We start from the raw sequence: 68,496 nt of genomic DNA, 5'->3' as shown, positions 1-68,496 counted from the left end.
GAGGACTCTTAGAAGGTACTGACAGAGGTGACTGGGGACCTTGGAATGACTTCCTGCGGTGAGCAGTGAAGGTGGCAGGGAGATAGAGACCTCAGGAGGACGCTCAAAAGGCAGTGACAGAGGCGGCAGAGAGTTTGAGGGCTTGGTAGGAGTTCCAGTGCTGACTGATGGAGGAGGAAGAGAGATGTAGGACTCGGGAGGATTTTCTGTTGCGACCAGCAGAGGAAACAGGGAGATCGAGGGCTCGGGAGGACTCTTAGAAGGTACTAACAAAGGTAACCGGGTGATTGGGGGTTCAGAATGACTTCCTGTGGTGACGGTAGAGGTGGTGTGGAAATCAAAGACGATTTTAACTTTGGGTTTTTAATTATTTATTGCATTCACTGCTCAGCTCAGCTTTTATGGATTTATTCATTCATTTCTGGAAGACATTTTGTAACGTCATTTGCACACTTTTGTTTTAATAAGCATGTGAAATTTTGCATTTTTACTCCAAAACATGTGGTCCTCTCCTCACTTGCCCTAGCCCATCTCGCTTAACTGACTACTAGATGCCCCAACAGCAACGTCGGGAAGCGCAGCATTGCAGGACCCTCTTGTGGTTGAGAATTCAAGTAACGATAATAAGAAGGCTTTGTATTTGCCAGCCGGGTGTGCCATGTTGTGTGAAGCACCGGGCTGCAGAAATGTCAAATCCGGTCAAGTCCCTCTTTATTCAGTTGAGATTCATTACAGTCAAAGAACAATGGTGGTCTGAGTGCTGCTTCCCAGCACCCGCTGCAGGTACTGTAAGGCACCGACTGCAATAATTACCGGTAATTTACTAATCAGCCAGCACGCTGAGAAGAAGAGCTGAAAAGACGCCACACACTAAGACGTTCCAAGAGGAGTTAAAAAGCGAGCACCTCGGCTATTTATAACACTCGGCGGCGTCCGACTCTCTTTTAGGTTTCTTTGTCTATGAGCCTCGACATTCCTTTGAATCATTTGAGTGAATGCTGCTCCTTTCAAAAATGGGGGCTTCTTTACAGTTCATACCAAAGAAGTGCTTCATTTGGAGTTCACCTTTGCAAGTTTCTGAGGGATTCGGATCACAGGTGCCAGAGATGTTGTAAGCGGGGCACTTCGGGGGTCTCAGTGCCAGAGTTCAATGGAAGCCTTCTGCTGAGGTCCATCCATCCATCCATCCTCTTCCGCTTATCTGAGGTCGGGTCGCGGGGGTAGCAGCTTAAACAGAGAAGCCCAGACTTCCCTCACCCCGGCCACTTCTTCCAGCTCTTCCGGGAGAATCCCAAGGCGTTCCCAGGCCAGCCGAGACATAGTCCCTCCAGCGTGTCCTGGGTCTTCCCCGGACCTCCTCCCGGTTGGACGTGCCCGGAACACCTTACCAGGGAGGCGTCCAGGAGGCATCCTGATCAGATGCCCGAGCCACCTCATCTGACTCCTCTCGATGCGGAGGAGCAGCGGCTCTACTCTGAGGCCCTCCCGGATGACTGAGCTCCTCACCCTATCCTTAAGGGAAAGCCCAGACACCCTGCGGAAGGAAACTCATTTCAGCCGCTTGTATTCGCGATCTCATTCTTTCGGTCACTACCCACAGCTCATGACCATAGGTGAGGGTAGGAGCGTAGATCGACTGGTAAATTGAGGTTCACCTAGATAAATATTTAGAGAAAAAATAGCAAATAGTTCAAACAATACATTTCAAGGACCCCACAGCCCTAAATTTGACAAAGTAAAGCCAGATGGTGGATGAATGTTATCAGGGACACCGCAGCAGCAGCAACATCTGAGAGGTTCTAAAGGCCAAACGTGGACAGCTGTCAGGGCTGTCATTCTGATGTGACAGTGAAGCCACACTGTGTGTCAAGCTTGTCTCCAGCAGGGAGAGTTAATGGCTCTGAAGAAAGCTCATTCTGCATACGACGGCCCCCCGAACTGCAGCTACGAAATAACCTCAGCATCAATCGGGACACAAATAATACGCTTATACTTGCCATGCATTAAAGAGTCGCAAATCAACAAACTGGTCCAGGATTAAAGACGACGAATATGAATGTGGCAGGCACCTGAGGTGCTCTTGTGGTCTTAAAGATGGACGTTTGGAGCAGCAATGAGAACATCAGGACAACTGTAACAAGAGCAGGCGCTTCAGCCCAACAGGCACGTCCATCCTATTCAGGCAGATACTCTAAAATGGCACCAAGTCAGGATTTGAAGGTCCAAAAACTCCTGCCCTCCACCACGCTACTTGATCGTTTATTCCATGTGTCGTGTCTGTGTGAGAAGAAAAACTTTGTAACATTTGTGTGAAATCTGCCCTTAACAAGTTCCAGTATTTAAAGACTGCATCCTTGTCCACATTCATAAAAGTGTTTGTGTGTCTTGTCGATTTTGTTATGTCTCTGTCATTCTAACAGATGGTGCATTACAGACATTTGTCCACCCATCCATCCATTATCCACCCTGCTATATCCTAACTACAGGGTCACGGGGGTCTGCTGGAGCCAACACAGGGTGCAAGGCAGGAAACAAACCCCGGGCAGGGGGCGCCAGCCCACCGCAGGGCAGACATTTGTACTAATGAAGTTTACTGCACTTGTCAGTCATTCAAACAGATGTTGCATCACAAACATTACCACTGATTTTAGAGTTCCTATATCAAATGGCATATAATGGAGACATATGCATTGCATCTTTCATTCCAACAGATGGCGTATTTAAAAAATTAACACTGCTTTTACAAATCCCATACATGTGGCATATACTGTATATACTCGCATATAAATTGGGGTCTGATTTTATGATCGATTTTTTGGGTTTCAAGACCCCGATTTATACGCGAGTATATACAGTATATGCCACATGTATGGGATTTGTAAAAGCAGTGTTAATGTTTTAAATGCGCCATGAAAAAATACGACACTTAATTTTTTTTTCCACATCTTGCTTTTTCCTCCAATCTCACATCAATTTCTCAGATGCATCAAATTTTGTTGCAGCAGCGCAGTTACCAATTTCTTTTGCTACTTCAACGACTTTTAATTTAAAACCAGCTTCATATTTTCTCCTGATTGAATGCTCCATCGTAGATAAGGGATGCTCTTACGATAAAGGTGTATAAGGGTGTTAGATACAAAAAACACAAATCAGTGCAAACATCGCTTCGGAGTAGTTCGGGTATGACGGTGTGGTCACGTATACACGGTGATAAAAAAGCACCAGGAGAGTGAAACTCGGTCAAGCGTAGATTCCAGAATCAGAAACCAAAAAGTCTAACTGATTGTAACCGAGTATGTATCAAGCAAGCAGGGACTGAGTAACCAGGAAACCTATGAGCAAAAAATAAATAAGTCGCAAGACGTAACGCTCTTTGAATCAAGACCTCGGACAGAATGGAATCAAAATACTGTCGTGCCAGAGATGTCGTCAGCAGTCGAGATCTCACAGTGGATGATGGGAGTGCTGTCATAGTGACAGGAACTTTACACCCTCAAGATGACGACGATCGTCTGTAAAAGACCTTTGAGGTACGTTACTGCCAACCCTGTATAATTCTCAACAATAAATGCAAAGAAAATGCGTGTCATAGCAGCATATTCCGTCTAAGGTTGACTAGTTAAGATGGCGGCTCCGTATTTAAGGAGCTTTAAACGGAAGAGGCGGGTCCCTGTGGACAAACTCTGGAGGTGACGTCAGATGGCATGGTGTCAATCATCCTTTCTGCAGAAGGGGAAGAAGAAGAAGAGAGGTCGTTAGTACACAGTGCCACCTCCTGTCTCAGCCGAGAATTACCGTCACCCAAGCATTTAAGCCGTTTTGCATGCACACACGTGAGACACGTCCCAGAGCGAAAATGCCATAATGGATCATGTTTTTTTTTAAAAATTATAAAACTTTGGTAAATTTGAATTCTTGAAAATTAAAAAAAAAAAATGTATACCTTGCATGAAAGGACTGGAGACAAATTAAAGAAAAGAAGCTAATCCTATCAGACCGGCCTTTTCTAAATGCACTCCGGCTTCATGTTGGTGTCGAGCTCTAACTGGAGAAATGAAGGCACCATCTCACACTCTCGTAAGGACCCCAATACACTCGGCGGCACACACTGCTGTCCTTCTAATGAGACCTCGGTGGTGCCCTCGCACCAATCAAGCGGCTCACTAAACTGTGGAGTGCTAATTGGCTTTATTATTTAATAATTAATCTGCCTTCCTCTTTGAAAAGATATCACAATGCTACTCGCCCAGTCAGCACTTTTAAATGTAAACTCGTAACTTATGGACAGTAAAAGAGCTGGAGTGTCGTTGTAATGTACAGTGATCCCTCGCTATATCACGCTTCGACTTTCGCGGCTTCACTCTATCGTGATTTTTTTCTCATACGCGCTTACGTCACCACGCATGCGCTTTCTGAGAACTTTTATCTAAGCCCCACGATGGCTCCTAAACGTGCTGCTTTTTCCAAGCCTTCTGAGAATAAAAGTAAGCGCCGGAGGAAGATGCTTACTATCCAGGAGAAGGCGAAACTCTTGGATATGATCAAAGATGGCAATACCCTACAAAAGCCTCCTCACGCATATGAAAAGACAGCGCCAGCAACTGCCTATCAAGATGTTCTTCAGCCGCGCACCCAGACACCCGCTGCCTACTCCTAGTACTCCTTCACTGAAGACAACGACGCACCTGCTGAAGATACTGCACCACCTCTGAAGACTCTCCTACTGAGGTCGTGCCTTCATAGGTTAGTGGTTGCGTGTAAGAACTGTGTGTGTGTGTGTAATTAAATGTACAGTACAATAATCTACTATATAAAAGTGCTCGGGATTGTCCTTCCGTCCCGTGAGTGCAAAGCGTAGCGGTATTCCGCTTATCACAGACTTGCTACTTGCGGCTTGTGGTACGAAGTGACACGATGTGAGCAGAGTTCTGGTGCTCCCATCGTTCCCTTGCTTTTGTGCACGATGCGCTGGAAAAATAGACAAAATCATGTCTCTGGAAATAATTCATGTTGATGGAGTACAAATGCCTCACCGCGCAGTAAATATCAGGGGAGATGGTGCTTACTTATTCTCATCTATAGCTTATTTAGTGCATGAAACTCTGTCTTTAGCGGTACAGATTCGGGCTGACATTGTACGACTTTGGACAGGCACTTGAGGCGATTAAAAAAAGACGTAGGTTTTCGGGAGATGTTATGAATGGGCACTTTGATGTTCTCATTCCCTACACTTACATGTCTGATGTACACATGGAGCGCACAAAAATTGAGGATAAAAGTCGTCGCCTTAAAAGGCGAGTGCGCCTAGTAATATGATATTTGTAACGTCTAATATGTCTTATGTTCTCTTATTTTGTCTAATATATTGGGTAATACGAGTGTAATGGTGACTAAAGGGTGTTATTTCATGTCTAGAGGCTCTAATAATGTTAAAAAACGTATTTAGAAGGTCGTAAACAGGTTTTCTATACTCTAACTGCGAAAATATTCGATTTATAAATAAAGAATCCTACTTCGCAGAAATTCATTTATCGCGGTAGAGTCTGGAACGGATTAACCGTGATAAACGAGGGTTCACTGTATTTATGTGTATTTTATATTTTATTAAGTTCTTTTTTCTGCCTGTATGTTAGTTTTGTTGATTTAATATGTGATTTTGTTACATGTGTCCTTTACCTGCGCTCCCATTCCTTGCTCTTTGTGGGTGGTTCCCCAGGGGGCGGGGCCACACTGACATCCCAGCTGCTGGCTCCTCCTTCTGTCCTGAGGCTTTGTGAGTACCATATTTACTCCTGTACCACGCGCCCTCGTGTAAGACGCGCACCCTAATTTTTACAAAGAAAATCGGGGAAAAAATCTTTTGCCCCGTGTATGCCACGCATTGTGATTGTGTAGGAAATGAGTGAGGTTGGAGTAAGACACCGACGTGAATAACTGTAATGGAGAATAATTATGTCTCGTTTAATTCTTTCTGCACATGATACAGTATATTGTACTAACTGTAAGCAGTACCCCTACTGCAGAGCGTTCAGTGTTTGTCACACCATGCTGCGAAAGGTGGCAATGACAAATAGCCCTGTGAAATGAGAAAAGAAAGAACCGTAGAGAGACAATCGGTAAAGGATTGTAACGGCAAGTGGAAAATTATTGTGCTCACCAGAATATTCCAGTTTAATCATCATCTTCCGATTCGCTGCTGGATTCGCCACCGTTACTGACGTCCCATACGGTGTCATCTTCGCTTCCCCATAAGGTGTTGTCTTCGCTTCCATCGATGCTGTTGGATATGCTGCACTTTTTGAAGCTTTTCACAACCAAATCCTCTGGAATAAGCTTCCAAGCAGCGGTGATCCAGGCACACACCTGCGCCAATGTTGGGGCTTTCATTTTGCCAGTTGGCGTTGTTTCGTGTACCTCTGTTGCAGCCCATGAAGCGCGTAACCCATCCGCGGCTTGCTTTGAACTGAGTGATTGGTATTCCACGTTCTTTCACTATCCCACGAGCTTTCACCTGAATCATTTCCGTGGATACTGCATATCCAAGCTGACGCCTGCCTTGAAGGTAATCAGCGAGTGCAACTTCAACTTGTGGGAACTGGGCACGTTTTTCCACAAAATGCCCATCTGTTTATGTTGCATGACAAAAGTTTTTCTTTCTTCTGTCGCCAATCTCGAACACATGACTCTGGAACACCGTACTTGCGACCTGCTGCCCGATTTCCTATCTTCTCTGCTTCCAAAATCACTTTTAGTTTCTCTCCCGCCGTGAAGGAGCGTAAACGCTTGCTACTATCCATGCTGAATGACGACGCCAAACTGATTCAAAAACAAACCTTCCCTTACCGTATTCCTCGTGTATGACGCACACCTGATTTTCTAATGCTCATTTACGGGAAAAAATGTGCACGTGGTACACGAGTAAATACGGTATCGTCATTTATTGTTAGATTGTCTGATTTTCTGATTTTTCTCACTCTGTGACTTCTGGACTTCACATTGGGACTTTGTTTATCAAGGATTCCCTTTTAGGCTCCTTTTGTTTTTGCTCTCAGAAACCTTACCTTATATTTTTGATTTTTTGTAATAAATCCTCCACCTTAATGAAAAGAGAAATGTCTGTGCATTTGTGTGCAATGCAGGTGGGGTCCCCCTTAGTTTGTATCGGGGGTCTGGACTGACCCCAACGTTCAGAGCTTCAGCAGCGCTTCTTTGCGTTTGCTGATTCTGACTTGTAATTCTTACTTTTATTTTTAACCCTTACTTCATCTTAACTTACTCATTATTGCTTTGACTTGTTCCACTTATGAGGTGTGGCAGAAAAGTAATGAGACTGATTTTTTATTTACCAAAGTTTTTATTTTTTTCAAACATCAATGTTATCCCCTTCAAAGTAGTTCCCTTGGGCAGCTACTCACCGATGGAGACGTTGTTCCCACTGTTGGTAGCAGCGCTGGAAGTCTTCAACCGGTATGGTCTTCAGCATGTCCGTTACACTCTTTTGGATGTTTTCTAAAGTCCAGAAATGACGTCCTTTGAGGACATTTTTCAGTTTAGGAAAAAGGAAAAAGTCACACGGACTGAGGTCAGGTGAATAAGGGGGCTGGGGAACCACAGGAATGCCTTTTGAGGTCAAAAATTCTGTTATGGAGAGGGCAGTTTTTGGGCACCATTTTGGAACAGACCTCTCGCATGTGCAAATGTTCAGTCAAAATTTGATGAACGGTAAATCTGTTCAAATTTAATTGTTCACTCAACATTCTTAATGTTAAACGACGGTCTGATCTCACAAGAGTGTTCACACGTTCGATGTTTTCATTGGTTTTCGAAGTTGAAGTCCTCCCTGAACGGTGTTCAATCTTCAACGTGTTTTCTGCCTTCCAAAAATGATTTGTGCCAGCGAAAAACTTGAGCTCGGGATAAAGAATGTTCCCCATAGGCCTGTTTTAACTTTTCAGACGTCACACTTGCCGTTTAATGGCACAACGTTGCCCCAAATTCCGCTGTTCCATTTTGCGTAACACACAACTTCGCTAATAGCAGTCACAAAAATCACGTAGTTAACGGAAGGAGTTGAAACTCGCACTGAGCTATGGGAGGGTACTGATACACGTGCTCTATCGAGGACAACAGCGCAGCGTTGCCAGTCTCATTACTTGTCTGCCACACCTCATATATGACTGACGTTATAAAATACCGGAAATTATACAGTAAAATCAAGCCCAGACATATAAGCGGGAGAACTTAAACACGAGTATGCAGTATATGTGTTATAATACCTTTTTCTTTAATATTTATGTCACTATATCTGGACAACACTGTTATGAGTTTCATTCACATTTGCATGCTAAGTTTGGCACACAGGGGCTCAGCATTTCGAATTGCCAACCAAGCATAGACTAGATAGCCAAAGACAACTCGAGGAGTGTATAGTCAGCTTAAACACAGTACAGTATTTCTGTCCCCTGTCAGTACAAAATCTTCTTTCCTTGTTGGGAGAATAAGAACCGGCATGCATGATATTTCTGTATTTTGTGGAGGAGAAGTTCAGCCCCTACCTGCCCTTGTTTGGAGACAGAGAAGACCAGCAAGTGAAGCAGACAGTATTAAAAGGCTTGCACAACAGCCAAACCCTTTGAAGCAAGTGTCGGCAAAGTCCGAAAACCCTCTCAGCGTGGGGACGAAAAAATGGCAGACTGCGTAGATCTAGACTCCCACCTGGATAAAAGTCTTTGTCATATTCTTCCCGTCTGTAACCGCGTCAACCGTCAGTAAATGTAAGCTAAAGTATATTTTTCTCATGTGATTCTTGTACCGCCGCAATCACGATGGGAGGGATATCGCCTTTTCTGTCGTATTACTACATTGTTTAGTTACTTAATGTGCCGCAATTTCAAAAGAACACATTTCCGGAGAGCCAATGCCTCTTAAGGAAACAAAATGATAAATAACTGAGACATAATTGCATTTGTCATTCCAACTGATGGTGCATCACAAAACACTAATACTTCTTTAATGAATCCCATACCAAATGCCATATAACAGAAACATATTCATTGCTTCTTTCATTCCAACAGAAGGCACATCACAAACATTAACCCTGCCTTTAACAAATCCCATACCAACTAACAGAAACATAAGCATTGCATTTGTCATTCCAACAGATGGAGTGTCACAAATGTTTGTAGTAATGCATTTTGTTATGACATGCATATATTCCAATAGCTGGTACACTGCAGATGTTAATGCTGAGGTCTATGTTAATTACTTAGATCTGACAGCTAGTTTTATTAATAAAATAAAAACATTCTGATTCTTTGAATTGATCTTTAATGACGTTTGTCTGAACTAAGGATGTTTATTATAAACAACAAAGAAAGTATAATCTGCATGGAGTTATCTGATGCTGCCCTGGGACATCTAAACTTTCTCATTATTGCTTTATTGCATTATTTTTTTCTTCAAATTAATGTTCCCAGAACTCATTTTTTTCATTTGGCCAGAGGTTTTCAGTTTTTTTTTTTTTTTATCTTTCTTCAGTGAACATTTTAAATTCTGTTGTACTGTTAAAGTCTTAGCCCCACTTTGGGCCTGTGGAGGACGGAAACCTTACCCTTTGAGTTTGGGGTTAGGCAGACTGGTGGGTGGGGGAGGCCTATCCTATAAGTGTAGGCTATAATTTAGGGCTGGGGTTTTTGAAAGAGACCTCGCCCTTCATTGTGTGCGTCACTGAGACAGGATTCACCCCTGATAGGTATGTTGGAGGGACTCGTGTTATGACCGAGTTTCCTGCCCCTCCAAAATCTGCTACTGAAGGAGGCCAGGGTCTTCACTGGACTTCACTGGGTTGTCCAGCAGAGCCTCAGCTTAACCCATCTAAGCCCCAAATACTGCCTGGTGGCTCCCACCTGGAACAGGCACAGAGATGGGGGACTGGTAATGGCAACTATATATATATATCACCAGAAATATCGTATTGAAGGGCAAACAAAATCTTTATTAAGGAAAGATTTATTAACAAAAATACAAAGAAGGGCACAAAAGAGCAAAAAGAGGCACAAAACATTTGCCTAAAAGGCAATCCACAGAAAACAGATCTCAATATGATATCCAAACATCAAAATCCCTAAAACAAGCTGGATCATAACCCAAAATCGGAAACACTGGAAACACAGGACTCAGTGACAAGTCCAACAAATGAAGGAATCCTAACTCCAGAGCCTTCTCTACTCACTTATATAGCCAAAGGGCGGGCTCAGGAGGGGTGATGTCAGGGTGGTCCCACCACCTGATGTCATCAACTGGAGGAACCAACAATTACACTAAATGCCCACTAGAGAGGTCAGGTTGTGTTGGGGAGCCTGCACTGGTACAGCATCTTGCCGCACCCACCCCACGACGAAACAGCTCGGGATCCTGGTTGGCAACCCAGGCAGACACATGGTCCAGTTCAACCCTCTGGAAATGACCATCTACTGCATCAGCCACAGCCAGGTGTTACGTGGGCAATCCCTCGGCCTGGTCCAGCCACTCGCGTCCTCAACAATGAAGATCCAGCAAGCCCTCGAGGAAACACGCCACACGGCGGTAGTGCCGTAACTGATGGTCCCTCACAATCCAGGTAATGTGCCTCATTCGGGACTTGAGAGGGGAACCCCAGCTAGGCACAAAAACAGCAGAGAAACTTTAGAAGTATATATATATATGTATATGTATATGTATATATATATATATATATATATATACAGTATATACAGTATATATATATATATATATATATTAGCAAAATACCCGAGCTTCACAGCGGAGAAGTAGTGTTCTAAAGAAGTAATGAAAAAGAAAAGGAAACATTTTGAAAATAACGTAACATGATTGTCAATGTAATTGTTTTGTCACTGTTGTGAGTGATGAGTGTTGCTGTCATATATTTTTATATATATATATATAATATATAATACACACACACACACATATAAACATATATATATATATACATATCCATACATACACACACATACACACACACACACACACACACATATATATATATACAGTCTTTGGGGTGCGAGCAACTGTTGCTGGGGGTGCCAGAATCCATGAAGGAAGAAAAATGAAAAACATTATTTGTACAAAATCTTAATTTATTTATCCATTCCTAAATAATTAAATGGGCAGGCTATTTCGTATCAGTGCAATGCGCTGCTTGTTAAAACGGATGACTCCTAATCTTACGTGCAAGTCTGCGTGGATATTATGAACTATCGTATCTGTTCAAGTTCTATTTAAATTTTAAATAGAAGGAATTTTTATTTAGTTGACAGAGTATTATTCCGGAATAAATCAACTCAAACCTTATGCTCTCCATAAAAATATATCCTGTCTAAATTATACAAGTTAGAAATAAAGTAAACGTTAAAAGAACAAACATTCAAATTTCTTTACTCTTATGTAATTTTATATAAAAAATAAACTTAAATTTTAAATATCCCAAAAGATTTTGCTCTCCATAAAAATATATCCTGTCAAAATTATACAAATTCAAATATGAACATGGTGCATAACAAAACCTGGAAATATAAATAAAATGTGTTCTTTTCAGCAATAACAAATCAAATCATTCAGTTGTCTTTGCTCTTATGTCATTTTAGAGCTGGACGCCTGGCATCTTTTTTTGGCAACAAGTTCGTTTCTGTTTGGTGTGAGGTTCTGTGTTGTGGAGATTCTCAGGATGGACTGCAGGTGCTCATCAGTGAGGCGACTCCTGTGTGCTGTTTTGTTAGTCTTCATGACTGAGAAGAGCTTCTCACACAGATATGTGCTACCAAACATGCACAAGGTTCGAGCCGCATGTAGACGGAGCTGGAGCATTTGTGCGGAATGGAGTGAATAAACTGTGCGCGGCGTGCAGTATCAGTGTGCCATTACACTGCAGCTCAATCACCTCCATCTGAATCTGCACAGGTGCAGTTTCCACATCGACGGCAAATGGGTTGCGAAACAACTCAAAATTCTTTTTTTGTTCTTCAAAGTCACCAAAGCGCCGTGCGAACTCAGTGCACAGTGCGCTCAGTTTATCAGCAAAGTGCGTATTTGGGAACACCGTTGTGCCGACTTGGTTCAACATTACTTGGCAACAGGGAAAGTGGGGCAAGTTGCACTGGTGCATTTGTGTCTCCCATAAAAGTAGCTTCACTTGAAATCACTTTGTGATTTTGCACGGTAAAACGTCTGCTGAAGTGTCAGATTCTTCTTTAACTCTTCTGCTTTCTGTATCTTGTGCATTGCATTCAGGTCTTTCAGGTTATCTTGATGTTTTGTCTCATAGTGCCGTCTTAGATTAAATTCTGTAATTACAGCCACATTAGCTCCACAAATGAGACACACGGGGTTCAGTAAACATATACTCAGCCTCCCATCGGTTTTTAAAGGCTCTATGTTCAGAATCACCTTTTCTCTTCGGCATCGTGTGGGCTAGCTTCGCAATAACTTGCAGCATCATAAGCTAGACTTGATTAACAGTAAGTGTTGGCAAGGCAGCTGAAGCGCTGCATTATGGGATCTGTAGTTTATTGTGTTACCAGCGCTTCATATCCCGGGCCATTAATAACAATAATACAGTATATAAAATGATCTCGGGCGGATATAATTACGCCGGGCGGATGTGGCCTGTAGGCCTTGAGTTTGACACATATGGACTAAATAGAACTTGAAAAGATATATTTTTTCAAATGTGATCGCGCAATTCAGATCGAGTTGCGCACTACAGTACATCGAGCCAGCGTGCCTCAATAAGTTACCCTCCCCTCGCTCTTACTTTTTTACCGTTCATCTAATGAATACACTGAGTACGGCTTTACCAAAACAATCATTGATCGCGAATAAAGTATCCATTATTCATAAAGCTTCAATTGGTGATCTGTCTTTCTCGTTAACCACATATTTTTCATACGTCTCAAACCAAGGGGATGCAAGGCTAAAATGAATCGGGAAGCGCGCGTACATACTTAGTGCATCCCCTCGGACGTTGGCGCTAGAGACGAAGCCTCTACTATTGCACCACGGCGTGCGGTTTGTCTATTTGAGCGTAGCAGTGTAATTCAGTTTTTGTTCAGCACTCTTTGGAACTGTTGCTTTTTGTCTGCGCACTGCGTCAGTTCACGTGAGCCACTGAATATGGTTTTATATGTCGCTTCTAATTGTTTCGCTGCCTTCTTAATTATATAATGCATGTTTTCTTCAGCGCTTTTTGTAGCTCTTCCTGGTTTTTTACATACTGCATGATTACGTGAGAGGTGTGATGATGTCACACGAAACTCCGCCCCCCACGGCTTTCGCGCTCAACTCCATTACAGTAAATGGAGAAAAATAGCTTCTAGTTATGACCATTATGCGTAGAATTTCGAAATGAAACCTGCCCAACTTTTGTAAGGAAGCTGTAAGGAATGAACCTGCCAAATTTCAGCCTTCTACCTACACGGGAGTCAGTCAGTCAGTGAGTCAGTTAGTCAGTGAGGGCTTTGCCTTTTATTAGTATATATATATATATATACAGTGGTATGTCTTTCATTTCCTAGGAACATCTGAGTACCGGGGTGTTTCCGAACAAAGATTTTTAGTGACGCAGTATTTAGTTGTATGAAATTAAATCAAATGTGAAAAACTGGCTGTGCAAAAATGTGTGTCCCTGTGACGATGTGGGTTCAGGCTCCACACTCCCTTTGATGTTTGGGAACCCTTGAACCCGACACCGTCGATAATGTAACCGAGTGAGCTAGTCAGTGGAGGCAAATAAACAATTGAGCAAGGGTTGGTATACAAAAAGTGCAATAGTGCTTTTATTAAAAATCAACAAAACAAGTGTTCATAAATAGTGCAGTTCTTCCATGTTCATTAAATAAATAATCCATAAAACGAACGTGGGGTAAAACCAATAAATAAACACAACAATCCTTTAAAAACGAAGGTTAAAATCCTCTCCTGGAAGCAGTCTTTAAAACAAAAAAACAAATCCGGTGCTTTTCTGTATGCGTCTCACCTGCTTATCCCGTACGGGCTTAGCAGCAGGCAAGACGCTCTCTGCAACTGCCCTCCTACTTCACGCGCTTCGAGACTGGAGACCTCCCGATCCCTGGCCGGTCTGGCACTCATCCCAGTCCCAAGACTTGATTACCCCAATAGCCAGGTCGCTCATATGGGGACTCCACCACCAAGCCTCCCGACTTCCGCTGCCTTTCCAGCGGCCTTCTGCGGCTCGTCGCTTTCACCTTGTCACTCCGCTACCAGATCGCTCAGCGGGCGACATCTACAAACACCTGGGTGTCGGCTAACACCCAGCTTCCTCGCAGCTGCCCGCGCGCTCATTCGCTCGCCCGTCCGCTCGCTCCGCGTTCCGTCTCTCTCCTGCACCGCTTGCTTCCACGCTCCCTGTAACCTCCGTCCTCTCTTTCCTTTCCCTCCGATCGATTCTCTCTCCGAACGTTTCTTTCTTCTCTCCCCAACCGACTCGCGCTTCTTTTTAAAATGACGAGGGCCACAGCAGCTGCAGCATTAGCCGCGGGACAATCATGAATGTGGGCAGTTCTTCACCTAGTGCACAGGACTATTTATTTGAACACTGTTTTTGTTTTTGTTGACTGTTTTAATAAAAGCACTTTTGTATACCTTCCCCTTGCTGGAATCATTTGCCTCCATTGACTAGCTCACTCGGCAACATTATCGACGGTGTTGGGTTCAAGGGTTCCCAAACATCAAAGGGAGTGTGGAGCCAGAACCCACATCGTCACAGTCCCCTTGTAATTTTGCTGATTTGAACGCCTGTCACTGCTCAATGCTGATTACTGGCAACACCAAATTGGTTGGCTGAGCTTGTTAAGCCTTCATAGACAGGAGTGTCCAATCATGAGTGGTGAAAGGTATTTAAGGTGGTCAGTTACAAGTTGTGTTTCCTTCCCTTTGACTCTCCTCTGAAGAGTGACAGACAGCATGGGATCCTCAAAGCAACTCTCAAAAGATCTGAAAACAAAGATTGTTGAGTCTCCTGGTTTAGGAGAAGGCTACAAAAAGTGATCTCACAGGTCTAAACTGCCAGTTTCAACTGTAAGGAATGGAATCAGGAAATGGAAGGCCACAGGCACAGTTGCTGTTAAACCCAGCAGGTCTGGCAGGCCAAGACAAATACAGGAGCAGCATATGAGCAGGATGGTGAGAATGGATACAGACAACCAACAGATCACCTCCAAAGACCTGCAAGAACATCTCACTGCAGATGGTGTATCTGTACATCGTTCTACAATTCAGCACAATTTGCACAAAGAACATCAGTATGGCAGGGTGATGAGAAAGAAGCCCTTTCTGCACTCACACCACAAACAGAGTCACTTGTTGTATGCCAATGCTCATTTAGACAAGCCAGATTCATTTTGGAACAAAGTGCTTTGGACTGATGAGACAAAACTGGAGTTATTTGGTCAGAACAAAAAGCACTTTGCATGGCAGAAGAAGAACACCGCAGTCCAAGAAAAACACCTGCTACCTCCTGTCAAATTTGGTGGAGGTTCCATCATGCTGTGGGGCTGTGTGGCCAGTTCAGGGACTGGGGCCCTTGCTAAAGTTGAGGGTCGGATGAATTCAACCCAATATCAACAAGGTCTTCAGGATAATGTTCAAGCATCAGTCACAATGTTGAAGTTACGTAGGGGTTGGATATTCCAACAAGACGATGACCCAAAACACAGTTCGAAATCTACAAAGGCATTCATGCAGAGGGAGAAGTACAATGTTCTGGAATGGCCGTCACAGTCCCCTGACTTGAATATCATCGAAAATCTATGGGATGGTTTGAAACAGGCTGTCCATGCTCGGTGGCCATCACATTCAACTGAACTGGAGAGATTTTATATGTAAGAATGGTCAACAATACCTCCATCCAGAATCCAGACACTCATCAAAGGCTACAGGAGGACAGCGTCTGGAGGATCAAAGGAGCACAAGGAGGCTCAGCTAAGTATTGACGTCATATCTCTGTTGGGTGCCCAAATGTATGCACCTGTCTAATTTTGTTATGATGCATATTTTCTGTTAATTCAATAAACTTAATGTCACTGCTAAAATACTCCTGTGTCCATAAGGCATGTCAGATATTAAAAGGAAGCTCAGCCAATGAGAAACAAAACTCCAAAGAATTAAGAGGGGTTCCCAGACTTTTACATATGACTGTATGGACAGATAGAGAGAGAGAGAGACTTTGTTTTCTTGCAGATATGCCCTGTTCCACAAACTAAGCCCTAAGGATCACAAAAGCACAGAAGACAATGCCAAATCCAAACACAGTCCCAAAAAGACATCCAAGAGAATGGAATAAAAACAAAGCAAAAAAGGTCACAGAAATCCAGAATATTTAGAAAGAGCAAAAAAACGCAAGAGAACTCATCAACTCCAGGAGTGCATTCAATGAACCGCAAGGGACTGTGAGGTTTTTGTCAGCCTTTATCGGGCTGAGGGCAGTCCCTTGATGGTGATGGGCAGATAAAGAGACCAAGACATAAAATAAAGAGTTAACAATTATTAATGCAAAAATAAATTAGATGGACATAAAAGGAGGCATTTGAACCCCAACACCTGGGGCTGCACCCCCTAGGTACAAGGAGCATCCCTGCATTTAAACAAACCAAACACAATTACAAAATCACATATAAACTCAACAAAAAGAACAGTCCCAGTTCTGCAGTTTGTCCCATTAAAACCCTTTAGACTGCTCTAAACGATGCAGTATAAATGAAGCGACAGAGGTAAAACCGTTTATTATACGTATATATATGTTATATTCAGGGTTTGGATTAAACATTAAGCAAAATAAACACATGCTTAGGGCATCAAGGGAAGGGGGGACAACATAGAAAGTTTCCTTTGCCAGATTTATGACGGACCATATGGTGCAAAACTGTAAACGGTGCAGCTGAACCAGGTTCCACAAAAAAGGGGGCTAAATGAAAAAATGACATTCATATATATAAAATAATAAAAAGAATAATGAAATAATAATAATAGAGGTTGGAAGCACCAAAATCTTTTAAGTGCTTCGGGCCTCTAAAGGTCTTAATCCGGCCCTGATTGAATTATATTAGGCAAATGTATTATAGTGCAGGTGCCTCCCTTACAGCAGGACACCGCCCTGTTGCCCCTGCATCTGCATGCCCCCCAGGTGTTCCAGTTTACTTCACTATTTTATTCTGCAATTTTAAACTGAGTGAGGGGTTTGTGGGCGCCCCTTGCCCTGGCCTGGTTCCTGCCTTGCAACTGATGCTGCCAGGATAGGCTCCTGTCCACCACAACCATACATTGGATTAAGTAAGACATGGATAAATGAACATTATTCATTACTTTAACATGTTTTTTCATCCAAGTATCCATTTTGAAATCTACTTATCCTCAGTAGGGTCGCGGGGCAGCTGGAGTCAATCCCAACAAGTACAGAATATGGTATAATTGTTCCATAATTCTACACTATATATTATATCAGCTCCCGGGTGAGAGTTATAACAGCGCTGCATAGTGCTGGCTCAAGCCCCCTGTCCCTAAGACTGAAATAAAGTGGCTAGGAAAATAGACATTTGGATATGTTTTATTATATTAATCATGTAATTTTTTTTTCTAATTCATATTGTACAGTATGGCTTGATGATGTTGAGATTTTCCTCACCTACAAGCAACTCTACTTTGCAATAAGTAGATGAATACATTATGCTATAAATAGTCAATGTGTCACAACCTACGTGGAGTGTGCACATTCTCTTCGTATTTGCCTGCATTTCTATCTGAAAGTCGCAGGTTTTCCTCCCTCATTCCAAAGGCGTGCTTGTGATTTTACACTGGCCGTGTATGAGGAGTGAGCAAGTTAAGAGTGGGGTGTGCGAGTGTGTGCTGCGAACGATGGGCAGGTAGGTCAGATACTGCCAAAGAGGGTCCTGCTCAAGGGTCCTACAAGGGTTTAGGAAAGGAATGGATAGGTAAAAAGGTAATCTTTTGTATAGTGCCTTTCCCATCTATCTCTTTATTTTATAGTGTCTTATCTATCCATCAGTTAGTCAGATAGATAGGAAAGGCACTCTATAATAGATAGATAGATAGATAGATAGATAGATAAGGCGCTATATAAACATCAGATAGATCAAATAAGGCAATATTTAAGAGATATATAGTGTCTTACCTATCTGCAATCCTTTAAGAATGGTTGCCTTACATACACTGACCACCTAAACCCCATTATTGTCAAACGGCCCTCCTGCCACGCTGCCCTCCCGCGCGGTGATGCACTTTTCCGACTGTAGCGTGACGAACCCCATCCCCGCCTGCCAATCCTCCTGGTTACCATGGAAACCTCCCCGCTACCTCCTCTCCGCTCAAAGCCACAGTGCGAGTAGTCGGGTTGCTGCCAGAAGGCTGAGCGCCGCTGAGCTGGGAGCACAAGCAGCAGGCACAGCACGCACAATCCGGAGTGCCCACCTGGCACACGCCCCTCCAGCTTTCCAGGTAAGTTGGCAAGTCACTTCTTTTTTTCCACAAGACGCCAGTGTACCAGCCGCTGGAGATTTTCTTTTCATGTTATTTTTGTTTTTTCTGCCACTCCAGCTCTGTGTTTGTCTAAAGGTGCCGCTCCGACGTCGGCGCTTTGCTTTGCACGGCTGAGAGCTGACCGCGCACGCGGCGTCCTGCGCGTCTTTCGCCGGCTCATTGGCGACTTTTCTTTTAATGCGCCTTTTTCTTCGGCTCAAGTTATTTATAGCCTACCAGGTTTTTGTTTTTTTTCCTCCCACATCATTGCGAACAGATGCAGCGATTTGTCAGCTTCGACCAATGAAACAAACTTAGATTGACAGGTGTTACACTCTCCGGAGAGAAGCCGAGTGATTCTGTACTTGATGTGGTTGAATAAATAATTCAGACGATTAGCTTTGGACTGCAGAAAAGAGAAAGAAGGAAATTGTAAAGTGCCGTTCCACAGTGAACGCCACTTCGGGAAACTTTAATGCGTCATCCGTCCATTTTATGCACCGTCTTATTCAACTACATTAATACAGTGGGCGCCAGGCAGGAACCGTCTGGAGGCGGGATGAGGATGAGGATGATCGCGCACATTCACTCAGGCAGGGTCATTCATTCAACCGAACTACATGTCTCTGAATGTGGAAGGGGACCGGAGAGACCACTTTAAAAGGTGTAAGAGAATACATTTGTTTTACCTATCCAATATGGGGTCTACCCAAGCAGCATTCGGTGTAAGGCAGGAGCCACCCCTGGACAGGACGCCACTCAGTGGAGGGGCCCACTCATCTACACCCCCACAAATAGGGGATCGACAGAATGCAAACCCTCATAAACGCTAAATTCTATTTAGGTTTGAGTATGTTATGTTATATCGTGTTGTTTTATAGCGTGCCTTTCCAGAGTCAATACGTTTTCAAGGCACTTTACAGGTAAAGTTAACATGAAGCGTTAGTCGGTCATGTCTCAGTCAAAGCTAATGCGCTCGTCTTCTGTCATAGGCACCTTTTGTGACGTGAATAACATCTCAGGGTGCTTTACAAGTGGGCAGGCCATGTGGCATAGTGGTTTAGCTGAGGGTGTGGGTTCAAATCCCACTACTGCCACTGGGTGACCACGAGCAGGTCACTTCACCTGCCTGGGCTCCAATTAGAAAAACTAAAGACATGGAACTGCTTGTGTCTCACATGTTAAAGTTACCTTGGGAAATAAAAATAATAAGTTATAAAATATAATTGTTCCATAATTAGAGCTCTCGCAGGTCTTCGTATGGTAAACTAGAATTTATATAGTGCGTTTCCTCTTGGACCAAAAATCAAGGAGCTTTGTATAATTTGCACATGTATGGAGTGACAGCAACATAAATAACTTGCGGATTTCATAAAAGACTTTTACAACAGGGAAAAAAAAAACAATGGTTCAGCATTGTTACTTCATATTTTTAATTGTGAGTCTAGGCAGCCTTAAATTTATAGAACACCTTTCAAATGTGCACAATAAACAAGTTTCTTTTTAGTTACAGTAAATTGTTTTCATACTTGTGCATTTAGACAGCTTTAGCGAGTTTTTTAAGGCCTTAGAGCAACAAACTTGATTTATATAGCGCCTTTCCATTAAGTTGTTTTACAGGTACAGTAATTGTTTACCTTTGGGGCTCTGGCAGGTTAAGGGATTTTAGCACCGTCTTCCAGTAACAGACTGGTTTTTATATAGCGCCTTCCATTAAGAACAACACGTGCTGCTACACAGGGACAGCGGATATTTAGGCAGTGACAGTGACGGAGGTCTATGGATGTGGTGAGAGATGGCATGCGTGTGGTGGGTGACAGAGCAAGATGGAGAGGACAGGAAGATATGGAAATAGATAATCCGCTGTGGCGACCACTAATGGGAGCAGCTGAAAGACAAAGAAGACGAAGAAGTGACTTTCTTAAGGCCTTATAGCAACAGACTTGATTTTTATAGCGCCTTTCCATTAAGAATAATGACACGAGTTGCTTTGCAGTTACAATATAATTGCTTCCATATTTTTGTACTAGCTGTACCCCGTGGCTGCGCCCACGTAGTAATGAAACAGGACAAACTTTAAAGATCAGTAGACGTTGGCACTGTATCTGATGATGTTCAGCTCTGACGGGAGAGCGTCCCCCGTGTGAGGAAAAAAGCACATGGCTAGCCTTGACATCTCTGTCAATGAGCAGCTACCCTCTAAATAAACACACAGTGCTCTGATCTCTCTGTCAAAAACGTCAAACGTTACTCTTTAAGAACCTGTAGGTGATAATGTCTGCTGAACACACAGCTATCGCTAGCTAAGCGGAGGCGAGGTGCACTCCAACACGTGGCGAGGAGGCTGCTCGAATGGAGGCTGCAGGCGAGTGAATGAGAAAGGCCCCGCCCCCCTGCTCTCGGCCCACACCCACTCTGTTGGATTTGCATAAACACATCGGCACCGCAAACGAACTCTGGTACTTAGCGCGATGACAGAAGTCGCAAAATCAACCGGAAAGTTCAAGCAAATTATAGAAAACAACCCGATCTGAATCCGTTAAGTAATTCTCTCGTGAAAAGCGGTCGGACATACAGACAGGACACGGTTGGAGCACGACATTTTTAAAACCGTTTTTTAGCGAGCAGCTATGGGCCAAGGGTAACCTACATCCAGATTTCAAGTCCTCGTGGTTCGGGAGATTTCGTAACGAGTCAGTGGTATTTGGCTTTTAAATTTATAGGTTTTGGCAGGGTGAGTGCCTTTGTTGAGGTCTTATGGCAGCAAACTTGACTTTATATAGTGCCTTTCAGTTAAGATCACAGGTACGGTGTAAATGGTTCAGTTTGGAACTCTGGCAGTTTGAGGGATTTGATTAAAGTCTTCATGTAACAGACCTGATGTTATACAGCATATCATCTTTACAACGACAGTTGTTTTACAGGTACAGCATACCATATAACTGTTGCCATTTTTCTGTACTTACTCGGGTTTAATGACCTCCTTAAGACTTTATGAGAACAAACTTGATTTTATAATTTTTATATATAGCGCCTTTGCATTGAGTCCATCACACAAGTTGCTTTACAGATACTGGATATTTGTCTCCTTCTTGTTTCTGTATTTAGGCAGGATTAGGGACTTTCTTAAGACCTTACAGCCACAGTCTTGACTTGATATAGCGCCTTTCTATTAAGATCAGTAGCACAGGTTACTTTACAGTCAGTCATCTTCTGACCTACTCAGTCCTGAACAGGCTCACAGGGTACAAGGGCCGCTGCATCACAGGGCAAACACCCACCCACTCCCCCAACCACACACATGGGCCAATTTCCCTAACCTGTGTGTCTTTGGACTGTGGGAGGAAACCCACAAAGACACGGGGAGAACATGCAGACTCCACACAGGGAGGACACAGGAAGTGAACGCTGGTCTCCTTCCTGAGAGGCAGCAGCAGGACCACCATGCCGCCTGCCTGCCCACTTATTTTACACTGAAAGTATAATTATTTACCTGTGTTTTCCTTTGGAACTCGGGCAGGTTCAAAGATCTGGTGAACTTCTTCAAATATCTGACTTGATTTAATATAGCGCCTTTCCATTAGGAACGATGGAACAATGACACACGTTGCTTTACAGGGATGGCCTAATTGGGTCCATAAGTTTAGCTTTGGGGCTCAGGCAGGTTATGGGATTTGGTCAAAGTCTTCAAATATCAGACATGATTTTATATAGCGCCTTTCGACTGTCAGCCACACACAAGGTGCTTTACAGGTACTGGATAATTGTTTCCATATTTCTGTATTTAGGCAGGTTTAGGGACTTTATTAAACCCTCACTATGACAAACGTGTATATAGCGCCTTTCCGTTAGGAACGACGGCACAAGTTGCTTTACAGGGACACTTTAATTGTGTCTGCACATTTACTTTTGGCTCTCTGGCAGGGTAAAGGATTTGGCCAAAGGCTTCAATCTGACTTGATGTCATTGTGTGTGGAGCCTCCCCATGACAGCCACACACCGATACAGCAGTGACAAGTGAGGGGACCAACAGCGTCACCCAGAGAGTCACAGGCAGGGGGTGTGTGTACGTGTGTGTATGTATGTGTGTGTGTGGGTTTCTGTGTTCTGACATGTAACGCTTTACCCACTAGAGGGCGACCCTACGGCTGCAGTCACAGAGTTTTTCCTGATTAGCCCCCCTGGAGTGTGGTACCCCTAAATGCTGGCACACCAGGTAGCCCCCTGGACTCTACCACTTGCAACATTCTACTAAAAGAAGTCCTTTTGATAAAAGAAGTGGAAGGCAAAGCTGAAGGAACAGCAGGAGCGCAAATGTTTAAATAGCAAGAGTCGGCCATTGAGGGGTCAGTGTGATGTGAAGTGCATCCTCCAGTGGGGCAGAGGGCCGGAGCTGCCCACCCGATCGCAGAAGAGGAGACGGGAGGACGTTATCAACGTGCTGCACAACTGGCAGGTCATTGCCTGATTTTTTGTTAGGTGGGACCTAATCAAAGACCTCTGGAGAGACCTTGAAAAACAGCGGCCCACCGGCGGGCTCCACCTAACCTGACAGAACCTGAGAAAATCTGCAGAAAAGAACGGCAGAAAATGTGCAAATCCAGGTGTGTGAAGCGTGTCAGGTCAGACCCAAGAAGACTCCAGAGGGGCTTCAGCTCAAGTACCAAGTAAATGGGCTGAAAACTTGTCAATGGATATTACCACTTTTTATTTTTAGATCTGCAAATTTGACTAAAATCCTCTTTTCATTTTGCTATTCTGGGGAATGGAGTTTTGTTTGATGCGAAGAAAAGTGAATTGACATGATTTTAACACCAGGGGGCAAAATAACAAAAAGTGTAAAAAATAAACGGAAGGGGTCTGAATATTTTGTGAAGGTGCTGTAAAAATAGATAGAAAAGGCATTATATAACACAAAGATAGATAGATAGATGTGAAAGGCACTATATAATAGATAGATAGATAGATAGGAAAGGCACTATATAATAGATAGATAGATAAGAAAGGCACTAAATAATAGGTAGATAGATAGATAGGAAAGGCACTATATAATAGATAGATGTGAAAGGCACTATATAATAGATAGATAGATAGATAGATAGATAGATAGATATAAAAGGCACTATATAATAGATAGATAGATAGATATAAAAGGCACTATATAATAGATAGATAGATAGATAGATAGATATGAAAGGCACTATATAATAGATTGATAGATAGATAGATAGACGTGAAAGGCACTATATAATAGATAGATAGATAAATGTGAAAGGCACTATATAATAGATAGATAGATACATGTGAAAGGCACTATATAATAGATAGATATATAGATGTGAAAGGCACTATATAATAGATAGACATGAAAGACACTATATAATAGATAGATAGATAGATAGATGTGAAAGGCACTGTATAATAGATAGATAGATAGACATGAAAGACACTATATGATAGATAGATAGATAGACGTGAAAGGCACTATATAATAGATAGATTTTACAGAATCTCAAGAAGCACAGAGATATTATAATAAAGAAGACCCCAAGCATGCTGCGCTCGATTTGTCAGCAGGGTGGACTTTGTGTGTTCTCTCCGAGTTTTTGGAGATGCTGTGTCTTTTGCGAATTCCACTTCCTCCAAACAAGACCCTACAAGACTAAACTGGCCCCATCACCTGTCACATTAAATTGGCTCCGGTGTCCCAGCCAGGGCTTATCCTCGTCGTGTGCCATTTTCTCTCAAGATGCACCTCGACTTCCCATACTGAGCCAGCAGTAGAGGTTGAAGTAGCACACTTGAGCCGTTGTGTGGTGCCTTTCAAAGGTGAATTACAGGTCTGATCCAACAGCTGGCATATTTTACAGCCATTTATTTTTTAAGGCGTCACTTTCATAAGAACACACTGAGCCAGTGGTGGATGTTTAGCCAGCATTCTTGAGACTTTATATCACAGAGAGTGTCCAAACTTTGTCCACTGGCAAGTGAAGTGCATCCCTCAGGGTCTCACAGGTGGCTAGTACTGGGATGGAGCCAGTAGTCCTTTGCCGTGGCCACTAGGAGGCCACACTGCCTGGATGCCTGCCTTCCTGCCAGACCGAGCTCTTCTCTGGTAAATGCGTGTTGTTTTGCTTTTGTGAAAATGGAGAAGTAAAATGCAGGTGACGCGTCTCCTCTCCCTGCATGGCAGGCTTCACACTGTTCTCGGCCTTTGTAAAGCACTCATGTGCCAATGTGAGAGGCAAAATTTGTCAGAATTAATGTTTGTCACGGTTTGCAACAGCCCGTTAACGTGAGCGTGTGATTCAGATTGAAAGGATGCCAGGCTGAGCTCACAGCCCACCACCGATCTCAAGCAGTTAGCGTACGCTTGGCAGCAAGGCTGTGAAACAGTGCCAGTGGTCTTTAAAGCTGTGAATGCCACCCCCTGAACGTGTTAATGAGAGGCAGTTTAACTAGACAGAACTGACTGGCCATGTCAGCGCCCCAACTCGAAATCAAACAAGCGAAAACTATAATTGGCAATTAAATCATCTGAATGGTGGGCTTGATCTCTATTGGGGGCTGAGCTTAAACACCGCCTGGGCTTCTGCGCTCCTGGATTTAAGGAGATGGGCTTGAGGAGCGAGGTACACCTTGCCATGGTTATGTGACTGCCCTCCTAAGCTGGTAGGTCTGATTGAACAAGGGTTTGTGCCCTCGAGCAGACTGGTATTCAGCCCTGTCCTTTGCCCAGTTTTACAAAGGTATTTGACCCCAACCTGCTCAGGATAAACCATATAAGAGAAGAGCGGCTGTTATGGCACCTCTGTATGCCAGTTTTACCAGGGCTGGCACATTTCTTTTGTATTCCTGCTTAGGACTAACTTCTTAGACTGGCATCCAAAGGTGTAATAACTCTTCTCTATTCAAGGGATGGCACTGCTTTCTTGTTTAAGATAAAATGAATTGTAATATAAGACTCTGCCATTGCTTCCCACTTTACCTGCTCCGTGACAAACTGCCATCTAAATGCTAGCAGCCATACCACCAAACAGAGAAACCACCTGAAGCAAAGCACGTTCAGGCCCGGCCACTACTGAATTGGAGGAGATACCATCTAGGAAACGCTTGGGTGGCTGCTAGCCAGTAGGGGGGCGCTTACCCTGTGGTCTCTGTGCAGACCCCAATGCCCCAGTGCAGTGACAGGGACACTGAGCTGTAAAAACTGGCACCATCCTTCAGATAAGATGCAAAACTGAGGTCCTGACTCTGTGTGGTCATTAAAGATCCCTGGGCACCATCTGAACAGAGTAGCTTGTACCCCAATATCCTGGCTAATTTGCCCACCATAACCTTGTCCATTCTGGCCCCCTAATCATCCCCTGTCCCTTATTGTCTGACTATCTATCTCACCCCCTTTATCACCTAATAGTTAACATGTGGTAAGCGTACTGGCGCGAGAATGGCTGCCGTTTCATCCTCCAGGTGGCGGTGGCCGAAGTGGCACCCCATTGTCTTGGTGTGTAGAAAAGCGCTATATAAGTGTAAGTATCCAAAAGGTAACATCCTGTGTTCCCCCTACACTTGTCAGAGCTGGCAATTATGCACTGCTTGGAGAAAAAAAAAACAACATTCAGATAAAAGATGGGCATCACAATGCCCATGCATGACTTGTGCCCGACTGGCACCCAGAAACACATTCCTGCTTAACATTCTGATTTTCCAGGGCTGACACCTACTCCTTGCATCCTGGCACACGAGACAGAAGGAAAACTACCCCCCCCCCCAAAAAAAGGTGGCGCATACTAGATTGGCATTGCTACACTGTTCAGGAGGGGCACTTACTCCTGGCATCTCTGATCAGGACAAACTGCGTTTCCATAAAAGACGGGCATTACGGTCTCTGTCTGTGCCCTTTGATAAAGCGCTTGTGGCCCTTATGCATTGTATTGTTGTTCAGGCCAAGTAGATGGGTAACACTGTCCCCGTGTGTGCCCTGGGACAGACTGGCACTGCTCCTTTATACTCTTTTTTTTGGCAGAGCAGACAAACATCATGTGCCTCCCTGCTCAGTGCAAACCACTTTCTTGTAACAAGAAAATATCGCTGTCCCAAACATACCCAGAAATACGTAATCTGCTTACACTGCCATCTCGTGCCCACTGTCTGCCAGAACTGCTCAGCGCTGCCCCTGGCAATGTCTTGTCAAGCACACTGCATGTATTAGGAGTCTTTAGAAGTAATCAGTGATGTTTGTTAACTCAGCATGTTAAACACCAACACGGGGTGACGCCTGTCTGGATTTAGTGTTTTGTAATAATCAGGAGAGAACTGAGGGTGTGGAGGTGATTGGACCACTCGGGTCACGTGACCAGAATGTAATACAAGGCTCAGTATTTTGTAAGAGTGCAGATGCAAAGACTACAATTTTTAAGTTGAACTTAGACAAAGTCTAAGGAGGATACACTGGGATACGCTTTTAAGTGAGGAGACAGTTGAGGAGCAGTGGATCAGGTTTACAAATGTGTTGGAGGTAATGCAGGACAGATACAGACCTACGTTTGGAATTAATAGGAAATAAAAAAAAAAAACTCCACGGTCAATTAATAAAGATTTAAAAAAGAGGTTGCAAAGGAAAAAACGGCTTTATAAGGCATATAAGACTGCAAAGTGAATCATGGAGCATCTGAGAACATGAGGGCAACCATTAAGAAGGATATCAGGGAGGCTAAAAGACAGCTGGAGAGGAATATAGCAGAAAAGCCGAAAGACGACCTGAAGAGATTCTTTCAGTATTTTAGTAGTAAAAGGTCAGTCCAGGAGGAGGTGAAGTGCATCAGGAATAGTAAAGGGGGATTAAAAGATACAGACAGTGAAATAGCCGACGCTCTAAACTCTCATTTTTCTGAGCTCTTCACTTGTGAGGAAGTAGATAACCTCCAAGTAGTAACAGGGACTACTAAGGAGATACTGACTGATTTGAAAAGTGTAGAGAGCGACGTGCTGCTCAGATTAAACAGGCTGAAATCAAACATCACCAGGACCAGATCATATAGATAGATAGATAGATATGAAAGGCACTATATAATAGATAGATAGATACATAGATAGGAAAGGCACTATATAATAGATAGATGGATAGATAGATAGGAAAGGCACTATATAATAGATAGATGGATAGATAGATAGATAGATAGATAGATAGATAGATAGATAGATAGATAGGAAAGGCACTATATAATAGATAGATAGATAGATAGGAAAGGCACTATATAACACATAGATAGATAGATAGATAGATAGGAAAGGCACTATATAATAGATAGATAGATAGATAGATAGATAGATAGATCGGAAAGGCACTATAGATAGATAGATAGATAGGAAAGGCACTATATAGTAGAGATATAGATAGTTAGATATGAAAGGCACTATATAACAGATAGATAGATAGATAGATAAGACTTTATTGTCTGTGCCCCAAAGGGGTCACAGAAATTTCCCTTTTGACACGCTCATGAGACAAACAGACCAAAAAAATACAAATACAAGCAAACCATAGACAAAAACCTACTTCATCTGATTCAGAACAGATACTGCTGAGGGTACAAAAGATTTCTTGTATGCATTCTTCCGCGCCAATGGGGTTTTATACCTCCTACCTAATGGCAGCAATCTAAAGAACGCATAAAGAGGGTGAGAGACATCCTTCACAATCATGGTTGCCTTCCTCTACAGTGCACAGTTGTGCAGTTCAGAAAGGGGAGTTTGAGGTGATCCAATTATTTTGGAAGCCTGATAAACTACACGACACAGTTTTGTTCAATGTTTAACGGTTAATAAGTTGTACCAAGATAAGTAATTAAAAGTGAGACCAGATTCAATAAGTGATCTATAAACCAGCGTTAAAACCTCCTTGCTAACATGAAAGGCTCTAAGTTGCCTTAGTAGATGGAGGCGCTGCTGTGCCTTCTTAAATACAGCATCTGCAGGCTTCATGGAAGACAGACCGGTGCCAATCTCTGTCCCGAGGTATTTAAAAGTCTGAACCTGCTCCACCAACTGACCCTGGATACTAAGTGGCTGGAACAGCAGTGATGGCGCCCGTCCTTTGGGGCCACAACTCAATTCCTTAGTTTTAGAAACATTTAACTCCAGTGAATTTTCTGCCAATAACTGAAGCAGTCTCTGGACTTCCTGCTGATATGCAGAGAGGGCACAGGTATCAGTCATATGGGCCACCAGGGCCATGTCATCAGCATATTTATACAGTGCCATTGCTGCACTGCTGCAGGAAACATTGTTTATGTAGACAGAGAAAAGAAAAGGGGATAAAACACATCCCTGAGGAAGGCCAGCATTTAAAACGGATGTGCTAGAACTTATACCATTTAAAAACACCTGCTGTGGTCTTTCCGTTAAAAAATGTTTTACCCATAAAATCAGCATGGGATGTACCTGAAAGTCAGAGAGGCGGTATAGCAGAATGTCTATCTGAACAGTATTAAAAGCAGAGGATAAATCCATGAATAAAATCCTTGTATGTGGATGTACCGAATCCATTTGTCTAGTAACAGTATCTAAAAGTGTGAGACATGCATCCTCCACTCCGCGCTTTGCTTTATATGCAAACTGGAGTGGGTCAAGTTTGTCCGACAACATGCTGGAGAGATAATCACACAGTACTCTCTCCATACATTTACACAAGACAGATATTTACCCTCGAGTTCTTAAGGAGGTTAGCGAGTGCAGATAGAAACCCCTGGACACTTATTTTTAGGAAGTCACTGCACTGGAGAGATTCTGAAGGACTGGAAAATGGCAGATATCATCCCATTCTATAAAAAGGGTGACAGGGCAAATCCAAGCAACTATTGGCCAGTAAGCTTAACGTGCATCACAGGAAAATTAATGGAAGGAATTATTGAGGATAAGATTGAGCAACACATGGCAAGGACAGGAGTTATTCTGAACAGTCAGCAATGGGGTCAGAAGAGGGAGGTCGTGTTTTACTAACATGCTAGAATTCTATGAGGAGGCAACAAAAGCATACGATCAAAGTGGAGCTTATGATATTATTTATCTGGACTTTCAGAAAGCATTTGATGAGGTGCCACATGAGAGGGTGGGCATCAAATTAAAAGAAGTGGGAGTTCAGGGTGTGGTGTGTAGATGGGTGCCGAATTGGCTCAGACACAGGAAGGTGATGATGATGGTGTGAGGAACCTCATCAGAACTGGCCGATGTTAAGAGTGGGGACCAGCAGGGGGCAGTGCTGGGGCCGCTGCTATTTTTAATAAATATAAATGATTTAGATAGGAATATAAGTAACAAGCTGGTTAAGTTTGCAGATGATACCAAGATAGGTGGATTAGCAGATAATTTGAAATCCGTTATATCATCACAGAAGGACTTGGATAGCAGACAGAACTGGGCAGATTTGTGGCGGATGAAGTTTAATGTCAGTAAATGTAAAGAATTACACATAGGAAGTAAAAATGTGAGGTTTGAATACACAATGGGGGGTCTGAAAGCCCAAAGAAATCCACCATCAGGAAGCAGTGGGAGGTCAGGTAGCCCTTAGACGGGATTTTGAGAAAGCTGTCCTGTGACGTGTGCTGTGTTGGTTTGGTAACAGGTGCTATACCAGCGTCATATGATCAAAGCTACCACTCACTCACATTAAAAAACAAAGGAGGTTTGACGATTCCTTCTGAGGGTCCAGTCAAGGTGGTCAAAGTAGCTGAGCGTGTTATCTGACAGTCGACATTAGGCAAGATGTCAGTGTATCTTTGATCGATCAGTTTGTTCGGGCTGAGATTGGTTCAGATGATGTGTTTTTTCTCAAGGAGCACATCGAGGAAACACAGTTTGAAACTGACAACCATCATTTTATGCTCATGTCTTTAGTTGTGTCTGTCTTCCACAAACTAAGGCTGCGCCATATTGCCAGGCTGAATACTCTCAAATTACAGGATCTGAGTGAGCGAGAGGAGTGCCAGTCTGGAGGAGATCAGTGAGGTTGTGGAGAGCTTTAAATATTCAGAGCGGTGTTTAGTATTGAATTCAGTAGTGAACAGGGAGCCAGTGAAGTTGAGAGAGAATCGGTGTGATGTGTTCAGTGGATTTAGAACAGCAGGTTATTATCCTGGCAGCAGAATTTGGAAGAAGTTGTAAGCGATGGATACGTTTTTGTGGGATGCCAGACAGAATAGCATTACAGTAATCTACACGTGAGGTGACTCGGGCATTGACCGATACTTCAGTACTGTGTTGTGTAAGAACAGGATGAAGTCTAGAAATGTTTCGGAGATGGAAGAAGGCAGTCCTAGAAATGTTACATATATTAGAGGAATTATTTAATAATAATAACTAGCCAACCCGCGGCGTACCATACGCCGCATAATCAGGTCGGTTTTTTAATGATTTTTAAGCACAGGGAGAAAATGAACATTTCAAAAATCGGTAATGTAATAAATCAGCAAGAAAAGCAACATTGTGACAATGCACGGAACGAACCAACACACAATCGTCCGTGACTGAAAACTGGCGGACCGCCATCGCACCCTGCCTGCTCATGTGCCCACCTCCAACTCGTCACTTGAGTCGTTGTCGCCTTTGCACAGTCCACAGGCACCTGTGACTCACGTAGACGTTTCATTGCTCTGTGCGGTTTTGGCTGCTTTTCTATATATAATCCACCAAGACACCCGACCACGATAGTAGTGCGAATTGCTGTTTGTAGCGTGTATGGTGCATGCGGTCGTGCGTCGTAACTGAAAACTCGTGTTTTAAAGACTGCTCACTTCATTGTGTTTTAACCTCAGTTGTAAAGGATTGTTTTAAGGATCCCATGGGATACCCTTCGCTCGCAAACCGTTTTACACGCTGCATATGGCGACTCACCTCCACGAGAAACATGCCTCTATGAATAGTCAACGTGGCTCGGAGGTGCATGTGGCCTCTACGGCAGACGAATATAAATGACGCAGGTTTTTCTGTGTCATCGCGTCCGAGTTGGTGGGCGTGGCTCTGCGAGTTGTCGTCGTATCCAATGGTCTTGAGTTGGTGGGCGTGGCTCCTTCTGCGCGCCATAGGTGTCTTACTTGTCGGCGGCTTAGTGAATCCACGCCCCTTCCGGCGTGCTTTCCATGGGTGTCTTGCCTTAGGGAATTATATATATATAGATAATTATTATTATTATTTAAAAATTGCCATTATTAGTGTATAAATGGATATAAATAATTGCATTTAAATGATTCACCAAAATCTGTTGTATGTAAACGATACTGTTTTAAACGCTATTGTTTTTTCATCAGAAAACCCGGTTTCCACGTCGACCTGTATTAGTTTAAATGGTACTTTTATATTTTATATTATATTATATTATATTTACAATATGGCGGACACACTGACGTATCGTGTCGAGCGGGCAACACAGTGAATGTGATGTCTATCTATATATGTCTATGATCTTCCAGATGGCACTTCTGGTTGTAGCGGAAGTGCTGCAGTCCAGGGCTCCATGATCCTCCGGGTGCCCCCTGGTGGTGGCTACGGCCCCAACATGGTTGAGCTTCTAAGCTCCAATGAAGACCAGGGTGGCTGCCCTCTTGTGGTCCATGAGCGGTATTGTCCCTTCCTCGGTCCTTCCAGGCGTCCCGGTTGGGCAGGATTCCCAGCCGTCCGCCACTTCAAGTAAACCACAATCAAGTAACATCAGTCTGGGGGACTGTTTGGGAAGAAGTGACAAAACTGATTATCACAAGTGACGAGCTCAGGCCAAAATGCGAGCGAGTTACCAGATTTACAGCTATCAACACCATTTATTTCTGTAGCTCATTTTCATATAAATGATGAGCTCCAAGTGCTCTACATGATGAAGAAAGAGAAAAAAAGACAAAGTATAAAAATAAAATTAGGCAACACTAATTAACAATAATAAAAGTAAGGTCCAATGGCCAGGGAGGACAGAAAAAACAAAACAAAAAACTCCAGATGGCTGGAGAAAAAAAATAAAATCTGCAGGGGTCCCAAAGCCACAAGACCACCCAGCCCCCTCTAGGCATTCTACCTAACATCAATGACCTCAATCAGTCCTCGTGGTATTCAGAGTTCTCATGGAAGAACTTGATGATGATGGTCATGTGGACTTCTGGCCTTTAATCCATCAATGAGGGGACATCACGGTGCCCTGATCAGGTGGTGGTGGGACACATCAGCACCACAGAAAACCAGAAAAAGAACAGAGCTTTGTAAACCATAAGCAGGATTTTAAATTTAATTCTGAATGACACAGGTAACCTGTGTAGTGACGTTAAGACTGGGGTGATGTGCTCGGATTTTCTTTTCCTAGTTAACTAGTTCCTAGTTTTCTTTTCCTCCATTCTGCACTTGTTGTAATCGATTGATGTCTTTTTTAGGTAGTCCTGAGAGGAGTGCGTTACAGTAATCTAACGCGTGAACTAATCTCTCAGCATCTTTCAATGATATAAGAGGTCTAACTTTACTTATGTTTCTTAAGTGAAAAAATGCTGTCCTAGTGATCTGATTAATATGCGATTTAAAATTCAGGTCAGAGTCAACAGTTACCCCTAAATTCTTTACCTCCATCTTGACTTTTAATCCTAATGGATCAAGTTTATTTCTAATTACCTCATTATATCCATTTTTGCCAATCACTAAAATTTCTGTTATCTCCTTATTTAGTTTGAGAAAATTACTATTCATCCATTCTGAGATACTAGTCAGACATTGTGTTAGTGAATCAATAGAATCGGGGTCATCAGGTGCTATTGATAAGTACAGCTGTGTGTCATCAGCATAGCTGTGGTAGCTCACGTTATGCCCCGAGATAATCTGACCTAACGAAAGCATGTAAATCGAAAAGAGCAGCAGACCCAGGATCGAGCCTTGTGGACCACCACATAGAATATCAGGTGTCTTTGAGTTATAATTACCACAACTAACAAAGAATTTTCTCCCTGCCAGGTAGGACTCAAACCAATTTAAGACACTGCCAGAGAGGCCCACCCATTGACTAAGGCGATTTCTATGAATGTTGTGATCAATGATGTCAAATGCGGCACTCAGATCTAAGAGGATGAGAACAGATAAATGGCCTCTGTCTACATTTACCCGCAAGTCATTTACTACTTTAACAAGTGCAGTTTCTGTACTGTGATTTGTTCTGAAATCCAACTGAAACTTATCAAGAATAGCATGTAACAGAGGAAGGACAGCCATCATTTGCCTTAACACTGATATTGTCACAGTTTAACACTAGAAAAAAAAAAACTTGTAATCCCAGCCCAACTTAAATCCATTCGCACCTCTACCATCAGCGTCTTTTGTTTTGTAAATGTGTTGATCAGCACAAGCAGCCTGCCGCCCCACCTCCCCACCACCGGAACTCATCTCGAGCAAAAAAGTTCTCGCAGCTCAAGCCTTGCTTATCTCGGCGTGAGGTGTCTGGAGTTGTATAAGATAAATAATGTATCGTTATTTGGAGCACATGCATTTCACGTGTGTGCCGTGTCTACAACGATCTGTGTAAGTGTGGGATGACAGGAAATGCGAGAAATGCAAGAAATGTTGAACACATTCCTTAAAAGTCAAACTTTTTACATGGTAAAGTACTAACAACAAAATTTTGACATGAAGTGTATATAATGTGTGAAGCCTGAAGTCCAAATATCAAATAAACTTTCACAAAAGGTACACGTATAACAAAACAAGTGCGCTTTTATTCACGAGTATAACAGAAGAAAAAGGAATCGAGTTAGGGTAACAACCAGTTTGGTAGTACGGTTATTGTCTCTCATTGGTTGTTAAAGTTAATTATTTATGTACTGACATTGTCACTTTTCATTATATAATCGGGTATTCTTTTACATTTCTCTGCCCTGCTAATTCATATTCTTTTGTATTACTTTTGTATGTTATTTTTCTGTTAATGTAGTTTATGACCACACTGTTTTGTATTATTGTTATGCTCTCACATTTTCACGTTTTCCTTTTTCTTCTTTTTTTTTCTTTATGATATAAAGCCCGTTACTGATTCTCCTTGTTTAGTTTTTATTTGCCTGCTCTGTTAATCCTTGTCCATGTTGAATTCTGTTGGCCATTCATGGTCCTCTTAATATTTCTCCTATTATTTAATTTGGATGGTTGTTTTTTCTGTTTGAAACAATTCTTTTTCATCTTTAATATCATTTTCACAGTGTATGTGTTTTTATTATTATCTTTGCATGTTGGAATTAGTTGATCTTGATCTTTTGGGATTACTAGGGAGCTCTGCCCCCTGCTCGCTTCACTCGCCCACCCCCAGGTTTGGTTTACCAGATAAAAAATTTAAAGAGATTGTTATTTTCATAGGAATTGTTACATATGCATTATTTTCACTTTTACCTTTAAACTTTTGTAAAAACAATACTTGTCCTTTATTTCCTGCCCCGGGTGTGGTTAAATCTTTTTCTCGCGGGACGTGTGATGCTGCTCGCGTTGTGAAGGGTTGGGCGGCTGAATGAATGCTTAGGAGATGCGTTCGGATCATCTGCTGGCGAGCTGCGTGTTCTGCTTGTCTCTTGTCGTTGTTTTAAGAGCTGGGATAACATGAAGTGTGTCTGCCAAAAGCATTCCAACAACTGCGAGGTTAGATGTCCGTGAATTTGTTTTAAATTGTTTATAAGTAGGGCGTGACGTGCAAAAGTCACCGTCTCACGAGTTTTGCTTCCTAAGGTCGTAATGTCTAGTCTCGCGGGACTTCAGAGTGTCTCTCTGAGATGATCAGGTCTCATTCGTTTTGCTCTACCCCCCCGTTACGCTCCTGCCACTTTGCGTTTCTCCTGCTCGCGTTGTGAAGGGGGGTCTGAACACACGCTAAGGAGATACGGATGGATCAGCTGCTGGCTTTGTGCTGCTTCTGCCGAGGTGCGTGTTCTGCTTGTCGCGCTGTGCGTCGATCATTTAAAAGCCTGCACAGCAGCTGTCCTTCTGTCTCACTGCCTTGTCTCGCGGGACGTTAAAGTGTCTCTGGCGGGACGTCAAATTGTCTTCCGAGAAGATCACGTCTCGTCTCCCTGGTCTCCCTCCCAAGATTTTTTTTTATAATAGAGAGACATTTTCACCCTATATAAAACGTCTTATTTCTCTTTTTTTTTATCTTTGCACTTATTTATCCATTTTTGGTTAATTTTCATGATTATTCAATATAAGAAAAGGATAAGTGTTTGTGTGTCTGTGTGTTTGTCTGATTGTTAAGTCTTGTCATTCCAACATATGGTGCTTTACAAACATTAACACTGCTTTAGTGAATCCTGTATCAAATGGCATAAAACAGAGTCATATGCATCACATTTGGCATTCCAGCAGATGGTGCATCACAAACATTTTTAATGATAAAATGCATTGCGTTTGTCATTCTAACAAACAGTATGATCTCATAACTAATGGCATAAAACAGACATGAATTTCATTTCATTTGTCATTCTAACAGATGGAGCATTACAAACATTTGTAGTAATGTATTTTATTTCTACAAATGTCTGGGATGTGCCATCTGTTGGAATGACAAATGCAATGCATTTTATTACTACATACATTCCAACAGATGGCACACGGCAAAAATTAATGCTGAGATCTACGTTGGTTCCTTAGATGTCAGCCTGTCTTAGACAGATAGCACAGCTATTAGAATATAAAATATATAAATGCTAACAATAACAACAGCTTTCAAGTACTGCTATATCCATCAAGAAGATGCCCAACTGTCATTTAAGTAAACTATTTGATTACATCTCGCCTCTGAAGAAGGGGCCTGAGTTGCCTCGAAAGCTTGCATATTGTAATCTTTTTAGTTAGCCAATAAAAGGGCTCATTTTGCTCGGCTCTTCTCTTCGTTCATAATGGCTAACGCGGTACAACACCCTAGTACTAAGTAAACTATTGGAATTCATAGATGCCAACATACAAGGTAGAGTTTGAGTTTTAATTTATGATGGACACAGGGAGTCATCCAGTGTAACAACAAATAGGGTGAATGATATAATCACGCGCCACCTGATTTATCTTACCGTGTGCACATTCCAAATTTATTTGTTGATTTTTTTCTCTCCTGTATCTAAAACATGCTGCTTAAAATTGTACTAAAAATAACAATTCAAACCTTATTATATTTTTACTGCTGTACGAGTGTTGGTGTGTCCATCTGGTTGCTATATCTCTGTCATTCCAACAGATGACGCATCAAAAATATTAACACTGCTATTACAAATTCCATGCTGAATGGCATACACTATAACAGAGACATGCGCATTGCACTTGTCATTCCAACAGTTGGCACATCACAAATATTTGCAGTATTGCAATGCATTGCATTTTTCAGTCCAACAAATCCAACATTAACACTGCGTTTACTAAGCCCATATCAAATGACATATAACAGAGATATGTGTATTGTGTGGTGCACTGCAAGCATTAATGCTGAGGTGTACGTTGATTATGTTGATTTGGCCCCGTCTTCGAAGGGTAGCACAGCTAGATCAATATTGTTGTAACTACAATTTTGACAGATCTAAGCATAAAACATAAAAAATGAATGCCAGTCAGGTGAAAGTGAGGGGATTTATTTTCATCCCATGAACCTACAGTGCATTGGCGATCCTAAATTGTCCCTAGTGTGTGTGCTGGGTGTGTGTGTGTCCTGCGGTGGGCTGGCATCCTGCCTGGGGTTTGTTCCTGCCTTGTGCCCTGTGCTGGCTGGGATTGGCTCCAGCAGACCCCCGTGACCCTTGTGTTAGGATATAGTGGGTTAGAGAATGACTGCTGCGGTGGGTTGGCACCCTGCCCAGGATTTGTTCCTGCCTTGTGCCCTGTGTTGGCTGAGATTGGCTCCAGCAGACCCCCGTGACCCTGTATTCAGATTCAGCGCATTAGAAAATGGATGCTTGGATGGAGAATGACTGACTGACTGACTGACTGAATGAACCTACAGTAAGACTGCATCTGTGGATGCCAGTCTGTCACAGGGCACAAGTTGGCACAGCCATGCCAATCGTTTATGTGAAAGCCATTTCTCCTGAGTGGAGAGGTGCTGTCTGTGTAAAGCTTAGCACTGTCCCGACTGCTCCATGGATACAGAATCCTCCATGCGCTTACAAGTCAAAATCTCATCAGAGGTGTGCCGCGATGGACTGTGGGGGTGGCACAACTGATCAGGCTGCCTTGACTAGTGAGAAAGTGGGCCCTCATGACCCCAGATGCAGTGCCACCGCTTGGCTAGCACTGTTTACATGACGCCATGACGTGGGATGCTCTCAGCAGGTCTTCAGAGTGGGGGTGGTAAGCCAGGCTGTCGGCCACGTGGCACCGTCGACACGATTCACAGCCGCGGATCTGCCGCTGTGTTTCCAGAGCGCCTAACAGCATTGTGCTTTTCAAGTGGAAAATGACATATAAAGTACCCACCGTGATCTCTGACTCCCACCTTCACTAAGAGGATGGATTGAATGGAATCATTTCATTATTCGTGCGTTTCTTAATAATCATTTGAAACGGCCTTCAAATTAATCAGGGCCACTGCTGTAACAGGCTGGCCGATGCGCGGAGCTGCTTTCCTGCACGGTGACTTCAAGCGTTGCCTTCAAATGTGTTGATTTACACTGCAGTGTCTATTTAAGAATGCAGAGTTAAGATGAACCCCTCCGAGCAGATAGCGCCTGACTGTAAATGTAAAGGACACAATCTGAAGGCGCTTTACAAGTGAAGGCAGGCTAACTGACTCGACCAGGGCCAGTCACTCTCTGACCAGACATACGACAAGCAGCCGTACCGATATCACATCCGTATGTACAGGGTGGTCCAGATCTAATCATGCAGATCCTGATCGCCTGGATGACTTTGATTTATGCGGGAACGATTCCAGTTCGGCGTGAAGACGATTCTTCATGTCTGGGATTTTTCCGGGATGTAATAAACTTAATAAGTTATAGCGTAATGAAAATTGCATAATTAGATCTGGACCACCCTGTACAGTGGGTACAGAAAAGAATCCCCCCCCTTCGAAATCTTCCCATTTTTTTGCTTTACAGCCTTAAATTAAAACACACAAACCAATATTTCTTCCCAGCTTTACTTACACAATGCAATTGATAACATCCAAGTGAAAAATATCACAGCTACAGTTCAGAGAAATGATAAAAAATCAAAAACAAGACCTACTGAGATTAATAAAGGACGGACCCCCATGTCGATGTCATTTTGTTGACCCCCCTTTTGCTTTAATGCCAGCCTTGAGTCTGTTGATTCTTCTCTGTCAGCTTTGCACATCTAGACTGAGCCCACTCACTATTTGCCCCCCACTCTTCTTTACAGTTAAACTGTTCAAGGTCGCTCACATTGGCTGGTGAGCGTTGGTGGTCTGCTATCTTCAGATCTTTCCTCAGATTTTCAGTGTGGTTTTGGTCTGGGCTCTGACTGGCCACACCAGGACATTCACTTTTCTCTCCTTCAGCCACTTTGTGGTCAGTTTTGCTGTGTGCTTCGGCTCGTTGTCATGATGAAAGGTGAACATTATGCCCGTCTTTCGGGCAGAGGGTGGCAGGTTTTCCTCAAGTATTTTGCCCCTTCCATTTTTCCTTCTACCCTCACGAGAGCCCCAGGCCCCCCACAACAGGCTGCTGCCCCCTCCATGCTTTAATGTAGGTATGGTGTGTTATGGATGGTGAGCTGCATTGGTGGACCGTTTGGTGTTGAGGCCAAATAGTTTGATTTTGGGCTCATCTGACCATAAGACATCAGAATCTTCAAGGTGCATTCTGGCAAAGCTCAGACGAGCCTTCATGTGGCCTTTCTTGAGAAGAACAAGCCTCAAGTGTGGAGCGCTTGTGAAAATGTTGTCACCTGCACACCATTAATGACCACTCTGTGCCATCAAGTCCTGCAAGTCCTTCAAAGTGGCCATTGGCCCTCCTGGTAGCCTCTCCTACCAGTTTCCTCCATGCTCTTCCATCCAGTCTGGAGGGTCCAGGAAGGGTCCTAGTAGTCTCAAACACTCGCCACTTCTTTATGATGGACTATACTGAGCTCCTTGGGATTGATAAAGCCTTTGAGATGTTTGTGTCTCCATCTCCTGCCTAATGTCTGTCCACAACTCTGTCCCTGAGATCTTTTGAAAGTGTCTGGCCACCCCTAGTCAGTTGTTTGCTGTCAGTTGCTCTACCGAGTAAGGGAATGAATGGACCAGGAACAGCTTCACTGATCACACTCATTACAGCAGATCACAGACAGTAACCAGTGGAAATGGTGGGCACTGACCCCTGATGGAGTTTAGAAGGGGGTCCTTTATTCATCTCAGTGTTTCTTGTTTTTGATTTTTTTTAATTCTTCTGAACTGTAGCTGTGATGTCTTTCACTTGGATGTTACAGATTGTATTGAGTAAGTAAACCTGGAAAAAACATTTGGTTGTGTGTCTACATTTAAGGCTACAAAGCAAACAAATGGGAATATTTTAAGGGGATTCTTCTCTATACCCACTGTAAATACTGGTTTTTATTTACACATTTTAACAAGTGGCACCCAGGCAGGTCACTATATGTGCCACTCAAGGTCACACCACAAATACAAAAAACACACAGGCGTCTTCTCATGTAGTGCATTGGTTTGCTTTACAAGGATGGAGTTACAGTATAAATAATAATGACATATATACTGTATGTATTTTTAACAACTGGTGCAGAGGTGGGCTAAGCGAATCGCTGGGGGTCACTCAGTGAGTAAAAATAATGCAGGTTGCACTCACTTATGTAGCGCTTGCTTTAGCTTTGAAGTGTACAGTTGCAGTTCCCTTGACTCCTTTTACTTTAAAATGTGTCACACAGGTGGTCTAAGTGGTTCACGCCATGCGCACAAACGGACATTGATTTCATATAGCGCCTTTCCTTAGCTTTACAGATGTCAGATTAGCATATAGTTACTGTACATTTCACCATCAGCACACAGGCAGATTCAAATACGTGGATCTCTCCAGGCCATTCAGTGACGTTAACAGCACACAAGTATGTTGTTTCTTTTGTGAAAGCTAGCGGGTGCCGCTGAGCCCCAGACACAATAGACACAACAGACACAATAGACAAAACAAGTCCCGGGTTAAAATAAAAGTGGGGGATTTATTCTAAAATAGCTTTTATAATAATCACACAGGTTGTCTGGTCTTCTTCTTCCTCTCTTCTCTGCACTGTTAATCCTCCGAGGCGACTGTTGTCTCTTCACTCCCAGCTTCGACTCGTCCATGTGTTGCAGCGGGTTCCTTATATGCTGGACCCGGAAGCACTTCCAGTGATGTGACATGGCCATCTGGATGTACTTCTGGGTTATAAGACAGTCAGAGAGGTCCTCCCCTGGCAGCGCCCTCTGTCGTCCCTCAGGACTGCACTTCCAGTGTCCAAGCTGGGACTTTATATGAGGGACACTGCCACCCAGTATAGAGGGAAAGGAACTGCTCCCCACCGTCCCCTCATATTGGTTCCTGAAGCCATTCCACTCGGGATGGGAATCATAAGGCGTCCCAGCCAGGTATTGCCCGCACCTAGCCCATCCTTCCATTATGACATCCCAGCCGGATAAACGATCCTCCTCTGCCCATCTCTCCTCTGGGGCATCTACATTTTATACAGTGCCTTACTTAGCTTTACAAGTACAGGTACAGGTGAGGCGAATTGCTTAAAGTCACACGGGGAACAAAAGTAACAACATCTTCGTTTTATGTTGTTCTTGTGAGACAATCAGCCTTAATACACAAAAAAAGGTTTGGGACAGCCACCTGTATACTTAACTCCTGGCTGCAAAAGAGCAGATATAAGCAGAGTTGTGGACAGTTATGAGTCCAAAACAGAAGCGAGTACATGTGGAGCTAGTCTGGCGGAAGTGACGTCATCTGGTTGGGGGGGCGGAACCAGAAGTGACGTTCTTGGGGGCCGGGACTGGACGTGCGTTCTTGGGCCTGGAACCAGAAGAGACATGTTGGGGGCAGAACCAGAAGTGACGTCATTTGGGGGGCCTGGAACCAGAAGAGACATGTTGGGGGCAGAACCAGAAGTGACGTCATTTGGGGGGCCTGGAACTGGAAGTGGTGTTCTTGGGGGCCGGAAACAGAAGTGACGTCATCTGGCTGGGGGAGCGGAACCAGAAGTGATGTTCTTGGTGGCTGGGACTGGAAAAGATGTTCTTGGGGCCAGAAACAGAAGTGACTTCATTTGGGGGGCCTGGAACTGGAAGAGATGTTCTTGGGGCCAGAAACAGAAGTGACGTCATTTGGGGGGCCTGGAACTGGAAGTGATGTCCTTGGGGGCCGGAAACAGAAGTGACGTTCTTGGGGGTTGGGACTGGACGCGCGTTCTTGGGCCTGGAACTGGAAGAGATGTTCTTGGGGGCCGGAAACAGAAGTGACGTCTTCAAGGCCGGACTCAGGCAGAATATCTCGTCTTTGATCTGCAGAAATATCAGAGGAAAGATTAGTGGACCCTGCCACCCCCTGGCGTGGCATGGAATTACCTTTGATTGGTCCCTCTAGCTGCCTCCTATGTGCACGTATGTGACATTGTTTTCTTTAGCTTTATTATAGTACAAGAGCTTTTCATGGACGGTTTATTTCTACCTATCAGTACACAGCCCAGCTTATGGAGACACCACAAGTCAAACTGGCAGCTTCAAGGTTTAAAGTTCAGTGCCTTAGCCATCAGGCCACACTGCCAACCCAGCACATAAAGTGTAATTGAAGAAATCATTTTTGATTTGATTTGATGTACTTTATTAATCCCCAAGGGTAAATTGTCTTTCATGTGACCTTTGGGGGTCAGAGCGTAGAGTCAGCCATTGTACATCACCCCTGGAGTAATCTTCAGGTTAAGGTCCTCGCTCAATGGAGGAAGCATTTGCCACTAATGGGATTTGAACAAGCAACCTTTCAGATACCAGTGCAAATCCTTAGGCTCAGAGCCATTAATAATAATAATAATAATAATAATAATAATAATAATAATAATAATAGGTTTATAGGTGTCATGACTATGTTACATTTTTTACATTTTAATTATTTTAATTTACCGTATAGACTCCCGTTTAAGTTCTCCCATAGATAAGTCAGGGCCTGATTTTACCGTATAATTTCCACTATTTTATAATGTCGGTCGTATAAGTCGAATGCAGAAAACTCACGCTATTGGTCCAAGAGATTACGATATGCTAACGCCCACCTGAGAGAGTAACCACGGCACACACGGCCTTTTTATTCTATGTGGGTGCGGCAATGCGCTGTATCAGCGTGTGCTCCTCACCTCTCTCTATTGTGCCTACGTGACCACACGGTAAATTGTGTGTGTGCCCTGTGGTGGGCTGGCGCCCTGCCCAGGGTTTGTCTCCTGCCTTGCCCCCAGTGATGGCTGGGATTGGCTCCAGCAGACCCCCGTGACCCTGTAGTTCGGATATAGCGGGTTAGATAATGGATGGATGGATATTCATCCTCATATATACTGTAAATATACGAGACAGTCGAGAGGAGACCACTGACAATATTTATATCTTTAGAGTCCACAGCCTGGAATCCAAACCCAAAGCTGACACAGCCTGGTCTGAACTTCTGAGGCGGTTCACTCCCCTGAATGCTCGAGTTCAATGGCAGCCTGAGAGAAGAGCAGCTCGGCGTATCTGTGAGTGGAGGTGGTTAACATCTCCACAGAACAAGCAAGTCCTGAAAATGCTGCTCCCGCGGCAGTGACTCAAAGTGGCTGCTGCCAGAGGGCTGAGAGGCGCCCCGACTCACTTGATTATTGTAAATCTTGCATTAAAGTTTGGCGTTTTCTGACTTTCCAGCATACAATGCCTGCATTTCAAAGTGTGTGGGCAGCAACATGTGGGCTTAAGGTGCTGCAGTGTCAGCCCAATTAAAAATCGGAGAGCTAGCAGAAGACCAAACCACTCACTGGTAAATAAAAGCCACTGTGAGTGTTCCCGGTTCTCAGTCTGAAGAAACATTTGGCTTGTCACAGTTCCAGGGCCACAGGTTTGATTTCAAGCTGCCTCATTGTTTGTGTGTGGGGTACGCAGGGTATTTCACATTCTGTTGTCTTGTGTAAGGTTGAGTGTTTGCTGTGATATCATAGTGGACCTTCTTAGGTCAGATCCTGCATTCCACACAGTGAAGCCCAGATAGCCACCATACTGTGTGAATAGTAAAAAAAAATTAAAAAACTGTTGACCCCTTAACTAGAAAAGGTTCCATTGTTCTTTTCATTTGAACTTCCTAATAAAGGACCACCTTGACTGAATTCCATATTCATCCATTTTCTGCATCCACTATCTCTAGTTTATAATGATGGAAGTCAGAGCCTATCTGGAATGGGGGGCAATGTGAGGGGGTAAGGCATTAGAACATTAGAACAATTTTGACAGGAATGGGCCATTCAGTCCAACCAGCTTGTCCTCCTGATTCATCTAGATTTTCTAAAATTACATCAACTTGAGTTTTGAAGGTCCCTAACGTCCTCCTGCCTACCACATTACTTGGTCACTTATTCCAGGTGTTTATGGTTCTCTGTCTCTTAGCAAGCTCCACGGTGTCACCGTCTCGATCCACTGGACTAATTCCCTTCATAATGTTAAACACTTCAAGCAAGTCTCCTCTTAATCTTCTTCTTCTTCTGGCTGTTCCTGTTAGGGGTTGCCACAGCTGATCATCTTCTTCCACATTTTCCAGTCCTCATCATCTTGTTCTGTTATACCCGTCACCTTCATGTCTTCTCACACCACATCCGTAAACCTTCTCTTAGGCCTTCGTCCTCTCCTCTTCCTTTGCAGCTCTATCCTTAGTACCCTTCTCCCAATATACCCCTCATCTCTCCTCTGCACATGTCCAAACCAACGCAATCTCGCCTCTCTGACTTTGTCTCCCAACCGTCCAACCTGAGCTGACCCTCTAATGTACTCATTTCTAATCCTGTCCATCCAGTGCAAATCTTAGTATCCTTAACTCTGCCACCTCCAGCTCTGTCTCCTGCTTTCTGGTCAATGCCAACGTCTCCAGTGCATATAGCTGGTCTCACTACCCCTTTCACTCTCGCTGACACCTGTCTATCATAAATCACTCCTGACACTCTTCTCCACTCATTCCACCCTCTTAATCTCTGCTTACTTAATCTGAAAAGGTTCCGCTCCTTCAGTGTTTACTCATCACTCATACCTGCCATGAACTGGAGTCAGAACCGCAACATAAATGGGTGTGAGGTCTTCAAAAGGCCCCCTTAGCCTGCCTGGCTAACCAGAGTGGGCTTTATTCCACCTCACTGGCCTGTCTCAGGCCTTGTAATAAACCTAACTGTCCCAAAAACATCTCCAAAGCTCCACAAGAGGAGGGTGACCGAAACCCTTAGCTTGCTCAGAGAAGGGCTACAAAGAATCTTCATAAAAGATAAGAGTTTATTTTCAAAAATTTCAAAACTCCATGTGTCTGCGATTCTTTGCATACAGAAGAACTTTCTAACATTTGTGTGAAACCTGCCCCTTACAAGTTTCCAGTTCCTTTCATAATTTCAAACTCTCCCATCATGTCACCTCTTATTAGAATATGAGCCCACCTTGGACAGGGCACACTGACTCATATGGAGTCAATTCAGTCGCTGGTTAGCTTAACACACGTCTTCCAGCCAAAAAAGCCCATTCAGACAGTGACCAAGCTGTGATGTAAACCAGAACCCTGGAGCTGTGAGGCAGTGGCGCTAACCACTGTGCCAGCTGTTGTGTCTGTCTTGCAGTGCTCACTCCCCAGATGGGCCAGGTTCAATAGCGGGAATAGGACGCTTACAGTGATTATAGTGCAGAATCCCAATAAAACTCATTTCTTTTCCTTCCATTCTACCAGACAAGTGACATCCTCTTCCCACACCTGACTCTGACTCGTCTCGTTGAGATCAAGTGGCTTTCTTTAAAAATGACCTGGGAGTACTTCCTAGAAAACAAGGACTGTGAATCCCGGTAGCTCCCCCTAGCAGCCCCCCTCAGGTCTCAGCAAGCTCTGTGGGTGCGCATGTAGGAATCCTAACCCAGAGATGCTGCCATCTAGCATACTGGGGGAGAAAATATTCACCAGAAAATACCCCCCTCAAGTCCTTCCAAAGCACGGCCGGGATGCCAGCTCATGTGTGTTGTCCATTATTGAGTCAAATTTGCAGATTCAGAATTTTCCTAATTAAGACAGGTCCTTATCGCTCCGCCATGCTTTCTGTTTTTCCTCTTCACTTGGCACCCAGCCTGCCTGCCCGATTTCCCTGCTTGTGAAAGAACATCCAGGTAGCAGCCGAGCCGCTCCTCACTTCAGCACTGTACACACACACTAGCGAGTTTACATGTTCAAGAAACCCAGAGGGGTTAATAAGGCATTTAATAAGGACCCAGCACAGCACCCGTGTGACAAACCATACTGGGACCACCACTGAGCGAACAACTGCAGCTGCTTCTTGCAGTTAATTGTGATTTTTAAAGTCACATTTACAAGGCAATTTGTCTTAACCAATCAGGACGTGATGCTGTAGGGTTTGTGATTATTTTAATAACACTGAGTCACGTTCGTCCACGTTTCATGATATTCTTCTTAACAGTTTGAGAGCTAAAAGGGGCACCAAACTAGGACAGGATGCCAGTTCATCTCTGGGAACATTCATGCAGGGATACCCACTGATCGATCAATCACATGACTGTAATACGGGAGGAAAATCAGCCCATCTGAAGAAAACCCCCATAAATTACAGACCATTCAGACTCTTACCGTGAATGGCGCTGCTGTAAGTGAGTTCTCAGGGTTTACAGATGAGGAACACAGAAATCCTGAGGTAAAGTACTTCTACTCACTAATTGTGGTGCTGGGGAGTGGTGATGTGTTGCATGCTGATTAACACATTAATGTGACAATAAGGACCCCGTAAACCTATAAAATTATCTAAAATGTTAGTAGAGAAGAGCCAAGCAAAATGACACCTTTTATAGGCTAACTAAAAAGATTACAATATGCAAGCTTTCGAGGGAACTCAGGCCCCTTCTTCAGGCGAGATGTAATACAAAAACTGGTTTCCTGTGTTTATATCATCACACTAGGACAAGAAGCAACAATGGTAGATTCACTCAGGCTAAGATTAATTTAACAAGAGAGAGACGAACAATGTATGGTCACAAGATTTTTGGATAAGATGACTGTCCAACAAAGTCCTTTGAAGTCTGTGATGAGTTTTTCAAAACAATATGGGTCTGTAGTCAAGTTATCTGTGTCAGTCTGAGAGATGCAAACAGTCCTCATATCTGGCCATAAGACCCATGTCTCTATTCAAGCCATGCTGTAATGTATTACATTTTAACATGAGCTTAACTTCCCATTCTTTTCTCTCTTGCTGTGTTTTAAAGTTGCCCATAAGCACTGTGACTTCAAAGTCCCTCTCACAGTGTCCATGGCTGTTGAAGTGGGCCGCTACAGGAACATCTGTGTTGCCATGTTTAATGTGGAATCTGTGCAAATTCATTCTCTGGCGGAGTGTTTGTCCAGTTTCTCCCATATAGAGTGCAGTGTCAGGACATTTCATGCAGAGAATTTAATGTTAGGTAATGCGACTCTAGTTTTGGATGCAGTTCCCACTGTCTCCAGTGGTGGTGTTGTGGAGCCTGCTGAGTTTGTTGGATTTCATGTAACAATAAGGACAATATAAACCTTGTCACGCATGTGCATCAGAGGATCACCTTCTGGGCTCATCCGAGATATGGCCATGCGTCTGCTGGTCATTTAGGTTTTAAACAAAAAAAAAAGTCACCGGATTCGTTTTGTGTCACACGTACACATTTTGTTGAGCCGCCAGACATGTTCTGGTTATATGATAGCGATCTTGTTGATCCCAATCCTAAAGATGCACCGAAGACAGAAGTGAAACTTCACACCACGTTGCCAGAGTACCTCCTCGATTTCAGCTACAGCAATCAAGGAACAGCAAGGGTCGGTTGCTAGGTAACAGCAAGAGAGGGGGTATGGCTTCCCGTGTATTGAGATTTTCCTGAGGAGAACACACAGTAATGTGCGCGATGGTGTGTCTTCAAGAGGAAATATAGGCCACATGTTGTGGAAGAAAATTATGAATACAGACACCATGTACAGTACAGGGAAAGCAGCAGGCCCCGATGGCTACCCTGCTGAATTTTATAAAAAATTCTCCACTCAGCTAACTCCCCTCTTATTAGTAACATTTAGAGAAGCTAGAGACAATAAAATTCTACCTCAAACTTTTCGCCAAGCATTAATCACTGTTTGTCCTAAACAAAATAAGGACTTATTACAATGTGCATCATACAGACCAATTTCACTTCTGAATAATGATGTTAAGATACTCTCCAAAGTCCTAGCAAGAAGGATGGAGAAAGTGCTGCCTTCGGTAATATCACAAGATCAAACTGGATTTATTAAAGGCCGACACTTAGCTTCCAATCTCCGACGCCTGTTTAATGTAATATATTCACCCGCAAAGTCAAACACCCCGGAGATATTATTATTGTTGGATGCAGAAAAAACATTTGATATGATTGGATGGAACTATCTTTTCACTACATTGGAGAAATGTGGGTTTGGCCAGAACATTTGTGCATGGATCAAACTACTGTATACCAATCCAGAAGCTTCAGTTTGTGTTAACAACATTAATTCAGACTACTTTTAACCAAAACGTGGTACCAGACAAGGATGCCCCTTGTCACCACTACTTTTTGCAGTCGACATTGAGCCACTGGCAGTTCACTGTCGAAATGCTTATGAGATAAAGGAGATTATCAGAGAAGGACTTGAACAGAAAATTGCTCTATACACCAATGATATGGTACTGTATATATCAGACCCACAAAACACTGCGCCTGCAGTCCTAACAGCACTTACAGAATTTCAAAAGATTTCTGGTCTCGGAATTAATTTGACTGAAAGTATGCTCTTTCCAGTAAATTCTCAAGCACACAATGTAAGATTGGACACCTTCCCTTTTATCATCGCAGATCGGTTTAAATACCTCGGGGTTAACATCACAAGTAAACACAAAGCTCTTTATCAACAAAATTTCACTGTCTGTATGGAAAAAATAAAGCAGGACTTGCATACTGTAGATGGTCAGCACTTCATCTCACTCTAGCTGGAAGAATTAACATTGTTAAGATGAATATCCTTCCTAAGCTTCTGTTTTTATTTCAAAACATTCCAATATACATCAATAAATCATAATTCAACCATAACCTCTTTTATTTGGAATTCAAAACATCCATGTATCCAAAGAGCGACCCTACCAAGACCTAAGGCAGAAGATGGCATGGCTCTACCTAACTTTCAGTTTTATTATTGGGCAGCAAACATACAAGCTATAAAAACCTTTACATGGACACAAATAGAAGAACATACACAGGCTGGGTGCACAATAGAAGTCAAATCCTGCAGTACATCTTTATATTCCCTGCTTTGTGCCCCAATAAATGCAAGTTATCGCCAATATACTAATAATCCAATTGTGCTTCTCTCACTCAGAATGTGGAACCAATGTAGGAAGCATTTTAAGATGGAGAAGCTTTTATTGGTGGCACCTCTGCACGAGAACCACCTTTAGCCACCCTCGCAAACATATGCAGTTTTTAATGTATGGAAAACATTTGGGGTTAAATCACCTAGAGATCTGTACCTAGACAACGTCTTTGCATCCTACGAACAATTACATTCCAAATTGAACTTTCCACCAACACATTTCTGTCACTCCCTTCAAATCAGAAACTTTGCTAAACAGAACCTGTCCAATTCCCCTCACCTCCAACCTCCCTCCATTGCTCAGTCTCGAGGACTCAGACAGCATTTCTGTAATTTATAAAACTATTTTACAGTCCCTCCATTTCAAAGATCCAAGAGGACAGTGGGAAAAGGATCTCGCGCGCAACATCTCAGAAAAGGAGTGGAAGGTAGCCATGTAGAGAATCCACTCGAGCTCCTTATGTGCAAAGCACGCAGTTACTCAACTGAAAATTATATATCGAGCACAAAATGTTTCCACGGAGAGATCCAACCTGCGAACGTTGCAGTCGAGCTCCAGCCTCACTGGGCCACATGTTTTGGGCGGTGGGCACCAAATTAACATCATTCTGGACCAAAATCTTTAAATGTCTATCAGACAGCCTTGGCATCACAGTCCCTCCTAATCCACTAACAGCTGTGTTTGGTGGGGCTTAAAGTGGAGAAGGACAAACAAACTGTGATGGCCTTTACTACACTATTGGCACGCAGACTTATCTCGGACAACTGAAAGAATCCCAACTCTTCTATTCTAAGTCAGTGAGTAACCGATGTTATATATTATCTGAAACTGGAAAAAAATCAAATTCTCATTAGAGGGGCTGTGCAGAACGTTTTCAAAACCTGGCAGGATCTGATCAATAACATTTTAGAATAAGCTTTAAAAGCACTGAGGACTTCTCCATTTATCATTATTCACTTATTTATTTATCTATTTACTTATTTTTACTAGCTTTAAGTTTTACTCTGCTGGCTTAGCTCTCTTTTTCATGGGTGGGAGTTGATTTGTTTTCGATGTTATGTTTGTAAAAATTGATTTATTTGTATAGAATGATGTGTGACTTTAATAAAATCAATAAAATAAAATAAAAAAATGAATATGAACACCCCCCCCAACTAGAATGCCCCGATTTAAGTAATAAAACACAATTGTTATTCTTTATCTAAATCTCCAAACAGGCAAAAAGCATCATATTGGTGTTTTTGCAAAGAAAAAAGTGTCCTCTGCATTCTATTTATACAAATCCTTTGATAAGGTCTCTATTCTTTAAAAGGAATTTATTACAAATTCAGAAAACGTCTAACATGATTGGTTACACCGCGACATGGCAGATGTTGGTACCTTAGATGACCACAATTGGATTGCTAGTCCTGTTTGCTTAGGATGTACGTGACGTTTTAAATGTATTATTTTTATTCTTATTTTAGGAGATGTGTGAATTTCACCACACACACACTGTTTCTCATGGTCAAAAAGAAGAGAACAATAGCCTATATCCTCTTTAATAAAACCCCTTTGTGCGTCTAGGTGTCCGTGTCCGTCGTGGTCACACACACCTGGAAGCTGGCACACGAGGCTCGCGCATGATAAGCAAATAAAGGCATCGGGGTCACACACACACTGGAAGCTGGCCACACAGTGAATGGGGAGATCGTGGAGACACACACTGGAAGCTGGGCACACAGTGAATGGCGTAGCCGCGGCCTTCATGATAAGCAAATAAAGGACAGTATTGCTGGGGAGATCGTGGACGGACACACACTGGAAGCTGGGCACACAGTGAATGGCGTAGCCGCGTCCGCGCATGATAAGCAAATAAAGGACAGTATTGCTGGGGAGATCGTGGACGGACACACACTGGAAGCTGGGCACACAGTGAATGGCGTAGCCGCGGCCTTCATAATAAGCAAATAAAGGACAGCATTACTGGGGAGATCGTGGATGGACACACACTGGAAGCTGGCCACAGAGTGAATGGCGTATCCGCGGCCTTCATAATAAGCAAATAAAGGACAGCATTACTGGGGAGATCGTGGACGGACACACACTGGAAGCTGAGCACACAGCGAATGGCGTATCCGCGGCCTTTATAATAAGCAAATAAAGGAAAGCATTGCTGGGGAGATCGTGGACGCACACACACAGGAAGCTGGCCACAGAGTGAATGGCGTATCCGCGGTCTTCATGATAAGCAAATAAAGGACAGCATTGCTGGGGAGAGTGTTGATTGGGTAGTCACAGCCGCGCACATAAAATCCATTGCTGGGGAGACGCCACACATACTGCCCCGTGCGTGTTTACTAACTAACTATCTACTAACAACATGCCACCCAAAAAAAAGGACACGTCAAGTAGGACAAAAGACACAGACACTCACATCGTATATAAGTAACATCTCCTGGAGGAACGGTCAGCTCAGCAAGTAAACATCAACAAAAGAAAAGGCTGAAAGACAAAGAAAAATACGAGCAAATTGATCGATTGTAAAAAAGAAAATGAGCGTCAGAATATTCCCCGTATTGATTTGGCTCTATCCTCTACTAATTTACCCTTTACCATAAGAAGGCGACAATTTCCAGTTACATTAGCCTTTGCCATAGCAATTAATAAAGCTCAAGGGCAAACCTTACAAAAAGTTGCCATTTACTTGCCAGAGCCAGTATTCAGCCACGGTCAGTTATACGAGGTGTGGCAGAAAAGTAATGAGACTGATTTTTTATTCACCAAAGTTTTTATTTTTTTTCAAACATCAATGTTATCCCCTTCAAAGTAGTTCCTTGGGCAGCTACACACCGATGGAGACGTTGTTCCCACTGTTGGTAGCAGCGCTGGAAGTCTTCAACCGGTATGGTCTTCAGCATGTCCATTACACTCTTTTGGATGTTTTCTAAAGTCCAGAAATGACGTCCTTTGAGGACATTTTTCAGTTTAGGAAAAAGGAAAAAGTCACACGGACTGAGGTCAGGTGAATAAGGGGGCTGGGGAACCACAGGAATGCCTTTTGAGGTCAAAAATTCTGTTATGGAGAGGGCAGTTTTTGGGCACCATTTTGGCACAGACCTTTCGCATGTGCAAATGTTCAGTCAAAATTTGATGAACAGTAAATCTGTTCAAATTTAATTGTTCACTCAACATTCTTAATGTTAAACGACGGTCTGATCTCGCAAGAGTGTTCACACGTTCGATGTTTTCATTGGTTTTCGAAGTTGAAGTCCTCCCTGAACGGTGTTCATCTTCAACGTGTTTTCTGCCTTCCAAAAATGATTTGTGCCAGCGAAAAACTTGAGCTCGGGTTAAGGAATGTTCCCCATAGGCCTGTTTTAACTTTTCAGACGTCACACTTGCTGTTTAATGGCACAACGTTGCTCCAAATTCCGCTGTTCCATTTTGCGTGACACACAACTTCGCTAATAGCAGTCACAAAAATCACGTAGTTAACGGAAGGAGTTGAAACTCGCACTGAGCTATGGGAGGGTACTGATACACGTGCTCTATCAAGGACAACAGCGCAGCGTTGCCAGATCACTTGCAGTGCTGCCAGTCTCATTACTTGTCTGCCATGCCTCGTATGTTGCATTATCAAGAGTTAGAAGTTTTCCAGATGTTGTTGTCAACGTTTTAGATGGTCCTGAACAAGAGTGTTTACAAAAAATGTTATCTATAATGAAATTTTATTGAAAAATTTCCTGAGGTAAAAAAATAAAAACGTTTTCCTAAATATCTTCTTCAGATATTGTGTATTACAGATTGTTATAAAGTTTTACACTAAGGTAATAATAATTATACTTACTGTATTGTCATACATTTCTATTTTATTTTTAATATTATTTTACTTTAGGCTTCTTGCAAAAATATTTTTAACGAAAAAATTAAGACAAGGTCAAGGTCCCTTGCCATTTAATATAGACTGGTCCTACTAATGTTTATGCACTACTGTTCTAGTGCCCGTTATTGTAACGGGCTTAATGTCTAGTTTTTATATATTATGATCCAGCTGGGTACAAAAACAGGAAACTTAGTATTACTGAAGAAAGGTTATGCCATAAATATAACATTTTTCTCTTAAGGGGTTATATAAAATAACAAGAAATACATTTATCATAGTGGATAATACAATAACAGTGTCAGCTTTTAAGCATTCGAGCGCTCAGAAGGATATGAGACTCAGACACATTGGACCAGGGTTCAAATGTGACTCTTTGTTAGAGTATACCCACTGCACTTCTTCACGGTGATGTGGACGAGGGGCATAAACAGAACTGGACTGGACTGCCAATACTGATGCTCTTTGTAAGAAAGGTCAGAGCAGACTATACTTTCTGAGAAGGTTGGCATCCTTCAACATCTGCAGTAAGATGCTGCAGATGTTCTACCAGACGGTTGTGGCGCGTGCCCTCTTCTACGCGGTGGTGTGCTGGGGTGGCAGCATAAAGATGAAAGACGCCTCACGCCTGGACAAACTTGTTAAGAAGGCAGGCTCTATTGTAGGAGTAAAGTTGGACAGTTTAACATCTGTGGCAGAGTGACGGGCACTAAGCAAACTCCTGTCAATCATGAAGAATCCACTGCATCCACTGAACAGTGTCATCTCCAGGCAGAGGAGTAGCTTCAGTGACAGACTTTTGTCACCGTCCTGCTCCACTGACAGACTGAGGAGATCGTTCCTCCCCCACACTATGCGACTCTTCAATTCCACCAGGGGGAGTAAATGCGAACATTAATTTTATTTGAATTCTTTTCATTTTTATTACTATTTAATTTAATATTGTTTCTTTGTATCAGTATACTGCTGCTGGATTATGTGAATTTCCCCTTGGGATTAATAAAGTATCTATCTATCTATCTATCTATCTATCTATCTATCTATCTATCTATCTATCTATCTATTATATAGTGCCTTTCATATCTATCTATCTATCTATCTATCTATCTATCTATCTATCTATCTATCTATCTATCTGTAATCCTGCCAACTATGCTTATCTATCTATCTGTAATCCTGCCAACTACGCCTATCTATCTATCTATCTATCTATCTATCTATCTATCTGGTGGGACTGGTGAGTGTGACACATCACATGCACGGACGTGTGAACAAGGCTTTAGGGGGCTTTAGGTGTTTTCAACCCCAAGATTTCTTTTAAATGTTTTAAACTGGAAATTTAGTGTCAGCGTCACAAAACTTTATAGGCGTCAAACTTGCTTGTTCTGCTCGTCACTACTGGAGGCTAACCGAACAGACAGGCCTAACGTGAACAAGTCCCAGATTCACTAATAGACGGCAAGATAATAATAATCCAAAAAAAAACCCCCAACAAAATCCAAAACCATCATGTCGACTGCTAAATATGAGTCAACCTGCAGTAGGCGATCTATAAACAGATGCCACCTACGAGTTATCTCGTAAACCGTCTTCGGGGCTGTAACGCCAAATACGAGCTAATTAGCGGGGAGCACACATAAACAGAAAATGGTGGGAGTCTGAAATAAGAATGGAAAATCAGCGTGGAATCACAGAACGGAATATCCCACTTTCACTTGGATCATTTATATATGCAGAACCACAACCATCTGACTGTCTCTCAACAATTGGGGTCTCAGCGCTACGCAGTTCAAATGCAAACATGATTGCAGCGGATCATGTCAGATCGAACTTGTTAGGCGGAGACAGTTTATCGTACGGCTGACATGCACAAAGAATTTTCTGTTCTATTCATCAAATCCAAGGAGGAGGAGGGTGGGAGCATGCGCTGATAGCATATTGCCACACACACCACATGAAGGACCACCTGGATTGGCACCCGAATACAATATATATACATACATATATATATACTTATATATGTGTATATATACAGTATATATATACAGTAATTATGAATTTTGCTCAGTAAGAAAATGCATTAAAGCAGTGGTTCCCAACCGCGGTCCTGGGGACCCCCTGTGCCTGCAGGTTTTTGTTCCAACCAACTTCTGTTTTTAATTGGATTTCTGGGCTAATTAAGTGATGTGTTATTTCCCAAGTTCTGTATTTTGGGAACAATATAGAAATTAGAGAACTAAGTTTGGTAATATATTGTGAAGTATAGCGGCCCGGACACACACAGACGGACACCGTTTTAATCATCACCCACGTTTATTTACACAATGCTATACAAAAGTCAAGTGCACCGCCACCAAACCCCCTGCTCCCCAAAGTCCACAAACACAGTCCTTTTCACACAAATACTCAGGCCTCTCTTCGCCTCCTCTGCCTCGACCTTGTCCTCCTCCTCACCCGACTCCAGCCTTGATTGCAGGGCGGCGGCTCCTTAAGTAGGTGGCTGATTGGTGACCACACCCAGCCACCTGCCACAATATATATATATACAGTATATATACAGAAAAAGAAGACGGCACAGAAGATGATATGTGATACTTTTAAAACGTATTGTGTCATTATGATTGGGAATATGCGACGCTTGAGTATAAAAGCAGGGTGGCACAGTGGGTAGAGCTGCTGCCTCGCAGTAAGGAGACCCGGGTTCGCTTTCCGGGTCCTCCCTGCGTGGAGTTTGCATGTTCTCCCCGTGTCTGCGTGGGTTTCCTCCCACAGTCCAAAGACACACAGGTTAGGTGCATTGGTGATCCTAAATTGTCCCGAGTGTGTGATTGGTGTGTGTGTGTGCCCTGTGGTGGGCTGGCACCCTGCCCGGGGCTTGTTCCCTGCCTTGCGCCCTGTGTTGGCTGGTATTGGCTCCAGCAGACCCCCGTGACCCTGTGTGTTAGGATATAGCAGGTTGGGTAATGGATGGATGGAGAGATAGATATTAACTCTTTCAGGGCTGAGGTTGACTTTTGTCAACAGGAGGAGTTGACGATGGTAATCGACTGTAAACCGCGACAAAACCAACGTTACGTTGGACTCTCGTTGCTAGAACGATTGTTAGATTCATTGGTTTGACCGAGATTTCCTGCACTCGCACGAGTATCAAGACACAAACAGCAGCAAAAATGGCACTGACATCTGGCGAGAGATCAAAGCGAATGCGTAAAGCAAAACACTCCATAAACAACGTTTTCCTGTTATCTCTGAACTGGACTATGACTTGTCAGACTCAGATTTTGATACAAGTAACTAAACAAATGTGAGACCCAGCTTCAGCTGACTGGTCCTCAGTTAATCATTGTACTGCCATTGATCACCAGGGAGGATGGCCACTTAACAATGATAAGAGGTTTAGATACCAGATTGCAACGCACTGCGACCGTGTCTCAGCCACGTAAAGACAGCCTGGCAGCAAGCCTGCCACACGTTCTTGGCAAACTGGCAGCTGCTGCATGCAGCAACAGACTTTTAGGTTGATTTCTGTATGAAACCATTGCTTGTCAGAAACTATGATTTTTTGGGAAAAAATATTCAGCCCTCAAAGAGTTAAAATATACCAAGCAGTTATATGGGAATAATGTATTTTTCTTTCTTTTTAACATTTTCATCTTGATTTTCATTCTATTTTTGCAAGTGTTCTAATTGTTTAATTAATATATTATTTACTAATTAGTGGGTTTCATGCTAAAGTAGTTGCAGCCTTTTATTTGATTATTCAGTGTGTTGTTTGCCAGCGTGTCTGCTCTGCTCGTTTTTAATGGTCATTGATAACATACAACGATGGGGGAAAACTGCAGAGAGAGAAAGGGCAAAATACTGTAGAATGAACTCAACAAAACAGAGTTAAGCATTTCAATCGGTAGCAAAAGCAGAAATATTTCTAAAGGTCTTATAAATGTAAAAATCCTGCTGCTGTGCTTTTCTGAATGTAGAATAACAGAAAAAGAGTCCCAGCTAATTAAATGAGATCAATGCTATCAGGCGTTGTCGCTTATTAGGCATCTGGTTGGAACAAAAACCTGCAGCCACAGGGGAGCCACAGGACGGAGGTTGGCAAACACTGAGTTAAACTATTATCTCTCTAGAGGAAGTCCGAGCAGGTGTTGAGGAGGTGAGGACCAGCAGGGCGGTGAGCATGCGGCAGCAAGGGGCATGGACGAGGTGGGAAGGAGCGCTAGAGAGGAAGATCACCTGGAACGACATCTGGAAGGCAGAGCCACAGCCTATTAAGTTCCTGGTCCAAGCTGTGTACGACGTGCTCCCCAGCCCAACGAACCTGCATGTTTGGGGTAAGAGTGAAGTTCCAACGTGTCCACTCTGTCCTGGACGAGGATCCCTGGAGCATATTCTGAGTAGCTGCCCATCTGCCCTTGGAGAGGGCCGATACCGTTGGCGACACGATCAAGTCCTAAAGTGTATAGCAGAGACCATTTCACATGCAGTGGCCAACAACAAATATGTTGGCAGCCAGAGAAGAATTGCCTTTATAAGGGCTGGTGAGCAGGCGCAAACAGCAAAAATCATTCAGCCTCCTTTCTTCTTCAGCAGACTGGGAGCTGCGGGTTGACCTGGGCAGGCAGCTCAAGTTCCCAGAATTTGTGACATCAACCTCATTGAGACCCGACATAGTTTTAACATCTGCATCGTCCAAGCAAGTCCTTTTGCTGGAACTGACAGTCCCATGGGAGGACCGCATGGAAGAGGCAAATGAGCGTAAGCGGCTCAAGTATCAGGAGCTCATTGAGGACTGCCGAAGGAAGGGCTGGAAGGCTTGCTGTGAGCCCATAGAAGTAGGGTGCAGAGGATTTGCCGCTCGATCCCTGTGTAAGATCTTTGCCAGGCTTGGAATCACAGGAGCTGCAAAGAGGAGAGCCATTAAGTCCATCACAGAAGCCGCAGAAAGAGCCTCGAGGTGGATTTGGATCAAGAGGTCCGCAAAGTGGGCCAGTGCTGCTGGGACACAAGTTGGGGCGTGATCAACCCCGGCTGGGTCACCTGAGAGAGGGTGTCTGATGTTGTGAGACCCGAAACACCCGATGATCTCAGGAAACATCACTGATGATGTGTCCCAGCGCATCCAGAGATGTATCTAAATACTCTATTAGAATAAAAAAAACAAACAAAATAAAAATAAAAAAAACAGCGTTGGGACGAGACTGCGACGAGACGAGATCTTTTGAAGAGACACAGAGAGACACTCTCACTTTCCGTCATACTTACAACCTTTGGAAGCAGGTGCTGTGATGCACATGCAGAGCAGGTTAATGGAAGTAGGAAAATGAGAGTGAAGATCGCATAAGCGCAAACAAACGGGAAATATTACTCGATGAAATAACGGAACAGCGAAAGGAGATCTCAGAGTGTTTGAGGATGTCTGGTGGACAAGACAGACAAGTCGGCAGTGACTTTAAAACGTTCGAAGCGCCGCACGAAATGTAGATGACGCCGCACAGGAGCAGCTGAACGAGCAAAGAGATGGTAATAGAAAAGAAATTTGACACCAGGAACAAATGCACCTGTTATCACTGAGGTAGACGACCTCCAGACAAACTTGAGTGATCAGATATCCCTGAGCTCTTGGGGTACCACCCACAAAGAATTTAAAGAGACAGTACATAATTAACAAATTATACACAAAACTAACATACAAATGTGAAAGAGATAAATCACAACAAAACAAAGTAAATGCAAATCAGGTTTAAAATCTATGTTCTCTCTAAGCCGAAGTGCACCGTTTTTTTTCTGTGTGCCGCGCAGCGTTTGTGACCCGTCACGTATCGCACCCCTCTCACTCCTGCGCAGCCACACAGCTCTTATCGCACCCTTCACCCACTGGTGATGCACCAGCGCCTGCTGAAACTCCAGCTGGAACCCTAACCCTGTTCGTCATTTGTGTGTTGTTTCTTTTCATGGCGTTCAATACTTCCCAGCCTAGTGCTATGCTGATGTAGCGGTGCTGTATATCACCTGAAATTTACGGAGGGACACAAGAAACTGCTCGTCAACGTTAAGTACCAGATCAAGTGTTATGCACATCTGCTCGTCAGTAGAAACATTTAGAGGGAGCGTTGGCTGTGACATAACGGTTGTAGGGTCATTCCTGGCACATTTACAGAGTGCGAAGAAATCCAACCAACCTCTTAGGCTCCACAGCACCACCACTGGAGACCAGAGGAACTGCATCTAAAGCCCGAGTTGCACTACACAACTTTATAGCTAATTTTATAGGCTGTCGGTGACCGAGGCAACACACACGTCCACCAAACAGATGTTGGGACGCCAGCCAGATTCCCCCTTTTAAAATAAACAGACACTCCATGGCGCAAACAACAGAAACAAAAGGCAATATTGCCTGTTAGGGTTTGGGTTTGAAGCAGGGTTTTGTAGAGCAGTTACAATGGTCAGGATGGAGCCCAGTCCAGTGGTCTGCTCTTCCTGGAATGAAACAAGCTCTGCTGGGAGCGTCTTAGTTTTATAGTTGCTGGATCAAAAGGGGCGGAATCAGTTGTCCTCAGTGGATTTCTCTGAGCTGTGGGAGGAAAAAGAGACAAGATCATCAGCGACCGCACCGTCTTATCTCCCAGAAGACTGTATTACTACAAATGTTTGTGGAATGACAAATCTGTTGGAATGACAAATGCAGTGCATTTTATTACTATAGATTTTTGAGATGTGCCACCTGTTGCAATGACAAATGCAATGCACATGTCTGTTATATGCCATTTGGTATAGGATTCATAAAAGCAGTGCTGATGTCTGTGATGCACCATCTGTTGGAATGACAGGTGCAATCCATATTTCTCTGTTATATGCAAGTTGGTATTGGATTCGGGCGGCACGGTGGCGCAGTGGTAGCGCTGCTGCCTCACAGTTAGGAGACCTGGATTCGCTTCCCGGGTCCTCCCTGCGTGGAGTTTGCATGTTCTCCCCGTGTCTGTGTGGGTTTCCTGCGGGCGCTCCGGTTTCCTCCCACAATCCAAAGACATGCAGGTTAGGTGGATTGGCAATTCTAAATTGGCCCTAGTGTGTGTGGGTGTGTTTGTGTGTGTCCTGCGGTAGGTTGGCACCCTGCCCAGGATTGGTTCCTGCCTTGTGCCCTGTGTTGGCTGGGATTGGCTCTGGCAGACCCCCGTGACCCTGTATTCGGATTCAGCGGGTTAGAAAATGGATGGATGGATGGTATTGGATTCATAAAAGCAGAGTTAACATTTGTGATGCACCATCTGTTGGAATGACAAATGCAATACATATGTCCCTGTTATACACCATTTTGTATGGGAGTCATGAAAGCAGTGCTGATGTCTGTGATGCACCATCTGTTGGAATGACAAATGCAGTGTATTTTATTACTATAGATTTTTGAGATGTGCCACCTGTTGCAATGACAAATGCAATGCACATGTCTATTATATGCCATTTGGTATAGGATTCATAAAAGCAGTGTTAACATTTGTGATGCACCATCTGTTGGAATGACAAATGCAATACATATGTCCCTGTTATACACCATTTTGTATGAGAGTCATGAAAGCAGTGCTGATGTCTGTGATGCACCATCTGTTGGAATGACAAATGCAGTGTATTTTATTACTATAAATTTTTGAGATGTGCCACTTGTTGCAATGACAAATGCAATGCACGTGTCTGTTATATGCCATTTGGTATAGGATTCATAAAAGCAGTGCTGATGTCTGTGATGCACCATCTGTTGGAATGACAAGTGCAATCCGTATTTCTCTGTTATATGCCAGTTGGTATTGGATTCATAAAAGCAGTGTTAATATTTGTGATGTGCCATCTGTTGAATTGACAAATGCAATGCATATGTCTTTGTTATATGCCATTTGAAATGGGATTTATAAAAGCAGTGCTAATTTTTGTGATACACCATTTGCTGGAATGACAAATGCAACGCACTTGTCTCTGTTATATAGTATTTGGTATTGGATTCATAAAAGCAGGGTTAATGTTTGTGATGCTCCATCTGTTGGAAGGACAAATGCAATACATTTTATCACAGAAAATGTCTTTGACAGAGACATAGCCACCAGACAGACACTTATCCATTTCTTAAGGTGGACTAAAAAGGTCCAATATTGTTAAGTTGAATAATAGAAGTACTTTTAACAAAAAGCCGTTGAATGGGATTTCTGTTTTTTTTTTTTTTTGCTGTGATATCAAAGCCAGAAGTTTGTGTGTATTAGGGGGTTTTTGGGGGTGTCTGTAGTTTGTCATTGAGTTTCTGTAAAGGTTCAATTTCCCCTTTGGGACAAATGAAGTATTACCTACAGTATCCATTGTACAGTACAATCAAATTTCTGTTTGTCTTCACATTCATATTTGTAAAGTATGCCCATTGTGTTCTTAGTTATTTTTTGGAATCATCAATGTTATGAAACACAGAACAATTGCAATGATTACAAAACAATGTTTGTATTTTTCAGGTACAGTACTTGCTTGCCTCCTTTCCCTGGCTGGATCTGAATGTCCTCGAGATCCCTTCAAGTGTGCTCAAGATGAACAAACTCCATTAATCCACATTGACCCCCCTAAGTCTGCCACTCTGCTAAGCACCTTCTAATATGTCCATTGAACAAAGCCCATCAGTGTCATCCCAGGTAGCAGAACACAGCAAGGGGACTGTTGGACTGAAGCGGAAGCTGACTGGTCCCCCCCGGCTCCTGCTTGCGAAATTCAAAGCCAAAAGACAACTTGACAGCAGGGCGTCCACCAAAGGCAAGCGTTCCAGAGGGTTTCGGGACAACAATGCCAATCAGTTGACCACTGAGAGCATCCGCACAGTCAAACTGGAAGAAGGGGCTATCCAGAACCTGAAAGTTTTGAAGAGTCCAGCCAGTGAGGCCGATGGTTTGATGAATAACAACTTCTGGAGTGGGAAGGATGAGCCTTCCTTGAGAAGTTGGGTCAGAGCTGGAGAAAGTGGCATGAGAAGCAAAAAGCCGCAAAAGACAAAGAGCAAAGATAAGGAAAAATGGCAGCGGGTCTGTCAGGAGTGCTCCGTTAAGCCTTCACTGATCTGTTTAGGAAAACGAAAAAATAAACGAGGAAGAAACCAGTGGGACAAATGCCGGCGGAGCTCCAGCATCACATTCTGTAGTGCGGAGATGGTTGGATCTGCACAACTCAGGAAACTGGAAATGGGCAACCTGGAGCGCCTGTGCCATTTTGATGATGAAGACAGCGTGAGGAGAGCCTTCCCAGATGGATTTTGGACTTCCCTCAGGAAGTTCATGACTCAACAGCGGAAGTCCCCCAATTCCAAAGGCAGAAGAGCCAACCGGGACACGGACAGTGACACACAAAACTCCCTGTCCTCGAAGAAAAGCAAGTCATTCCCCATTTTCTTCAAGCACAAGGCCAAAGAGACATTAACCTGCCAGAGCATAAAGTTCAACAACTCTTGCAACGTTTTCGAGGAGTTTGGCAGTGGCCAGGAAGCTGCACTTTCTAATAAGTGCCTGGAGGGGGCACCAGATATTTTACACGACTTCTATCGGGATTACAGCTCACGAAGCGTCGCGCTGCCCGCCGATCGCCTGACGGTAAATGTCGAGGTGAGCCTAGTCACGCCAAACAGTGCAGAAAGTGAGGAGAACCTCATCAGCTCCTTCACTAAATCCATGGTGGTCACTTGTGGAGACGTCAACTCAGGAAGGCCCTCCGTGAGAGATATACAGCAGAACAAGCTTGTCAGTGCCAGCCAGTACAAGATGATGGACATCAAGGTGTCCCAGATCAAGCTGGTCGAGAGAATCAAGGAGCTGAAGAGCTTCAAGATGGAGCCCGATGGCACTGAGGAGCAGTACTTGCCTGACTACTCGTCTGACTGCTTGCAGGCGTCGAAAAAGATTCTTCAGATGTCTTCACCGTTCTCGGACACAGAGTCTGCACGTTCCTGTGAAAAGGTATCTGAGAACGGGGGAGACGTAACGGCCTGTCACGTGTCACAAGATGCAAATGAACAACTGTGTGAAGACGCGCACATCCGTGATGGGACATTGAGCATGGCGGGCCAAGGCGGTAAGCGCGGCAGCCCGACAATCATCCCGTTGATAAATGTGTGTGAGTTAGGAAAGGACTGCGAGCCTCCAACTTTGGTCATTGAAAGTGTAAACCCACAGGACGACACTGAGATCACACCTGGGTGGTCAGGCGGGCAACTTCACGAGATGCTTCTGTCTCAGACGGCCTGTTCACTGGTGCAGGCGGCAATGAAGGCGGCCATCGACCAGCTTACAGGCGAGAGCGAGGAGCCTCCTCAGCCTGGCAAAACGGAAGCCAGTATAGTGGTTGACAGGCTAAAAGTGCCCGATGTCTAGAGACTCATTTCAAGATCGCTCTTCATCGTCAATCGCCTTCTCTTTGCTGCTGTTCCCCACCCCACTCACTCGTTAGGGGGTTACTCCCTGCCTTTGGCCTCCTATTGACGTGAGCCAGGCCTATTGTGGCAAACCCTCTTCAGACGTCCAGCCAACCGAGGATGCCAATCCACAACATCCTTATGGGGTAGGCACCTCTATAGTTCTGCCAAAAATTAAAAATGGCTATGACTAAGAGAGACTACTTGAGAGCCACCGTGATGAGCAGTCAGCACTAAGAAAGGTACAGTGGTTGGTGCTGCTGACGCAGAGCTTCAGGTCCTGGCCCTGTCACACATTCTGGTTTCCATCCACAGTCCAAAGGCAGGCATATTCTGTTAAAAGGCGCCATCACATTAGTCTGTTATGAGTGAGCGTACCCTGAAATGGAAAGAAAGGGGCACCACAGCCAAGGATCGGCATCTGCCCCACAGCAGACTCTGTAACTGACATAATGTAGTCAAATAGTATATTATATATTATTATATAATCAGTACACACACACACACACCCATAAACAAATAAGAATAATTAGAATCACTTTTGGGTCGGCACGGTGGCGCAGTTGGTAGCAGACCTGGGTTCGCTTCCTGGGTCCTCCCTGCGTGGCATTTGCATGTTATCCCCGTGTCAGCGTGAGTGTCCCCCCATAGTCCTAAGACATGCAGGTTAGGTGCACTGGCGATCCTAAATTGTACTTGGTGTGTGGATGTGTCCTGCGGTGGGCTGGCACCCTGCCCAGGATTTGTTTCTGCCTCGCGCCCTGTGCTGGCTGGGATTGGCTCCAGCAGACCCCCGTGACCCTGTGTTAGGATATAGCGGGTTGGACAGTGACTGACCGACTGACAGAATCACTTCAGATTAGGTGTCCCTAATTACGCTGTACTTACCACGTAATTCCCTATTTAATTACAGAGTATCTCAGTGTTATTACCTTCCGCTAACTGTGTAATGTAGTGTGACACTATAATTAAGCACTGAGGTATATGGCTAATACCCCCAGGCCGCCAGATGAAGCCCTCCCTGCAGTATGGAGGTGCCCTGAAAACCAGCAGGGAGTCATGGACTATGTAGTTTTTATACAAGACCCTGCTGGATACCACAGGGGCCGCAAGAGGGAGCAGCAGGGAGGACCAAAGAATCATTTGTGCCCTATAACCCGGAAGTGCGTCACAAGAAGAGCGACAACAGGAGTGATGTGCTTCCGGGGTGAGAAGAAGGACTTGTACCTGACCCGGAAGTGCTAGAGAATCACATGGACTGGGGATTGGGAACACTTCCAGGTCAGGGAGGATAAAAGGATTGTGGGAGCTCCCAGACGGGAGCTGAGCTGGGTGGAAGGGTGGCAACGTGTCTGGGAGTGGAGGATTGATTATTATTGTGTATTGGTATTGTTTAATGAGTATAGTGGAGGAGAGGGTGCTTTGTGCACTGTGGCATTTAAATACTTTTTCTGGTGTTTGGAGTCTTGGACAAAGGTTCAAGGGAGCGAGACAATCCTAAACTGTCACAGCACTCAGTTGGATTTGCTATTCCACAATTTTTATAAGTACCTATTGTGGCCTGCAGGGGGTGCTCCAGCTCCCCAAACCCAACACAAGCAAACATGAGGCACAAGTCCAGCACAGCACACAGGTTTAATTAGTGGGAAACGCTTCCTAAATCGTTTCCCACAGCAGAGTCACAGTATAAATCACAATAAGCGCACATAATAATAAGCACACCTCACTTTGTTTTGTCGTCTTTCTCTGGCATTTCTCTCTCTCGTTTTTGACTCTTCCTCCACTCCTACTCCAACAAGCTCCATCCTCCTCCTCCCGACTCTGGCTCCTGGAATGAAGGCAGCAGGCTTCTTTTATGCTGCACCCGGGTGTGCTTCCGGTAGCCTATTAGTGGGGTCCAGAAGCACTTCAGGGTGAAGCGAGAGCCCGACAAGATAGAGCTCTGCAATGTCTGTAGCCTCCCGGGTGGCACACCCGGGACTGGCAAGTCCCAATTCTAATTAAGCCCTGTCGGAATCCACGGATCTGCAGCACTCCATTGGGGTTTGGGTATGGGCTATGCCATTTAATGATTTGAGTCCTGAGCCTGCTTTCTTCCATAAAACAGGCATCCTGGCCAGGTAAGGGTGCCAGCTGTCTGCCACAGTGTGCATGTAAAATGTGGAATAACAATTAGAACTGAGTACTGTGAGAGGCGCTATATAGGTGCCCGACCCGACACAGATTGGACACGGAGACACATGTAAAATAAAAGCACTATATATTTTTCTTCACATGTGGGCGCACATCTTCTCCATGTCGCACAGGCAGTACACAGTCCCAAGCACAGCACACACCAAAACACCAGTAAAGATGTTGAATATCCTCCACTCCTCCTTGGCAGCTTCGTCTTCTCCCTCCCGATTCCGGCTCCTGAGTGGTGGTCGCTGGCACCCGGAAAAGTGCTCCATGTGCTTGATTGCGGGTGTTACGAAAATACTGCCCACAAGGGCCCAGCAGCTCCCAGTGCAGCACCCCCTGGCACGCCTGCAGAACCCAACAGGGCTGCACCAAACTCCCATGAAGCTCTGCGGGAGTCCGAGGCACCGCTGCAACCCAGAGAGTCTGCCAACTAGCGTCCAGGGGGAGGTATTTGGTCTGCCATACGTGCTCCCCCAGAACATATGCTGAAGGGGCATCCCAGCCGGGCCTGGGCTCCGGCCATCTACCACAATAGTTAATTACAGTGTTACACCGCATTACACAGTAAGTACAAGGTAATAACACCTATTACAGGGTGGGTATGGCATAATTAGGGACACCTAATCTAAAGTCGGCGGTACGGTGGCACAGTGGTAGCACTGCTGCCTTACAGTTAGATAGATAGATAGATAGATAGATAGATAGATAGATAGATAGATGTGAAAGGCACTATATAAAAGATAGATAGATAGATGGATAGATAGATAGATACTTTATTAATCCCAAGGGGCAATTCACTTAGGAGACCCGGGTTCGCTTCCCGGGTCCTCCCTGCGTGGAGTTTGCATGTTCTCCCCGTGTCTGCTTTGGTTTCCTCCCACAATCCAAAGACATGCAGGTCTGGTGCATTGGTGATTCTAAATTGTCCCTAGTGTGTGTGTGTGTGTGTGCCCTGCGGTGGGCTGGCGCCCTGCCCGGGGTTTGTTTCCTGCCTTGCACCCTGTGTTGGCTGGGATTGGCTCCAGCAGACCCCCGTGACCCTGTAGTTAGGATATCGCAGGTTGGATAATGGATGGATGGATAATCCAAAGTCAAACTTAATAATCACCATTAAGACAAAATAATAATTTAAATTTCTGCACGGTCTCTTATTATTATAGTTCCAAATTCTTACAGCTCTGGGTGTAAAAGAATTCTTAAATCTGCTGCTCTAAATCTACAACATGGCAGCAAGAAATGAAACTTAAGAAAAGCAGGACAGCTACTGTGTGACAAAGTCAAGTCGAACCTCTGACAAACTTGCAGTACTCTCCATAATGTTTGGGACAAAGAGGCATTTCTCGTTGATGTCCCCCTCTGCTCCACTGTTTAAAGTTACAAATGAAACAATTCACATACTGTGATTAAATTGTGACTTTCAATTAAGGGGATCGGCACACATTTCAGTCCCACCATGTAGAAACGATAACACTTTCTCTACACTGTTTCTGCATTTCAGGGCACCGAAATGTTTAGGATACTTGGCGTCTCAGGTGTTTGTGATTCCTCAGGTGGGTTTCATGGCTTTCTAAGACTCCTCGGCCTGTTTCTACCCTTTGGAGTCTGCAGTCATCATTGCTCAACATGAGGACAAGAGCTGTGCCAATGAAAGCCATCATGAGGGTGACAAACAAGAAGAAAACCATCAGAGACCTCAGTAACACCTTAGGATGACTGAAATCAACTGTCTGGAATATCACAAAGAAGAAAGAACACACTGGTGGGCTCAGTAATCACAAAGGGACTGGTGGGCCAAGGAAGACCACCACTGCTGACAACAGAAGAATCCTCACTATGATCAAGAAAAAGCCCCCAAACGCCTGACAGATCATACACAGTCTTCAGGGGGCCGAGGTGGACGTGTCAGAGACAACTATCAGTAGAAGACTTCATGAACAGAAATACAGAGGACACACGGCAAGATGGAGAACACAGAAACAGGAGGGTCAGATGACAGTTTGTGACAAAGGATTTCAAAGAGCCTGCAGAATTCTGGGAAAAGGTCTTGTGGACAAATGAGATAAAGATAAACCTCATCAGAGTGACGGCAAGAGCAAAGTGTGGAGACCAAAAGGAACTGCCCACGATCCAAAGCAGACCACCTCATCTGTTAAACATGGCGGTGCTGGGGGTGTTATTGCTTGGGCATGACTGCCTGCCACAGGTCCTGGCACATTTCCCTTCATTGATGATGGAACTGCTGACAACACAATGAATTCTGAGGTGTGAGGAAACATCTGATCTGCTCAAGTTCCAGTCAATACCTCCAAACTCACTGGACGGCACTTCATCCAACAGCATAATGATGATCCAAACACACGGCTGAGGCAACACAGGGGGTTTGTCAGAGCTAAAAAATGTAAGATTTTTGAATGGCCCAGCCAGTCACCCGATTTAAATTCAAGTGAGCAGGCAGTCCATATGCTGAAGAGAAAACCTGAATGGACAGACCCCCCAAAACAAGCAGAGGCTGAAGATGGCTGCATTTGAGGCTTGGCAGAGCAGCACCAGAAAAGACCCTCAGCACCTGCTGATGTCGATAAATCGCAGACGTCAAGCATTCATTGCAAGTGAGGGATACACAACAAAGTCCTAAATCTGACAATGGCTTTAACAGACCTGCCATTACTGTGACGCCAAACATTATGGTGCCCTGAAATGGGGGGAGACCCTGTGGAAAAAGTGTTGTGTGGCCGAAATGTGGGCAAATCCCCTTGAATGAAAGTCTGCAGTGTGCACTTTAATCACGATGGCTGAAGTGTTTGATTTGTCATTTGAAACTGTGGGGCAGAGGAGCAATTTGTCTTGGTCTCAAACATTATGGAGGGCACCGTGTTTGCGTTACAGGGGGCTTCTGCAAACCAATCATTTTTACTGC

General features: G+C 43.8%; 1 protein-coding gene across 1 annotated transcript; it reads left to right on the top strand.

Moving 5' to 3' along the window:
• Positions 1 to 18,404: 18,404 nt before the first annotated feature.
• LOC120519026 lies at positions 18,405 to 64,124 on the top strand. Its single transcript, XM_039742108.1, has 2 exons — positions 18,405 to 18,525; positions 61,462 to 64,124. Exon 2 carries the CDS (start codon positions 61,600 to 61,602, stop codon positions 63,355 to 63,357), a length of 1,758 nt encoding a protein of 585 aa, XP_039598042.1. The 5' UTR covers positions 18,405 to 18,525; positions 61,462 to 61,599; the 3' UTR covers positions 63,358 to 64,124.
• Positions 64,125 to 68,496: the final 4,372 nt, after the last annotated feature.

The sequence above is a fragment of the Polypterus senegalus genome, chromosome 18 (genome assembly GCF_016835505.1).
Source record: "Polypterus senegalus isolate Bchr_013 chromosome 18, ASM1683550v1, whole genome shotgun sequence".
Taxonomy (NCBI): Eukaryota; Metazoa; Chordata; class Cladistia; order Polypteriformes; family Polypteridae; genus Polypterus; species Polypterus senegalus.
The sequence above is the reverse complement of the archived record's forward strand: the minus strand, read 5'-3'. Positions and strand labels throughout refer to the sequence as shown.

Coding starts and splice junctions, on each gene's coding strand:
- LOC120519026 (XM_039742108.1), top strand. CDS start 61,600: ATGTCCATTGAACAAAGCCCATCAGTGTCATCCCAGGTAGCAGAACAC.